Genomic DNA, 72,089 nt, shown 5'->3' with positions numbered 1-72,089 from the left:
GGATCAAATCAACATTTCTGGATAATTTTTTTTGAATAGCACGTTTTAGTGTCTAATTTTTAATATTTCCATTAAAATCAACAGTTCTCTTGTCATAATTTTCCATTAAAATTATATAAAACAAATATAAATGTTCAGCACAACTGGGTAATCTTATTTTTTTGCAGTTTTAAAATCTGAAATCCTCTACCCTGAGTAATATTTAGTTCTAATTTAAAATGCAACTTTTAAAATGAAAATGTACACATAGGCATTTTTATTTTTGTATTTTAAACTATAAACATAACATTCCTTTTTGGGAGAATGGAACCTATTTATAAGTGTTTTAGAGTATCATATCACTGTACAAGTTTAAATTTGAGATCCTGAAAATATTTTTTGTTAAGTTTATACTTTAAAGTATTTTTCTATTAAAAGTTATTTTTAAAATTGTATATTCAGTTTTAATATTTGAATAGATCATTTTAATTGATGAATCAATTAGTGTAATTTTAAAGCATCTAATACATTAATCATTTTAATATTTTATTTTTAGATTAAAATATAAACAAATCCTGGGTAATGAGATTTTTATTTGATCAAATGTGCTACTTGGGTTCAGTGTAGCCTTTTAGTGTTAGTGATAACTACATCTGTTTGCACAAACAGCATCTCTGAGGAGTGAAGTTCTTTGTTCTGGTGGAGAGTAAGCCTGCTTACTGGCAAAGCCAGTACCTTCCTGCCCTATTATTGACCTCGACTTTGACCTGGCTGGACCACCCTCACAGGAATGGAGGTAATAAAGTCCTCTGGCTGACTCAAGCCTGAGTTTAAGCTAAGCAGATATAATCAATCACCTAAAATTAACTGTTGTGGTTTTGTGATGTGGACATTTACTGGGGACAGAGCTGAGATCACCAAACACCATTCATTTAAGTTTTCAGGGCTGTCTCAGAGAAGGATCAAGGGTATTTTAACTAGTATTTCAGGAACTGTTTACCAGATTCAGAGTACAGAGATATGATCTTACAGGCAAAAAAAGAAAAAAGGATGGACTTACTGACTTATAAACAAGGAGTTAAAAAGAGCTAAAATGCCTTCAGGAAATATTAGTTTTCTTAATTTATCTCAAACTTTGATTGGGCTAAACTCATTAACAGCTCACATTTCTCTATTGATATGTCTTTAAGAAGCAAAATAGTTGGCTTCTTAAAATCAATTTTGGAATATTAGAAAAAGGATCGTACTGTGTTTAGATCTACTTTTCAGGATGTTATTCCAAAAGTCTTGCTTCTTCCCCCCCTACTCATCTTTCCCAAAGTATTTTAGTGCTTCTAAAGATCAAGATTATCTTAACTGTTTGAAATGACCCTGTCTCCTAAATTCCAATTCCACTTTGACCTTTCCCCTTTTAACTTCACCCCTGGAATCCACACAATATTTAACAGAAAAAGGAAGAAGAAGAGGAAGAGCCCTTTTAACCAGGTAAAGCAGAGCTATGTGTAGCACTCTAATCTGTCCAGCAAGAAGCAGGGTTTCTTGTACAGAGGTTTGGAACATCCTGTCAACTGGTTGTCACTGATAAATGTGTCTTCAGCCTTGGAGAAGAGAAGTGAAATACCATTAGCCTATTTCTCTCTTACTGAAGTTCTACATGCACTAGCAAATCGTTTGGCTGGAGACCAATGTTAATATATTTTAGTCTATTGTGTATACATAATTATTGGGATTGTTGTTCTTCCCCCTTGTCTAAACTAGATGGTAGGTCCTTAGAGATTGTGTCTTAGATGTTTTGTAGCACTTCCCACAAAACCTATCATTAAACTGTGTACTGTGTAGTCATTGGGCTTCCCTGGTGGGTCAGATAGTAAAGAATCTGCCTGCAATGTAGGAGGCCTGGGTTCAATCCCTAGGTTGGGAAAATCCCCTGGAGGAGAGTATTGGCAACCCACTCCAGTATTCTTGCCTGGAGATCCCCATGGACAGAGGAGCCTGACAGGCTACATTTGATGTGTATGAATGAACTGATGAGATTTATTTATCTTGAAATATTACTCACAATAATTTTATTCTTAAATAAAATCTCAGTTTTGGGGCTTCCCTGATGGCTCAGTGATGAAAAATCTGCCTTCAATGCAGGGAACATAAGTTCAATCCCTGGTACAGGAAGGTACCACATGGCACAGGAAAACTGAGCCCATGAGCCAAAACTACTGAGCCTACATGTCACAACTCTGAAGCCCTCATGCCTAGAGTCTATACTCCACAACAAGAGAAGCCACTGCAATGAGAAGTCCATGCACTGCCACTAGAGAAAGCCTGCACGCAGCAATAAAGACCCAGCACAGCCACAAATCAATCAATAACATTTTTTTTTTTTAATCTGAGGTTTCACTTCCATGATCTGGAGGCACTTGAAAAACTTCCTGGCATGCACACTTTTAAACCAAATACTATACCATGATGAAGAGAGTAAATAATCTCTCTATGCTGATAATAGAAAATCATGATAAATTTCTATAGATAACATGCTTGAAAGTCCTGTTGAAAGATAATAAGAATCCTGACTCAGGATAATCAGAGACTCAAACCAGTAATCTGCTCTTGGTTACAAGTTTATCAGAAGTTGTAAGAGAACCTTATCACATTGTTCCACAAAGAATGCATTGTTTCTCTAAGAGAGTGGAGGGCATGTCACCTCCCCAGCTTGATGGTCTTTATATAGAGCTTTCTTTAAGAGCCTGACCAAAATTTTCTCAGCCAACTGCTCATAGCATCTTTGAAGTAAATATAGTTATGAACAATCTCTCTAAAACTCTGAAACTTGCCTTTGCATGTCACTCAAAAGTAGAAAACCGGGGTGAGCCATCCTGCTATGCTCTCAGTTCAGTTCAGTTCAGTCACTCAGTCGTGGACAACTCTTTGCGACCCCAAGAATCACAGCATGCCAGGCCTCCCTGTCCATCACCAACTCCCAGAGTTCACTCAAACTCATGTCCATAGAGTCGGTGATGCCATCCAGCCATCTCATCCTCTGTCATCCCCTTCTCCTCCTGCCCCCCAATCCCTCCCAGCATCAGAGTCTTTTCAAATGAGTCAACTCTTCTCATGAGGTGGACAAAGTACTGGAGTTTCAGCTTCAGCATCAATCCTTCCAAAGAACAACCAGGACTGATCTCCTTTAGAATGGACTGGTCGGATCTCCTTGCAGTCCAAGGGACTCTCAGGAGTCTTCTCCAACACCACAGTTCAAAAGCGTCAATTATTTGGCACTCAGCTTTCTTCACAGTCCAACTCTCACATCCATACATGAACACTGGAAAAACCATAGCCTTGACTAGATAGACCTTTGTTGGCAAAGTAAAGTCTCTGCTTTTGAATATGCTATCTAGGTTGATCATAACTTTTCTTCCAAGGAGTAAGCATCTTTGAATTTCATGGCTGCAATCACCATCTGCAGTGATTTTGGAGCCCCCCAAAATAAAGTCTGACACTGTTTCCCCATCTATTTCCCATGAAGTGATGGGACCAGATGCCATGATCTTAGTTTTCTGAGTGTTGAGCTTTAAGCCAACTTTTTCACTCTCCTCTTTTACTTTCATTAAGAGGCTTATTAGTTCCTCTTCACTTTCTGCCATAAGGGTGGTGTCATCTGCATATCTGAGGTGATTGATATTTCTCCCGGCAATCTTGATTCCAGCTTGTGCTTCTTCCAGCCCAGCGTTTCTCATGATGTACTCGGCATATAAGTTAGATAAGCAGGGTGACAATATACGGCCTTGATGTACTCCTTTTCCTTTTTGGAACCAGTCTGTTGTTCCATGTCCAGTTCTAACTGTTGCTTCCTGACGTGCATATAGGTTTCTCAAGAGGCCAGTCAGTTGGTCTGGTATTCCCATATCTTTCAGAATTTTCCACCGTTTATTTTTTGTTATGCTCTCACTGGAGGTTTAATCTCTTGCCTCAAGTAATCCTCCCTCTCCACATGAATAAATCCATTTCCAAACCCAATGTCCAGGGGGATTTAGATTGTAGGTGAATGAAAAAGAGAGAGAGAGGAAGAGTTTATTCCTATAGAGATTGCTAATTGGTTTGTACTTTCTAAGGTTGATATAATTAAAATGAGAAGTTTATCAATTTAATTAGAGAAAAAAATTCAAAGCATTTGATTTACACTTTACATTCATCAGTAAATCCACTTCATATGATATCTTTATCATGTATAATATTTATTGTTGTTGTTCAGTCACTAAGTCATGTCTGACTCTGAAGCTAACATTTAGCCTTGTCATTATTTATTTTTAAACAATATTTGAACTTTAGAATGTATTTCATGATATAATTTTTTAAACTTTATTTATTTTAAGCTTTGCTGGGTCTTCATTGTGGCATGCAGGCTTTCTCTACTTGCAGTGCAACGGCTTCTCTAGCTGGTGAGCACAGTCTCTAGAGGACATGGGCTCAGGAGTTGTGGTTCATAAGCTCTCTAGTTTCACCTTGCAGGCTTAATTGCCCCTTGGCACATGGGAATCTGTTCTTTGCATTGGAAAGTGGATTCTTAACCACTAGACCACCAGGGAAGCCCCCCTCATAATATAATTTAATAAAATGGAAGAGCTGATTAAAATCAGAAGATTCTAACTAGTTGCCTCATTTGGGACAAAAATTTTTGAGCATCATTAATTTCATTTTCAAAATATTTTAAGAGTAAAACCAACTAACTTTAAGAGTCCTTTCAAAGATTCTCATTTATAAAAAAAAGAAAAAAGAAAAATTCTCATTTCTATGGCCCAGATAAAAATCATCAAATAGGAGTATGGTGATAAAACCCAAAATAGCCTTTAGTAATTTTAATTCGGTTTCAGGCTGCTTTTTTATGCCCTAATGTTAATTTCTCACTGATTCATATGAATCAGACTGAAAAAAACTGAAAAATATGTGATCCCCTCCTATAAATGCCAACCTTGATGCTGCTGCTGCTGCTGCTGCTAAGTCGCATCAGTCATGTCCAACTCTGTGCGACCCCATAGACGGCAGCATACCAGGATCCTCTGTCCCTGGGATTCTCCAGGCAAGAATACTTGAGTGGGTTGCCATTTCCTTCTCCTTGATAGTGATGAAATAAATACACCTACATATTAAATATGATGATTTTTTTTCTTTCACGTAGTATCTCTATTTAAAGCCCATTTTTTTCTTTTTTAGTCTTTTTCTCTTTAGTGTTCAGTGTGTATTGCTTTCAAGAGGACATTCAGTTAAATCAGGGTCACTTCTGGGAAACTGCATATTATTAACTTTCCCTGACCTGTTTAACTGAAAATAACTTTTATAAAGTCACTCAGGAGTTCCATTCATGCACACACAAATAACATACATTTCTTCCATGATCTGGAATTTACTCAAATGTAGTTAAGGAATAAATAATTCTTCCTTTTAAATATTAATACAGAAAATGGGCTATGAGACATTAGATATCTTGACGACATATAGTATGGAAACCTCTTAGGCATTTCAGCCATTCAAGTGAAACCACAGAAAAACCATAGCTTCATGGTAAGACTTATGTTCTAAAGTAAGGGCCAAGACCTAATATAAAGTGGAGAAAACAAAGCTAACAAAGAATAAACCAAGCCTGAACAAAGGAACATGCTTTCTAAAGGAAGATAATATAATCAGACATAATAACCAGAGATCAAATTGTCAACATCTGTTGGATCATCGAAAAAGCAAGAGAATTTCAGAAAAATATCTGCTTCGGCTTTACTGACTATGCCAAAGCCTGTGACTGTGTGGATCACAACAAACTCTGGAAAATTCTTAAATAGATGGGAATACTAGACCACCTGACCTGCCTCCTGAAAAATCTCTATGCAGGTCAAGAAACAACAGTTAGAAATGGACGTGGAACAACAGACTGGGTCCAAATTGGGAAAGGAGTACATCAAGGCTGTATATTGTCACCCTGCTTATTTAACTTATATGCAGAGTACATTATGCAAAATGCCAGCCTGGATGAAACACAAGCTGGAAATCAAGATTGTTGGGAGAAATATAAAAAACCTCAGATATGCAGATGACACCACCCTTATGACAGAAAGTGAACAAGAACTAAAGAGCCTCTTGATGAAAGTGAAAGAGGAGAGTGAAAAAGTTGGCTTAAAGCTCAACATTCAGAAAACTAAGATCATTGCATCTGGTCTCATCACTTCATGGCAAATAGATAGGAAAAAATGGAAACAGTGAGAGACTTTATTTTGGGGGGGCTCCAAGATCAGTGCAGATGATGAGTGCAGCCATAAAATTAAAAGACACTTGTTCCTTGGGAGAAAAGCTATGACCAACCTAGATAACATATTAAAAAGCAAAGACATTACTTTGCCAGCAAAGGTCCATCTAGTCAAGGCTATGGTTTTTCTAACAGTCATATGTGGATGTAAGAGTTGGACCATAAAGAAAGCAAGCACCAAAGAATTGATGCTTTTGAACTGTGGTGTTGAAGACTCTTGAGAGTCCCTTTGACTGCAAGGATATACAACCATTCAGTACTAAAGGAAATCAGTACTGAATATTCATTCAAAGGACTGATGCTGAATCTGAAACTCCAATACTTTGGCCATCTAATACGAAGAACTGATTCACTGGAAGAAACCATGATGCTGGCAAAGATTAAAGGCAGGAGGAGAAGGGGACGACAGAGGATGAGATGGTTGGATGGCATCACTGACTCTATGGACATGAGTTTGAGCAAGCTCCAGGCATTGGTGATGGACAGGGAAGCCTGACATCCTGCAGTCCATGGGGTTGCAAAGAGTCAGACATGACTGAGCGACCGAACTGAACTGAACATAATCAATATAATTCTATACCATTGAATCCACTTTCTCATCTGTATAACAAAAGATTTCTAGACATTAGAAAACAAGAAAACTGGCCATATTAAAAAAAAAATGAATAGCCAGTGTAAACAAAACTCCAGTAGGACCCATGTATTCAAGATTTAAAGGAAAACATAATGAGGATAAAACATTGAGGAATCTTGTCAGAGAAATAGCAAAAAATTCTATAACTGAAAAATATAATAACTTACCTGAAAAGTTCACTGGGTAGGTTTAACCACAAATTAAATCTTGCAGAAGAAAGATTCAGTAATCTTGAAGACAGATTGAAGATAGATTAATAAATGAAAGAATGATAAATGATTGAATAGTAATAACAGACTCTTAGGACTAATATACAGTATTAACAATTGTAACATACATAATTTGTATATAAACAGGGTATATTTGGAGTCCAAGAAGGAAAAAAGAGAATGGTGCAGAAAACAGTATTTGAACAAATAATTGCTGAAATATCTCAAGACATAGATTTAAGAAACTGACTGAACTTAAAGCAATACAAATAAAAAGAAAACCTTACCTGGGCATATTATATCAAATTGATAAAAAGTGAAATAAAGAGATTTCTTAAAAGTAGTTAAAAAAAAGTATACGTTATATACTTGGGACAACAACTCAAATGATAGCTGATTCCTCATCTGAAGCAATGAAAACCCCAAAACAATGCTCAGTTTCTTAGAAGTTTTTGTTATAGAAAACGCATGAACAAATATACAAATTAATAAACCATTAACTCAGAATAGAGATCAAACAGGAATATCCTTCAAAATAAATCACAGCTGTACGACTCTGTCAGCAGCAGACTTGGAACTATGTAAAATACTGAAGTCAGTAGATTAAAGATAAAACAGTAATAGATAAAAATTAGGATTGATATGGAGGAAAAAAGAGTACTTTAATGGTGAATACGTCAGTAAATATGAAACTTGGTTGTGTCCTTTCTTAATTTCTTTAATTTGCTGTATGACTATAGGGCTTCCCTCATAGCTCAGTGGATTTAATCTGCCTGCAATGCAGGAGACCTGGGTTTGATCCCTGGGTCAGGAAGATCCCCTGGAGAAGGAAATGGCAACCCACTTCAGTTTTTTTGCCTGGAGAATCCCATGGACAGAGGAGCCTGGCAGGCTACAGTCCATAGGCTCACAAGAGTCGGACATGACTTAGCAACTAAACCACTGTGACACAGAGAGCTCACCCCAGCGCTTTGTGACAACCTAGAGTGGTGGGGTGGGATGGGGCTGAGGGAAGGAGGCGAGGAGGGAGGCTACGTATGCATACCGGTGGCTGATTCATGTGGATATATGATAGAAACCAACACAATATTGCAAAGCAACTATCCTCCAGTTAAAAATTTTTAAAAATTACAAAAGACAACTGAATGCTTAAGGCAAATAATAATAATAGTGTTATGAAATTTATAATGTATTGAGAATTAAAATATGTGACAACAGTGATACAATGTATGGTAGAATAACTGGAAGCCTTTTAAAATTAATGTAGTTCTAACGATACTTGATAGGTTGTTTTAAGGACTCAGGTGATAATCTCTTAATTACTACAGAACTACCAAAAAGGAAAAAAAAAAAGAAAGCCTTGAAAGGAGGAAGAGAAAAACAAACAAACAAATAAAAACAGTGAAAAGAAAAAAAAATAGTTGTAAAACTTATACTTAACTAAACATAAGCTACATATTATAGTAAATGTAAGTAGTTACATATTATAATTAAAAGGCAGAGATTGCCAAATAGAATATGAAAACAAGACTCAAGAGATCTATTTTAAATGTAATGACTGAATGACTTAACACACATGCATGTTGAAAGTAAAAATATTAAAATTTTAAAAACGTCACATGTAAGATGTAGAGAAATGCTGCTGTTGCTGCTGCATCGCTTCAGTCGTGTCCGACTCTGTGCAACCCCACAGAGGGCAGCCCACCAGACTCCTCCGCCCTTGGGATTCTCCAGGCAAGAACGCTAGAGTGGATTGCTGTTTCCTTCTCCAATGCATGAAAGTGAAAAGTGAAAGTGAAGTCGCTCAGTCGTGTCTGACTCTTCACGACCCCATGGACTGCAGCCTACCAGGCTCCGTCATCCATGGGAGTTTCCAGGCAAGAGTACTGGAGTGGGGTGCCATTGCTTTCTCCGAGAGAACTAGTATAGCTGCATTCACATCACCCAAAGTAGACATCAAGAGACTACGAGCTACTAGAGACAAGGAGGAATATTTCTTAATAAAAAGTAGTATTAGGAATATTTCATAATAAATGACCTCTTAATAAAAATAGTCATTTCTTTTCAAAAGCATAATAATCATAAATGCATTTGCACCTAATGGTAAAGCTTCAAATAATGAAAGAGAGGTTGACAGAACTAAAGGAAAAAATAAATTCATAATCATGGATAAAGATTTTCACATCCCTCCCTTAGTAACTGATAGAACTTTTTAAACAAAAAAATCAAGAATATAGGAACTTTAAAAACAGTATCAACCAACCTAACACAGCTACTGTTTTTAAATATTATACCCCTAAATACAGAATACACATTCTTTTTAAGCACAATGTAATTGCTAAGAGCATATGGCAGATCATGAACAAAGTTGCAATAAACTGTGAAAATCTGACATCTTTCCCAATTCACCTATATCTGATATTCATGTATATATATATACATATATATACAGAATGGAATGTGCTTGCTCAGTTGTATCTGACTCTGCAGCCTTGTGGACTGTAGCCTGCCAGGCTCCTCTGTCCATGGGATGTCCCAGGTAAGAATACTAGAGTGGATTGCCATGCCCTCCTCCAGAGGATCTTCCTGACCCAGGGATCAAACCCAGGTCTCTCACCTCTCTCCTGCATTGGCAGGAAGGTTTGTTTTTTTTTTTTTTTTTTTTTTTTACCATTAGTGCCACTTGGGAAGCCCATACATATAAAGACTAATATTTAGACTACGTAAAGAACTCAAATAATAAAAAGATAGCTCAATAAAAATGCACCAAAGATTAGACCAAGTGTCCAAAAACTAAGGCCCACAGACCAAATATGGTGTGAAAAATGTTTTTGCATGACTCACAAACTAAGAATTTTTTGAAGTTTTGAAAAGATATTCAACATATTAGACTTCAGATAGATGAAAAATTCAAACCACAGTGAGATAGTGTGCAACAACTAAATGACTAAAATTTAAACATTAAACAAGACTGCCAGCACTAAAAGGTGTTAAGTAGGTGGAACTGAAAATCTTGGGCACTGCTTGCGGTCATTTAAAATGGTACTTTGAAAAATATTTTTTTCAGTCTCTTATTATAAAATTTAAAAACTTAATGGCCCAGCAATTCACTCTTATTTGCCAAAGAAATATAAAAACACATCAAGAAAAAGATTTGTACAGCAATATTTATGGTTATTGAAAGGAGACAAATTCTAAACACTATTTGATTTCATTTATATGAATTTCAAGAATAGGCAAAACTAACAATGGTGATATAAATCATAACAGGGTGTATGGAAAGGGGCCCTAAAAGATTTCTGTGTTGTGTGCATTTTTTACATATAGATTCAGGTGTTGATTATCCAAATGGGTTTACTAGTGAAGGCCTGTATGGTGTATTAAGAGCTGTGCATTTTACTTTTTCAACTTTTACTTCATTAAAAAAAAAAAAACTATTGGAATGAGATTATTGAAGTATATAGGAAAATCCAGTATATCATAATGTATATGGCCAGATGATGATTTGACTTCAAGGCTAAATTAAGATATTTATTACATAGGTTTTTTAACAGGAAACCAGCATGATTGGTTTTAGGAAGATGAGTTGAGCTGCAGTTGCTTAAAGGAAGGAGAAGATAATGTATCAGGGAGTGATGGAGAAGAGCAGAATGGCTGTACAATTCAGGGAATAGGTCTGTAGCACTTGGGATGAAGAATACAGATTGGTTCTTATCAGAATGAAGTCTCTCAACAGGAAATACTAGCACTTTACCCACAAATCAGGCCAAAGATGAAAATATTCCCTTAGTATTTGTTAAAAATTTCCTTGACATTTGTTAGTCTAACCTGTAGGCTGTTAATCCTAAATTCAAATCTTGATATTATATGGGTGGACAGACAAGTGTATGGATGGATGATTGAATGGATGAATTCATATAATCATTGCTTCTCTGGTTTATCAGTGCTTCCTGTACAGATTATTGATCCCTCTGAAACCCATTAGTCCTTTTAAAAAATATTTATATATATATATATATATATTTATTTATTTATATATTTGGCTGCATCAGATTTTATTTGTAACACTCAGGATCTTTTGTTGCAATGCCAGGGATTCTCTCTAGTTGTGGCACTCAAGCTGTCAAGTGTTGGCTGGCTCAGTAGTTGCTGCACTCAGACTTAGCTGTACCAATTCATGTGATATCTTAGTTTCCAGACCAGGGATTGAACCCATATCCCCTGCATTGAAAGATGAATTCTTAACCCTTAGACCACCAGGGAAGTCCCACATAATTCCTGATATACCACTTTGCTAAAGATGGTGAAAAATTACCACTAAGTAATATTGCAGAGAAAGAAAGGAAAAAAAAAGTGCTTAATTTTGGGAAAATTCCAAAATCGTATTCAGAGATAATTGGACTCTATCACCACCTTTGGACCAGAGATGAAACTTCTATCCTTTATAAGAATGTTTTTCAAATTACAAAAAAAAAAAATTTGTAAGTACCTTAAAGTATCCTTAAATTAAAATTACTATATTGCTCTAACTACCAAAATTATTATAAACTTTTAAATCTACCACTTCCTTTAGTCTTTGTAAACTTGAAATTCCATTTCACCATCAAATAAATTTATTTTCATTGTTCATTATTTATTTCATTGTTGTGCTACCTATTATGCCACAACTATGCACTATGATTTTATAGTTACAGAAGATGGACTTCTTATAGGGGTTTAAGATATAAAACACAATGTTTGCTTTAAAAAGCATGAAAAAGTCAATTAGGTTTGTAACCTGTCAGTGCTTTGTCAAGTTTCAGAAGCACTGAAAGTGCTTTATGATTGATTAATAAAAGTAACTAGATTTAATGTTTCCATTATTGGCTATCCAACAGCAGCAGGTAGGAACAAGGTGTAATTTGTACAGAAAACAGTTGAAAAGATTTTCCTTAACACTTTGGACACCCAGAAAAGTCACTTTTCAGAGGTCTTGACTTGAGAGAGAAATTTTTTTGACTATTTTAAGTGTATGCATTTCAATGTGCAAATATATAAATGAGTAAATGCATAAAATAAATTCTTAATTTTATTGATTTTTACTATATTAATATAATTTTATTTATGCTTTCATAGAGCCAGACTCCTGCAGGATATTCTACAGTTAAGAGATCATTTCATACCACAGTTCCTTTACAGCATAACCTTTGTGTTGTGCTTAGTCATGTCTGACACTCTGTGGCCCTAAGGACTGTAGCTGGCTAGGCTTCTCTGTCTATGAAATTTCCAGGCAAGTATACTAGAATGACCTAACAGAAGCAGAAGATATTAAGAAGAGGTGGCAAGAATACACAGAAGAACTGTACAAAAAAGATCTTCATGACCAAGATAATCACGATGGTGTGATCACTCACCTAGAGCCAGACATTCTGGAATATGAAGTCAAGTGGGCCTTGGAAAGCATCACTATGGACAAAGTTAGTGGAGGTGATGGAATTCCAGTGGAGCTATTTCAAATCCTGAAAGATGATGCTGTGAAAGTGCTGCACTCAATATGCCAGCAAATTTGGAAAACTCAGCAGTGGCCACAGGACTGGAAAAAGTCAGTTTTCATTCCAATCCCAAAGAAAGGTAATGCCAAAGAATGCTCAAACTACCACACAATTGCACTCATCTCACATGCTAGTAAAGTAATGCTCAAAATTCTCCAAGCCAGGCTTCAGCAATACGTGAACCGTGAAATTCCAGATGTTCAAGCTAGTTTTAGAAAGGGCAGAGGAACCAGAGATCAAATTGCCAACACCTGCTGGATCATCAAAAAAGCAAGAGAGTTCCAGAAAAACATCTATTTCTGCTGTATTGACTATGCCAAAGCCATTGACTATGTGGATCACAATAAACTGTGGAAAATTCTGAAAGAGATGAGAATACCAGACCACCTGACCTGCCTCTTGAGAAACCTATATGCAGGTCAGGAAGCAACAGTTAGAACTGAACATGGAACAACAGACTGGTTCCAAATAGGAAAAGGAGTACGTCAAGGCCATATATTGTCACCCTGCTTATTTAACTTATATGCCGAGTACATCATGAGAAACGCTGGGCTGGAAGAAGCACAAGCTGAAATCAAGATTGCTGGGAGAAATATCAATAACCTCAGATATGCAGATGACACCACCCTTATGGCACAAAGTGAAGAGGAACTCAAAAGCCTCTTGATGAAAGTGAAAGAGGAGAGTGAAAATGTTGGCTTAAAGCTCAACACTCAGAAAACGAAGATCATGGCATCTGGTCCCATCACTTCATGGGAAATAGATGGGGAAACAATGTCAAAGTTTATTTGGGGGGGCTCCAAAATCACTGCAGATGGTTATTGCACCATGAAATTAAAAGACGCTTCCTCCTGAGAAGGAAAGTTATGGCCAACCTAGATAGCATATTAAAAAGCAGAGACATTATTTTGCCAACAAAGGTCCATCTAGTCAAGGCTATGGTTTTTCCTGTGGTCATGTATGGATGTGAGAGTTGGACTGTGAAGAAAACTGAGCGCTGAAGAATTGATGCTTTTGAACTGTGGTGTTGGAGAAGACTCTTGAGAGTCCCTTGGGCTGCAAGGAGATCCAACCAGTCCATTCTGAAGGAGATCAGTCCTGGGTGTTCTTTGGAAGGAATGATGCTAAAGCTGAAACTCCAATACTTTGACCATCTGATGCAAAGAGTTGACTCATTGGAAAAGACTCTGATGCTGGGAGGGATTGGGGCCAGGAGAAGGGGACGACAGAGGATGAGATGGCTGGATGGCATCACCGACTCGATGGACATGAGTTTGAGTGAATTCCGGGAGTTGGTGATGGACAGGGAGGCCTGGCATGCTGTGATTCATGGGGTCAGAAAGAGTCGGACACGACTGAGCGGCTGAACTGAACTGATAGAGTGGGTTGCCATTTCCTTCTTCAGGGGCTCTTCCTGACCCAGGGATCGACCTGCATCTCTTGCATCTCCTACTCTGGCAGGCAGATTCGTTACCTCGAGTACCACCTAGGAAGCCCACATCGTATCTTAGGATATAGGTTTATTGGCTACGGAAAATTCTAAAGCAGGTGAACTCATTTAGTACCAACCTCACTTTTCTTTTCTTTTCTTTTTTTCCTTCTGTTAGGTACAATTGCCTCTTGCCTCTGTTTAATTCATAGACATATATTGTGTCTTTATGAAACATTCATATTTTGTAAACGTTGTTATTCTCACCTTTTCAAAATTTATGTTTCTTCTTCCCCATTCTTTTAGTGTTCTACTGTCTACTAGGTGAGATAGTAGTTCTTAAATTACCTAATAATATAAGCCAAAGATGATAGTGTACAATAGTGTTGCCATTGTTTCTAGCTCATGCATTTGTCCTGTTGGGAATAGGAAACAATGCAGAATGTATCCCAAAGTTGAGGAATGACCCAACTATTGAGTATAAGCAACTAGGTGAAAGATTTTTAAAAATTTGAAAATCAACAACAAACACTGCAGTTGAAAATCCAAAGCCTTTTGATAATCCTGACAAGAAAGGGAGAAAAATATGCTTTCATACTGCAGATGGGCTGATTAAAATATTTCTTTCTAGCAGGTGGATTGATTAAAATATATTCTCCTGATCTAAAGAGATAAATTCACAGGCAACAATGTTTTCACTAGTGGGAAAGAAAGAAAATATTTAACTCAAATTGTTAGAAAAACAAGTAAATTCTAAAGAAAATAGACACATCTAAAAAAAAAAGTGGAGCCAGAAGATGAGGAGGAGGAAACCTAAATATTATACAATACACATATTATAATGTAATATATTTTGTATGTATATGTACATATGCTATATTGTATGTGTATATATGTATGTATATGCACACATATCTGCATGTTTTTGTGTCTCTATTTTAAAATCATAATATAGGACAATAATAATTATACTAATAAATAGAACATGGACTTTTAAAAAAGTAATTTACTATGAGTCAGGAAATCATAGATTTTCAAGGATTTGCTGCTGGGAAATAGAATTAAAAATATATAATAGGCGGGATCAGTATATAAGAACAATTTATAATACATTCAAATATCCCTAATTTTTTATGATAGAAAGTATAACTTCAGTTCAGTTCAGTTCAGTTCAGTCACTCAGTCGTGTTTGACTCTTTGCAACCCCATGAATTGCAGCACGCCAGGCCTCCCTGTCCATCACCAACTCCCGGAGTTCACTCAAACTCATGTCCATAAGTCAGTGATGTTAATTTATTTTTAACATTACATTTAATAGTAAACATCTAGTATAGTTTTATTACCTGTGGCCCCTGGCCAAATGTTACGGCATCTGTGAACTGACTGTTGACAAATAAAAGGAGAAAAAGGAATTCTTTTCCTTTACATACACTTCTTGTTACTTAGAAAATTGTCTTTTAAAAATAATCCATGTCACATTATACAGGTAAAGTATTACTGCTACCTTCCAAAGAAATATGAGATAACATAAAACTCAAAGCATATAGCAAATAGGTATTGCACAACCAGTGTACCTTGGTTTTGATATTTAAATACTTTCCTATTATAAGAATGAAAGAAAACATACCTTGTAATAATTATTGACCTTGTGTATATCTTTATTAATAGAATGGGATAACTAAAGTTGGAAGATGTCAGAGGAAAGATAAGGCTAAATTTTTCCGTCCTTAACTTGCATTACTTAACACAGTGTGTGAAGTCACTTCAGTCATATCTGACTTCTTGCGACCCCATGGACTGTAGCCCACCAGGCTCCTCTGTCCATGGGATTCTCCAGGCAAGAATACTGGAGTGGGTTGCCATGCCCTCCTCCAGGTGTCTCCTGCATTGGCAGGTGAGTACTTTACCACTAAACCTAGAGGAAACCAAATTTCATTACTGTTTGTAAGACAAGTAAAAATTGGAAATCCAATAGAAAAATAAATTTAGCTCTATCCATGGGAAAATGTGGATTGCTTTTATGGAAAAGAAGACTTTATTAATAAAGGCTGAATCAGGGTTTATTCTGTTAATCATGTTCTGGAGTTTTGTGCCAGGTTACTTATTCACAAATTGAGTAAAAGAAGTAGCTTTGGACTGAAGAGTTATATCAGGTCCCCTTGAAATAATCTCTCTGGTTTGCTACTTAAGACAGAGTGAGTTCTATCACTTATCTCAGTATCAGTTCAGTTCAGTTCAGTTCAGTCACTCAGTTGTGTCCAACTCTGTGTCCCCATGAATCGCAGCACGCCAGGCCTCCCTGTCCATCACCAACTCCCGGAGTTCACTTGGACTCATGTCCATCGAGTCCGTGATGACATCCAGCCATCTCATCCTCTGTCGTCCCCTTCTCCTCCTATCCCCAATCCCTCCCAGCATCAGAGTCTTTTCCAATGAGTCAACTCTTCGCATGAGGTGGCCAAAGTACTGGAGCCTCAGCTTTAGCATCATTCCTTCCAAAGAAATCCCAGGGCTGATCTCCTTCAGAATGGACTGGTTGGATCGCCTTGCAGTCCAAGGGACTCTCAAGAGTCTTCTCCAACACCACAGTTCAAAAGCATCAATTCTTCAGTGCTCAGCCTTCTTCACAGTCCAACTCTCACATCCATACATGACCACAGGAAAAACCATAGCCTTAACTAGACGGATCTTAGTCGGCAAAGTAATGTCTCTGCTTTTGAAAATACTATCTAGGTTGGAACAGATAATTCAAAATGCAGGGAGTTGAAACCTCTGATATATAATCTCATGAATCTACCAGGACAACTAGGTGTTTCTGCTAAGACCCAGTTGGACTCAGTGGCATCTCAACTGGTCTTTCTCATGCTTCCAGTTGGCTGGCAGCTTAGCCAGGGCTTGGTCAGCCCTGAGGTAGTCTAAGATACCTGGGTCTGGCAGCAGTCCAGCTACTGTCTGGGGTGACCCAAGTAGCTGGACCATGGATCTCTCATTATCCAGCAAGCTAGTCAGAGCTTACTCACTTAGCAGCAGAGTTTGTAGAGCAAAAGCAAAGGTCCCAATGGGTGAGTGCTTTTCAGATCTCTGTTTGCTTGAACAATCCCCTTGGCCCAAACAAGTTTCATGGCTTATCCAGATTCAGAGGGTGGGAAGGTAGATTTTGTTTCTTTGCGAGATGGGGAAAAATATAGATTCTTTTACAATGGGTGGCAATACCAAGACAATACCTCTGTCAAATGATGCCTTCTACTTCAGCATTTCTGGCATTCTTTGATATTTTGAAGTTTTATGGAGTCATTGATAGCAATTTCATTGCTTATAGTAACTGCTATTTGCTCATTTGTTCAGCTCTTCCTTTTCTTTGGTTGTATATACACTTGCCAGGCTCCTCTGTCCATGGAATTCTCTAGGCAGTAATACTGGAGTGGGTTGCCTTCTCCTTCCCAGAGGATCTTCCCATAGCAGGGATCTAACCTGCGTCTCCTGCACTGCAGACAAGTTCTTTACCCTCTGAGCCAGCAGGGAAGCCCATATACAAATGAGGTCAATCAAATTGAAAGTTCAATTCAGTATTATTGCATATTAGCATGTTATTTTCTTAACAAAAATAAGTCTGAAACTACTTTAAATTTGAAGCTTCTTTTTTTTTTTTTTTTTTTTTGAGAACAAAGTCATTCTTCAGTAGGGAAGAATTTACTTAGGTTGGTTTATTTGGCAGATGTTTTCGACTATACAAGTGAGACCCATTTCAATTCTTTATCCTTGACATTATAGACACCACTGATGCACTACAAGCTAGGTTGGCAACTCTTCTTTTCTTGAACTTTGAAAGCAGTGTACAGTATTGCTGACATAGTAAAGATGGAACAACAAAAGCATTATCTATTTAATGGACAACAGAAATGTCACAAAATTATTTTGAAGACTACGTTTGCTCAAACAACCTTAAAACTGAACCTCAAATTTGAGGTTGATTTCTTATTACATGCCAGTGTGGTAGAACTTGCCAATGATTTTGTTATCAGCCTGAGAGAAAGAAGTAAACGTACAAATTTAACTCAGAGAAATGCACTGATGCTTGACTTGTGTTGGGAGAAAGCAGACATCCTTTATTTTGTGGGTTCTATATACCTTCCTTCTCAGAACTGTCCCATCCTTTGGTTTTCCTTCTCTATCACAGGGGTAGGGACTTTTTCTCACGCTTGTCCTTGTAGTGTTTCTCTAGGACACGGTCATTAGTCTAAGGTGTTTTCATGGCCTGGGGATATAACAGAAGAAATTGAGAACTCAGAAGTCACCAAAGAGCTAGAGGGTAACCTTATTTAAATGCTAGATCCCGCTACAGACACAAGTTCATCCCTTTAAACTTTTTAGTGGTGAGCTACAATTTTTTTTAAATTTTAAGGTACATTGATTTGTATACAAAATAGTTTTGTACTGAAACCATTGTAGTTTTGCAGTAGAGTTATCAGTACTTATTGCCCTCTAATAACAAAAATCAAATAAAATGATTATTTTTATAATAGAATTTTAAAATTTTTTGAATTTTAGTCAAGTCAAAAATGTGTTTAACAACCCACCTTTATTTTTAGCAACATTAAAAAAACTAAGATAATAATTAAAAGGCCAAGCTATGAAACACAAGTGAAAATAGAAGTGAATATGTATCAAATATTTTTGGAAGATATGACATAGTCTGTTTAAAAGAATGGTGAACATATTTAGTAATGCAAAAATAAATACATCTATATGAATTAATCTGAACAAAAAGGGAGATATATTCAACTAGTGTTACAATATTGAGTTAATAGCTAAATTATATAAATGATTAAATATATAATTTTTAAAGACCTAAAAATAATAATCACTAAGAGCCTTAGTTCAGTAAATGAATGACATACATTTTACACATGAAAAAATGTAACTAGCAAAAATGACCCCCCAAAAGTATAAGCTTCATTAGTAATTGAAGGAAGACAATAAAAGGAATCATGAGGTTTCATCCATCCAATCAACATAAAAAGAAAAAGGGAGAATACCAGCTGTTACTTTCTTACATAGTTGATGACATTTTTAATATTTATAACATTTGGCAAGGACATTTGACAATGTTTCAAATACTAATTTTATGTGCTTTATTTTTGTCATACCATCTCTGAGAAGATAGTGTATGAATCTAATATCAAATTAGGAAGAAGTACATTTAGAAAGTTGTTAACAAACATCTTTACAACACTAAAAAATGAAAAGCAATGTAAAAGTTCAAATGTGTAGGTCTGTTAAATTGTTATACATTCTCTAAATTTATAAGGGATACCTTATAAACATGAAAAATGATGATTTTGAAGAGCCTAATGAAATGAAAATTTCTGGAATTTTCGTTGGAAATGAAAGTGAAAGTGAAGTGGCTCAGTTGTATCCGACTCTTTGCGACCCCATGGACCGTAGCCTACCATGCTTCTCCGTCCATGGCATTTTCCAGGCAAAACTACTAGAGTGGGTTGCCATGAAAAGTGGTATACAAATGATATGTTGACTACGGTTATAGCAATGATATCAATATAATTAAGTTACTGTTAATATTCTTATTTAATAAGTAGCACCAAGGAATTTATCAGCTCTTTGAATATCCAGAATAATTTGAATCCAAGCCTTATACAGTATAAAAAAGGAACTGAAATTGCATCAGATAACTTAATGAGGGAAAAATAGAGCATAAAAACTAGAAAAATACAGATAATATGCACTGCTTTGGGGATGGAAAAATACTTGCCAAGCTGGAATGTGTTGAAACAAAGGCAAATATATTGTTTATTAAAATTAATAGATATTTAAACTCCTAATTATCAACTGAAAGCATGACTAAAATTAATAGCAAACATGACAACAGAAGACAAATTGGACAATGCAGTGAAATTTCTTGAGTACTAAAAATTGATAAGAAGACACTGAGACTCCAGCAAACACCAAAATACTTCAGAAAATGTAAAAATAGTTAATGGACACATGAAATATATTAAGCTTGATAGTAAGGGGAAAAATCTTAAACTTGAAATACTTCCCTCTTTATCAAATCAGGAAAGATTTAACCAATTAAGTGTGCTACAGGAAAGGTAGAGTCAGACGGGATCTCACAAAAGACTGAAAATGTTAACTATTGACATCACTTTTCTGAAAAGCAATTTGGCAAAATATAGAAAAACGTTTACACTCTTCTGTCCCGTAACTTCATTTCTGAAAATCTAAAAAGTGAAAGTGAAAGTGGCTCAGTCATGTATGACTCTTTGTGACCCCATGGACTATACAGTCCATGGAATTCTCTAGGTCAGAATACTGAAGTGGATAGCCTTTCCCTTCTCCAGGGGATTTTCCCAAACCAAGGATCGAACACAGGTCTCCTGCATCGCAGGGGGATTTTTTTTTTACCAGCTGAGCCACAACGGAAGCCCAAGAGTACTGGAGTGGATAACCTATCCCTTCTCCAGGGGATCTTCTCGACCCAGGAATCGCCTGCATTGCAGGCGGATTCTTTACCAACTGTGCTCTCAGGGAAGCTCTCCGAAAATCTAAGCCAAGGTTAAAAACTTGGAGTGCTGTTAAAGATTCTGACACAACAATGCTTACCGTAGTAGCATTTAACATGAAAAATATGTGGTGGTCAACCCTGAGTGAATGCTAATAGAAATTATTAATATAGTGTCCATATGATAGGATATTGGAAAGTCTTTACAAACCTGTACATTTAAAGAAACAAACATTAAACCAGAAAAAAGATAATTATTTATTATTCTTATCAATCTGATAATTTTAAAAAATCTGTAGAAAATAACATTAAATGTTCAACATTTAAACATTAAATGTCTAATGGTGATTTTCTCTGAATTTTGGAATTATGGTAAAAATTATTTCCTTTTCAGCAATTTTCCAGTTATGCTGTATACCATACAAACAGTAACTGATTTATGAAGATGTATTTTTTTTTGCTTGTTAATATTGCATTAAAAATTTTTGAGTACGTTCATAGAGACATGAGATGTTATTCAAACATGTTTTTGGTGCTATTATTACAGTCTATCATGTCTTTAAGCTACCACCATTTCTGCATCCCTGTTTTCTGAATTCTTAAATTCCAACTCAAAAAAAAAAAAGTGTACTTTATGACCAACCTAGACAGCATATTAGAGTAGAAACAATACTTTACCAACAAAGGTCCATCTCATCAAGGTTATGGTTTTTCCAGTACTCATGTATGGATGTGAGAGTTGGACTATAAAGAAAGCTGAGCACAGAACTGATGCTTTTGAACTGTGGTGTTAGAGAAAACTCTTGAGAGTCCCTTGGACTACAAGGAGATCCAACCAGTCCATCCTAAAAGAGATGAGTCCTGAGTGTTCGTTGGAAGGACTGATGCTGAAGCTGAAACTCCAATACTTTGGCACCTGATGTGAAGAACTGACTCATTGGAAAAGACCCTGATGCTGGGAAAGATCAAAGGCAGGAGGAAAAGATGATGACAGAGGATGAGATGGTTGGATGGCATCACAGACTCAATGGACATGAGTTTGAGTCAACTCTGGGAGTTGGTGATGGACAAGGAGGCCTGGCGTGCTGCAGTCCATGGGGTCACAAAGAGTTGGACACGATTGAGCAACTGAACTGAACTGAACTGAGAGTGCAAATGACAATCTGTCAATATTAGTTGAGCTTCAATTTTTGCATCATCTTCTTCCACTTTAGTGAAAAAAAAAATCACTTGGAACAGCAGGAATACTGCTACAGGTGACAAATGAAAATAGTCAAATCATATTATTGGCTTTTTTATTCCATGAATATGGCTTTAAAAATCAAACATTACAAAGGCAACCCAGTATAAGAAAGAAAGTGAAGTAGCTCAGTCATGTCCGACTCTTTGAGACCCCATGGCCTACCAGGTTCCTCCATCCATGGGATTTTCCAGGCAAGAATATTGGAGCGGGTTGCCATTTCCTTCTCCATAAGCTTCCTTTTTTTTGCTCTTCATACTATGCGGAAAGGAAAGAAACAAGGAGATGCAGACAGTGCTCAATCAGAATAAACAGTTTATTCAAAAAGGATGCTATGTTTTGCAACAAATATTACCGTCATTGCAGGTACCTGGGCAAGCAATATATTCTATGATTGTAGAAAATATATTACATTGCTTCCAAATGGGTGGCAACCATGCTCTCTAGTAAAATAAATATCTGTGGCAAATGACACATACCTATTTAATGACACTTTGAGTTCATGTGAAGTTTGGCAGTGTAATAAAAGTCTTATCTCTTGCTTTCACTGTTATTGCACAGATTTAAACTGCTGTCTCAGAGGCAGTTTTACTATCTTTTTCAATCTAGCCCATAAAAGTGAGACTTGATTTGCTTAGCATGAGAACAGATCAATAAAAGCTCAGTTATACAGCAGATTAGATCACTAACTTGGAGATCAAAGATGTTAAATACAACTTGTATAGAAAAACTAGATCAAAAGTTGAGCTCAGACACACGGTACATATTTGCAGAACTCAAAATAGCCTTTCCACTATTCCAACAATTTACCTTAAGTCTTGTCATGGTCACTGTATGTTGAAGTAGCTTACACACAGCTGACAATATTTCAAATATACATAGTATATGCATATTTTAAAGTCCTTTTGTACTAATTTTTTCAATTCTTCCTCTAAAATAAATGCTGAAAGGTGTTCACCAAGGCACTAAGTTCATTTTAAAAACTATTTATTATTATTATTAAAATGTTAGGATAGATTTTTTTTCATATGGAAAACAAAATGCCTTATTGAAATACAGGTCATTACTTCTAATATTATCTTCAAATTTTTATTTTGTAGTAAGTCTATACAAAATTTTTGTTGAAATAAAGAAACATCTGTAATCCCAGTTGTAAATTTGTTGAATTGATCTATCAAATATTTGTACAATTGCTTTAATAATTTAAGAAATTAAATACTGGCTCTTACCTTGCCCTTCTCTCTCTGCTGCTTTTGACTCCACTGAGAACGTGTATGACATATTCCTTTATAGGCTTTTTATCACATATGGGGGAAAAGAAATAAAATCACTAAAACAAGGCAAAACAATCACCACCACCACCACAACAAAGTCCTCCAGCTATAGCCTCCTGATGTGAAAGCGTAATGTTATTAATCATTTCACTCTGGCATATTCATAGCCTTTTAGCTTAAACTCCATGATACAAGCTCATTCAAGTGAACTGTTATAGTTTTGCTCATGGACCCCATTTCCCCACTCTGCTTTTACACTTTGAGCATTTCCTGATTCCATCTTTTCTTCAGCTTTGCACCACAACTTGAATTCTGCAGTTCACGGCAAAAGAGGCCTGATAGCCCCCGAAAGGTCACTTGGTCTTAATCTATATGTTGTCAATGCTCCACTATCTTTTTAAACATCCCTTTGGTATCTTGATATGCTGTTCCTTCCAGTGTTTCTCTTGAAGATATGTCCCCAAAATGCAACAAACATTGAGGGTGGTGTACAAAGAAGCAAATAAAACAAATATTACCCATAATCATGTATGCCCAAATTAAGTTCTTACCATAACATTGTATATCTTTTCATACTTTATTTTTGTATATAATTTCTTCTTAAAAATCACAGTGCACATTTTTTTCATTTAAATAAATAGACAAGATATTTAACACTTAATATATATTATGCATATATATGAAAGTTATTTATAAATGTTAATAAACACACACAGGTATTTTAACATTGTCAAATGTATACTGTTCTTTTAAAAAATTGTAAATAAGTAAAATAACTCATAAATTACTATGAATATTCACTACTCAACTGAAAGCCTTTTTTGTTTTTCATGAAAACTTGCCAACAACTTATGTCCAAAAATATGTAAACCCTGATCATTCTAGCCAATTTGTTATTACTAATAAAAAAAAACAATTCTTTTAAAATGTGAAAATTTCAATTATATTGTAGTTTTAGAAAACAAATGTCAAAATTTAAGAAATAAATTAAAAAGTGAAGTTTTAAATTGCAATAGGCTACTCTATGCTATGAAATTAAAAGACACTTGCTCCTTGGAAGAAAGGCTATGACTAACCTAGATAGTGTATTAAAAAGCAGAGACATTACTTTGCCAACAAAGGTCTGTCTAGTCAAAGCTATGGTTTTTCCAGTAGTCATGTATAGATATGAGAGTTGGACCATAAAGAAAGCTGAGCACTGAGGAATTGATGCTTTTGAACTGTGGTGTTGGAGAAGACTCCTGAGAGTCCCTTGGACTGCAAGGATATCCAACCAATCTATCCTAAAGGAAATTAGTCCTGAGTATTCATTGGAAGGACTGATGCTGAGCTTGAAACTCCAATACTTTGGCCACCTGATGCAAAGAACTGACTCATTTGAAAAGACCCTGATACTGGGAAAGATTGAAGGCTGGAGGAGAAGGGATTGACAGCGGATGGGATGGTTGGATGTCATCACTGACTTGATGAGCATGAGTTTGAGCAAGCTCCAGGAATTGGTGATGGACACGGAAGCCAAGTGTGCTGCAGTCCATGGGATCTCAAAGGGCTGGACACAACTGAGAGACTGAACTGAACTCAACTCTATGCTATATTTGTAGCACTTTAATTCTATATGGCCTTTGGAGGTTGGAAGCATGTTGATAATATTCATCCAGTTGAGAACTTAACTAAACATCTGATACCAGTGTATTATGATTTAATTTTGTTCATCTTATGTATTAAGCTAACAATTATTTACACTAGAATTAACTTAAAAAAATACCCTAAGTATTTTGGTGTAAATTGTGTAGATGTTTTTATGTAAATCACATAGCCTGGTGCTATTGCTTTTGCACATCGATTTTATAAATCTGGGAGATTTCTTGAGAAAATAATCATACAGAAATATGAAGAATTTATAACTGTGATAATTATTTTAAAAAATTCTAGGTCTTTGTTTAGTTCTCAAAGAAATTTGACTTTTAAATCATCATTAGATGATTTTAAATCTTTGTAATGTATATTTTGTGTAGGTAATATTTGCATTAAAATATGAGGTCTACTGAATACTCATTATTTCAATAAAATCAGTTTTTTGACTGAGGAGATATATCCCTCAGAAAAAGAAACACAGTACTAGTGGGAAGAAACACCCAAAATGAGTCTGTTTTTCTCTTATGTAAACCAACTATTATTGGCTGATCTTTGGAACAGATTCTGACAAATGGTGGTCATACCAAATTGTGGTTGTTTCACATATAACTTTCAAAGTAAATGTTACCACAAAGATGATATATGAAATGTTAAGAATTGTTAGTCATATTTTCATTATTTCTTTTAAATCTTAAACTCTTCTCCTAAGGCAAATACTGTTAAGGATATAATCAAAATCTCTTTCCTTTAATCATATTTACATTATTTTCCTTTTTTTCTCTGACTATGACTTGGTGGCAATGTTGTCCATGAAATAGTTCAGTTTGATAATATAATTAATATCTCTACTTGTATGCTTATTAATAATCCTGATTTTTATTATTTAATATTTTGGGGGAGATTTATAACTGAATATCTAGATACATGCATTGATTTTATCATGTAAAATTTTTACATTTTACTTTTATGATTTTATGATGTTTATAAGTTAGAGATGCTAGTCTTTTCTCTTTCACTAATGATTGACATGAGCATAATGAATATATTTCCTGGCACAATCTATCTTTCTGGATCTAAAGGCATTTCAGAGGTAGTAGAGGGTGGTCACCTTGATGTGATTGCAAAAGGAAGACATTTTCACGGAAGGATTGATTGTTAAGAATAAAGTAGTCAGGAACAAATGCAATATGCAAAGATTGTGAAAGACTTTGTTTTATAAGAAAAATCAGAGTTGAATTCTGGTTTTGATGTTCTGCATCTTCTTTACAAACAGTGCATGCCAAGTAGTTTTGAAAATTCTCCTCAGTGTGAAATTAGACTGAGAAAAATAAATGACACAAATTTATATTATATTAGAACTATTTCAGTATTTACTTTAAAAGGCAAGTGAAAGGTAAAATAAATAAGCAGCTAAACTCATTCAGGAGGAAAGACATCTTTGCTTTAATTATCTGAATATTTCATTACCTGATAAGGATTTATATTATATTTTCTTCCTCCTTTTTCTTAGCTTGGTGTAATTATAGTTACACATGGATTTTAGTTATTATGATATTCAAGAGTGTGAAATAGAAGACTATATAAAATTTCTTCCTCTGGAAACTTCACTCCTAACCCCATAACTATGCTCTTCTCTCAAACAAAATAGGTAAGGATACTGTCCAATCTGTACTTGAAAGGCTCATTTACCATAATTAAATAAAATTTACTATTTAACTTATAAAATATTCATGACAACCCATGTTGCAAATATTGTCCATTCTCCATTATACCTCTATACCAATGTGAGATGAGCATACTTTTGTTTTTGTGAATAGATAAGTGACATATAATCAAAATGGAAAATTAAGTAATTATATCCTGCATTTCTTTTAATGTTAGAGTGAATAGGAGTAGCATTTCCAAGACAGGTCAGATGAGGGCCAGAAAGAATAGTCTCTTTGTTTTTTGTTTTTCTACATCAACTAGCTATTTCACAACTATGATGAATCCAATTATTTCAATTTTGTCTTTGTTCAAATTGGTCAAATAAAGTATTCTACCGTATTTTATTCCTATAGCTTTGACTGTCAGGTGTAAATATAATGTTGAATCAAATTTTCTAGGTACAAATTTTCTGCTCCAATTTTAAAGGTATATCCACATTTTGTAGGTGAATCCTAACACAAAAGGCATGAGCAAAATATCAAACTAATTAGCATTTTATTAATTGTTCATAATTTTTATAAAAGTCTTCCTTAATGAATATGTGATTTGTCTTAAATTATTACAAACTATTTCTGTAATTTTAAAACATCCAAAAAATAATAAAAAAGCATTCACACACTAATCCAGCATGTCTTAATTTAGAATCAATACTGATTTGTTGTTCAGGCACTAAGTCGTGTCTGACTCTTTGCTACCCCATGGACGGCAGCACGTCAGGCTTCCTTGTCTTTTACCATCTCATGGAGTTTACTCAAACTCACGTTCATTGAGTTGGTGATACCATCCAACCATCTCATCCTCTGTCGCCCCCTTCTTCTCCTGCCCTCAGTCTTTCCCAGAGTCAGCATCTTTTCAGTAACTCAGCTCTTTGCATCAGGTGGCCAATGTATTGGAGCTTCAGCTTCAACATCAGTCCTTCCTGTGAACATTCATGGCTGATTTCCTAGTCTCTGGTGGGCTGCCGTCTATGGGGTTGCACAGAGTCAGACATGACTGAAGCGACTTAGCAGCAGCAGCAGCATGATTATTTACAGTTTTGACACTGTGGATGCTAGTACATTGGAACTCATTCCCATGTGTGTTTCATTCTTCAATCAGTCTTGAGTTTTTCATTTTAAAAATTATGAGGAATAAGAATCAGGAGCTTAAATCTAGACGTTAAGAGAAACATTCAATTCAGTTCAGTTCAGTTCAGTTCAGTTGCTCAGTCGTGTCCGACTCTTTGCGACCCCAACATTAGGCAAAGCAGATATCCTTGGAACACTTAATGGAAGATGGAGAAAAGAAAGTCTGGGCTTTCAATCTCTGTTTTAAGGTACTCTGTAAGAAAGAAGGGAAGCACACAGTTGTATAAACAAAGTTAGACCCAGGGCTTGATGGAATGGGGTTTAGTAATGAAAACTACCAACAATTGTGCCTGATTCTCTCATTCCATCTCAAACATTTAAGTCACCCTGTTCTGGGGCCCTAGTGGGAAATGGTAATCAAGACAAGCAGGTCACAGGCAGGTGTCCAGAAATAAAAAAAAAATTTTTTTTTAAAAAAGCAGAAAAATGAGTGAATCCCCCCACTATCAGTAGTAACATAAACAAGACAAACACATTCATAGGGTCTCTTTGGACTGTGGAGAGGAAGAACCTGAAGAGAAAGGGAAGGGAAAAGTTTAGCACTGATTAGTCCTAAACTCAGTTTTATAAATATACTGGTGGCAATACTTAAAGTATGATCTTCTTTTATTTTTCTGATGTAAAAATATGGCTTAAAAATATTTTTTCCTATATTTTTTACAGCTCTGTTTTCTCTTACAATGTCTTGTTTTAACCACAAACTTTTTTTCTCTTTACTAAGTTTATCTGCGAAGTGGATGAAGGAAAGGAGAGGTGGCAGGTAGGTGAGTAGCAATAAAAACCATTTTTTACTGTAATCTAAACTTACATGTTCTCAGTTTTTGAAGCTCTGAAGTGTTTATATATAAAATTATTGGGAAAAGAAAAGAAAAATACATAGAATTTCTATATTCTCCTTTATGTTAGCTCCTTAAACATGCAATTTTTACAGTAAATTTTAGAGTATATTTATAATATAACTGACTTTAGCTTTTAGCATTAGCTCCATATTACTGTCTGCAAATGTTTTTCAAGTGACAGCATACATTGGTTACACTGGTAATGTCTTTGTATTTCCATAGCCTGTGGTATCTGTTTTCATCTTTTGTTTTGTTTTGCTTTTTGCATTTCTGTATAGCTGCTTCCTTTAATTTTAGCTGTGGTTTTTTGACCATACTCACTTTTTATGGTCTGTTTGTTACTGACTGGTCTTTGAAATCCTCTTACTAGAATTTTGCTACTGTAAGCTAAATGCTACAATAAGTAACTTTCACAAACTTTAATAAAATTCTCACTTACAGCACAGTCAATGCGGATCACTAGGAGTGGGGGTGGGTGGGGGTTGGGTGGGAGGGAATTCATTCTTTGCATTATACAGTTGGGCAGAAACAACTCTTTCCATGTGGTGCTTCTGCCGTCTCTAAAAAGTGTCATGGATATTCACTGAGCCTTGTGCTTCAGACCCTTAGATGAGGAGACAGAATAAGAATCTTAACCATATAACGTGAAATGATACCCATCACTACCTTAATCCCATTAACATGGAGTAGCCATTTGGCTTCTCAAACTCCAGGGCAACTGGGAAATGTAGTCTGGTCACATACCCAGAGGAAATGTAGATGCTGGTGAGCATTTCCAAAATCTGCCAAAACTATAGTCCTGGTCATTTCTTTTGTCTATACCCTTTGAATATTACTCAGCATATACTTCAGTATCATGAAATTCCCCAACCTATGCACCTTTGCTGCTGCTGCTGCTAAGTCGCTTCAGTCGTGTACGACTCTGTGCAACCCCACAGATGGCAGCCCACCAAGCTCTCCCATCCCTGGGATTCTCTAGGCAAGAACACTGGAGTGGGTTGCCATTCCCTTCTCCAATGCATGAAACTGAAAAGTGAAAGTGAAGTCGCTCAGTCGTGTCCGACTCTTAGCGACCCCATGGACTGCAGCCTACCAGGCTCCTCCATCCATGCACCTTTAGGAAGCTATAAATAAATACAATTGTGCCAGTTTATTTAGATTTTAGTATTTTTATTCTATAGGGACCATTGTAACATTTTTTGGCAATTATAATTCTAATTAAGACTCTATCCCATTATAATATGTTCCACTCAAATCCACAATCTTTGCCACAAGTAATATTATCCAAGAACTTTCTCTTTCAGTTATAATTTAATTACTCAAATTTCAAATATGTATTACATGATTCTAATACTTTTTTGAGAAGGAGGATGAATAAAATTATATTTGATTTTTGTTAAAGAGAATGTCTTTAGAACTTTCACTTATGTCTTTAAAAAGTCAAAGTATTACCCTTAAGCTCTTATTTGTTTTTTCAAAAAGAACAAAATCACTTTAAAATTTGAAAAGTAATCTTTTTATTCCCTATACTGACAATGAAATTCAAAAAGAAAAAAAAAGGAGACAATAATTCTACATTTCTTAATATGGATTGCTTTTAACCTAATGTAGGTCTTCTACATTTTAGACCTAGAGTATAAGCTTATTGCTTCATTATACAGCAAAGCTAAACTGAACTAGAGAAAAGAATTGAGTTAGTGTAATAAAAGAGTCTATAGGCTTAGATTTGAATCTAGCTTACGAAAAAATGACAGAATGTGTGAGGTCATGTTGAATAGAAATCAGAGTAGGTAGACAGAAACTTGGGCTTAGCAAGAATGTTGTGAACATCTCAGACAGTTTCCAGAAAAAAATATAAGAGATTTTTGTAAGATTTTGGACTGCAAAATAAAGATCAAAATAGCAAACTGAATAACAAACCAGTAACATTATTTTAGCTAAAAATTAAATATCAAAAGATCATTTTGAATAAACTGTATATTGACAGAAAGATGGTAATGTGGTACATATGGAAGTTAAAATGTGGGTGAAATTAATATTTACAGAGCCAAGTTTTCATAAGTGAATTCACAAATGTAGCCATGAGATATTAAACTAGTGACTGTGTTAAATTCATACCAAATGTGATATTTTATAAATGCAGGAAATTTAGTTATCAAATTAGGAGTGACAGATAGTGACTGAACTAATTAAGCAGGAACTCCATAAGCAATTTACCTCATTAAAGGTTTGCAGTTCTGTATCTGCCACAAAATTTATTCGGTACCTATTTTAAATAATAAAGGATAAAAATCAAGTTTAATTGGCATTTTAATAGAAAGCATATCAATTAAAATTATCTATGAAAAAAGACTCCTCCTAAAACAATTATTGTTTGAAGTGTAGCAGATCTATTTGTTGTCAACTTAAAAGAGCAAAATGGAACTGAATTTGATAACAACATGAGGTGTGGGAAATTCAGCAGAGGCCCTCAGTCTTCATCAGCTAATTATACAGAGCATTTGGATTCATTCACTAGTATTGTTATCAATGTTATGACTATTTTATTTCATTAATTTTATAAGCTAATGCTTTTGCCACATACTGCTCTTATTCTCCAAACCTTTTCTATTGCCTATTTCATGGAATGAGAGAATGCATTATATCTGGAATTAAATAGTCTAGTTCAAATCATGGTTCTGCTTCTAATTAGTTGTGTAACTCTGAGAAATTCTTATATAATCCTTAGTTATGCTCATACATAAAGTAAGATAATAACAAATTTAGGACAATGAAAAGAGATAATGCATTCAGAGGGGTTGGTGTAGCACCAGCCCCATAGTAAATTCTCTGTACAGGTAAGCTATTACTGTTTTCTGTTTTTATTGTTTTTGTGATTGCCACTATTATTATTCCTCTGGCCTCATATTTAAGCTATTACTGTTTTCTGTTTTTATTGTTTTTGTGATTGCCACTATTATTACTCCTCTGGCCCTCATATCCCACTGGATATCTGAAAGTATAAAATCAGTGTGAGAAATTGATATTCAATTTAGCATTCAACAAAAACAGATTGTGATTGCAAAATAAAGATAATTAAAATATTATATAACTGATATTGGTTGTAAGCTAGAGCTGAAACATTATTTCTGATTATTTCATAAGAGAACACCAAAACTCAGTTCCCACACATGAACTATTACTTAGACATGTAGAAAAGATGTGTTGTGGAATCTTAACTGCCATCTTTGAGTAAAACATTTTTATTACATCCAGTTTTTGTCTTACTTTTTTTGTTTTCTATTTCTCAAGCCTTGGATTTCCAAAATTTCTGAAAAGGTGAACATGCACCCTTTCCTGATGAGTTTTATTGAATTTTAATCACATTTTTATTAAAATTCAGTAGTCAGATAGTATATTTGCATCTTTGCTTTACCACCTAAAAATAGAAATAAAGCCTACCTTACACAATAAATCTGAATAAGATTATTAGTGATAATAGTTCAAAAAATAAGAAAGTGCTTCATGAATCTATAATGTATGAACTGACAGTTCAGAAAGTATTAGAAAGAATTGTGTTTAGCCTTAGACAGACACTAGTGGTAGAAAGTTCCACTCCAACAATGACAGTTCATTCCCCTCCATTACCTCAATGGAGAGCAAAAGTTATTCTCATCTATATCTAGCATCCTTATAATCTGGAATTGGAGACCATATTAGTTTGGTAGGGTTGACATAACAAATACCAGGGACTGGGTAGCTTAAACAGTAGAAATTAGTTGTCTCAAAATTCCGGTAGCTAGAAATCTGAGGACAAGATGTTGGCAAAGTTGGTTTCTTCTGAGCTCACATCTTCCTTCTGCTGCTGCTGCTGCTGCTGCTAAGTAGCTTCAGACATGTCTGACTCTGTGCAACCCCATAGACGGCAGCCCACCAGGCTCCCCCATCCCTGGGATTCTCCAGGCAAGAATACTGGAGTGAGTTGCCATTTCCTTCGCATGAAACTGAAAAGTGAAAGTGAAGTCACTCAGTCGTGTCCAACTCTTAGCAACCCCATTGACTGCAGCCTACCAGGCTCCTCCATCCATGGGATTTTCCAGGCAAGAATACTGGAGTGGGGTGCCATTGCCTTCTCCTCACCTTCCTTCTATGCATGCCCTAATTTCTGCTTAAAAGAATACCAACCATTTTGGATTAGGGCCCACCCATATGCTCTCACATAATTTTAATTACCTCTTTAAAGGCTTTATCTCCAAATACAGTCAGATTCTAAAGTAGAGGTTAGAGCATCAACATATGTGTTTGGTGTGGTGACGGGGAATACAGTTCAGCACATAACACAGAGAGAAACAGAGAAATCTTGAGATTCTTTTTTTATGTATTTTTCAGATGTCCTAAAGAAAGATTTCTCTTGCCACAAACCTCTCACCTTTGTCTGCAATATAAAATAAAAAAGCACTAAAAAAAATGTTTTTTAAATGTATATGTCACACCCCTCTTCCACAGACATTGGGGGTGACTATTAGATAATGTGGTAAGAGAAGTGACATATTACCCTGCAGTTAGGAAAAGATTTACTCCTTTCTTTATCCAGAGCAACTTAATTCTGTCAACGGAGCCATACAGATTGGCAAAATATGAAAGTGCGCACCAATCAAATAAGAAAATCAATGCAGTTTTTTCTATCCTGAGTAAGGCTTCAACTATTAATGCTTCAGAAATATATTATTTGCCTTTTCATCAATTCACACTTGTCTTTGTCCCTGCATAATTTATACATATAAAAGGATAAGAGTGTAGCTATTTTACTAAAGCTGTGTTGTCCAAGTGTGTACCACAGGTACAAAATGTTTCCTTTTTTCTTCTCCTGTTGTTTCAGCGCTACTTAATGACTAAAAACTGAATACCAAGGACAATCATGAGCACTTAAGGCCCAATTCATAAAAAAATGATGCAAGCCATTTATGCACAAATGTTGCCACTTTCATATGGAAACAAGGTACATAAAGAATTCTCCTTTGTGATTCATAAACCCTCTTTAAGGTAATTTTGTTGCTCAGTTTTGTACCTCAGGAGAGCAAAACTCTAAAAGAGAGAAGTAGGAAAGAAAAGAAAACCTACAGATATACTTATAGTCCTATTTGCATAAAAAGCCACAGCAAGCCTTTTATGCAATATTAATTAAACATATATTAGACAGTGGTGTGTGGATTGTATAGTCATTACCCACTTTAGTCAAGAATATAAAATATCCTTGAATATAACCAAGAATATAAAATAGAAAACATTTAAAAACACACACAGTGCTCACTTGCTCTCTTTCAGACAGACCTAGAATCTGTATCATTCTGAGTTGATTTGCCTACATATATTCCAAGAGAATAAAGCACTGGTATAAATACTCAGACTCCGTGTCCAGTCTTTATTGTCTACAAGAGAAAGTTAGAGGCAGAAAAAATTTTCCTATAATTTGCTTAGAATATGTCTAAGTATAAAGGTTATTGAGTCTGATGTTTGTTTTCTATGAATGCTAACACTTTAGATGCATTTGAGATGATTAGAAACTGAAGTGATATGACTGACAGCAAGAGTTTTCCATGTCAGACATGAATATATTATTATTGACCATGACTGGATTCAAAATTACTATTCGAGAGCCTAAAAACACAAGGTCAAAAAAATTCCAGTCTCTTCAAATGTGAAATAAATGAGAACTTTGTATAAGTTCCACTCATTGTGGCCAATGTCACCATTTACTGATATTTCAACTCAACAGTCTTCACAGTTGCAGAATAACAAAATGCTAACCATGCCCTGTGGCCGTTGTACAAATAAAAATTATGAGGAAAAATGGAAAACTGTGGAGAAACAGTATTTACTAGGCATTGCATGTCTGTTATGCTTCTTTCCACACTGTGTTAAAGCCCCACACATTCATACTCCCAAACCCATTCTTTGTTGCAGTCCTATTCTGTGCCCAGGGAGGCTCACCTTGAAGGCTGACCTCCATTTAAGTTCAGCCAATGGGAAGTACTGACAAACAGTACTGGAGGAGAAAGGGGTTCGGGTCTTCCTTCCTCACTGCTTGCCTGTCCCAGTGCTGTGGCCCTGCCTGTGGTCCGTCAGTGACCACATCTCCTGTTCGATGGCACTCCTCTAGGGCTCACCTTTCACTGGGCTCTGAGGTCACCATTTTCCTTCCTTGTTCCCTCAGTCCTGAGAGTGAGGGTGGCTTCTTTCCATTGCCAATCTGGGACTTCTTGACTCCCTAATTCTTTTCACATTCATAAGCTATCCTTTCTTAAAGATTTTTGTGGAAGTAATTCTGGAAAATTTCTGTGTTTTGTGGGATATTTAACTGACAGACATCCAAGATGTTATGTTTCTAATTGATTTCTATTTTATCTGACTAGAGTGTGGCTAGTTTAAAATTGTTCTAGTGTTTTCACTTTGTATGGCTTACACTCAATTTCAAGTTGAACCCATCAGAGGCTCATTCCACAGCACATTAGGTACAATTACACAAAACTAGGTTAGAGTCCATTAATCTCTGAGTAAGCAATGAATATAATTTGATAATGATAATGTTTAATATATGTACTTGATGACTGGACTGACTACCAACTTATTCAATTAGCAAAACCTTACTGGTTGACTACATTTGTAAAGCATTTTATAAGGACAGAAAATGAGTAAGCTACATAGATATTTAATATCAATGCTACTATTAAAATGGCAACCACTATTGTAAGAACAATAGCTAACACTTAATAAATGCTTTCTTTGTGCCAAGCACTGTGCCTTTAGCTTATTTAAATATAGCACATCCAACTGAAGTAAGTAGTATAGTATTATTTTTGTCTTTTTACAATAAAGTAGTTGGAGCTTGAAAAGTGGAAGTGTTAGTTGCTCAGCCTTGTCCAACAGTTTGTGATCCTTTGGACTATAGCTTGCCAGGCTCTTTTCATGGAATTCTCCAGAATCCTTGAGTGGGGTAGCCATTCCCTTTTCTGCAAGTTAGAGCTTAAAGAAGTTATAAAAGTTGCCCGAGGTCACTCAGCAGATAAATAGCAGAATTGGAACTTGTTCCCACAACTGTTTTGATTCTAAAACCAAGCTCTTAACCACCATAAAATCATGGTGCTACTTGTAAAACAAAACAGAAAACCAGACAAAACAGAAAGATACAGTCATCTTTGGAAAATTCTTTGAACTTTATGCATATAATTTTCCATTACAGCTTTTTTTCTTAATCACTTTAAAGAATCATATTTATTAAGGCTATTAAGCTATTGCTGTATCTATGGTAAATATTAGTTTCAGTTTTTTTAGGGACTAACACATAAATCTTTTCTATGTGGTAATTTTCACTGCTTTTGTGCTAGAAAAAATCTTACTCATTTAAAAATGTCTTGAATATTAATCCATATATTGGATTTTTCAGCCAATGATTTTATTTTTGTGGAGCTGACTTACCTGTATGGTAAAAACAGATATTTAACCATTTTTTTAAACCATCAAAGTTTCTCAACTTTTAATTAAATAGCCACTCAGCCTTTTTTATAAAAGGCCTTTGACCATTTTTCTCTAAAAGCAATGTGTTAGCCCCCCGGAGACACTGTTTCTTCTGAAACCTATCAAGTGGTAAATATTTATTTCTCAAACATCTCAGGTAACATGGGCATTCTTGATCCTTAAGGCTGTTTTCAAATCATTCTCTTCCTCCCTCCATAAAAACATCCAACCTGAATCTTATGTCATCAGTGTACTTCACCCTTAGCACTCTCTTTTGCAAATCCCTACAGAATTCTGAATCACATCCTTTTATCATCTGAAGATTTAACATTTGTTTCGCTATCCTTCTCTCCAATTCTACTTTTGTCTTAATTCTTGCTAATTCTACCACCCATACAGATGATTTTTCTGATACCATGGCCTTTCAGTTTCTTGGTCTCTGTTGCTGTGTCCGACTCTTTGGGACCCCATGGACTGCAGCATGCTAGGCTTCCCTGTTCTTCATCATCTCCCGGATGTTGCTCAAACTCACGTCCATTGAGTCGGTGATGCCATCCTACCATCTGATCCTCTGTCGTTCCCTTCTCCTCCTGCCTTCAATCTTTCCCACCATCAAGATCTTTTCCAATGAGTCAGCTCTTCACATCAGGTGGCCAGAGTATTGGAGTTTCAGCTTCAGTACTAGTCCTTCCAAAGAATATTCGGGACTGATTTCCTTTAGGGTGGACTGGTTTGATCTCCTTGCAATCCAAGGGAATCTCAAGAGTCTTCTCCAATACCACAGTTCAAACACAGCAATTATTTGGTGCTCAGCCTTCTTTATGGTCCAACTCTCACATCCATTTATGACTACTAGAAAAACCATAGCTTTGATTACATGGACCTTTGTCAGGAAAATAATGTCACTGCTTTTTAATATGCCATCTAGGTTGGTCATAGCTTTTCTTCCAAGGAGCAAGCATCTATTAATATCATGGTTGCTGTCACCATCTGCAGTGATTTTAGAGCCCACTAAAATAAAGTCTGTCACTTGTCCGTAATTTTTGTTCTCAATCCTACTTCACCCACTTATTGCCATAATACATTTCTAGAATTAATTGCCAGTAACTATAAATCCCATATAATCTCAATTTTAAATCTTCTACCCTGCCATTATCAGCACCTACCTTTACATCTCCTATCTTCAATTTTTCTGCCTTCTCCTTCTTTCTCATGCTCTTTCCTTGTTTCTCAATTCACTTGGGAAACTGAATCAATTAGAAGTTATTTTTCACATGCTTCTAGTATTATCTACCTACTCACTTGCTTCTATCTTCTTTCCTATTATCAAGGATGAATTATCCATGAGCCTAAGGAAAGTGAAACCTGCCATTAAATCTCATCCCTTCTTTCTTCTTAAGGACCTTGCTCTAGAAATTGTCCCTTCTCTTTCTTGCATAATTCAGTTTTTTTTTTCTTTTTACGAAAAAATTTCCTACAAACCCACAAAGTTGCTGTTATAGACCTCATTCTAAAAACAAATACCAGAAGATACTGTCTTGTGACTTTCTCAACTTACTGCCTGTATTTGCCTTCTCTTTACAGCAGATCTTTTCTAAAAGCCTATATTCATTAGAGTATCTTCAGTTTCTCCACTCCTATTCTTCTTTAAAGCTACTCCAATCTTGTTTGGTCTCCACCATGATATTTTTGCAGCTTTTAACTAGAACATTAATGATGAATGCACTGCTAAATCCAATGCATATAATTTTTTTGTCCTTGCTTTACTTGATCATCAGGAGCATTTAATTCAGCTGATAACTCAGGGCACTCTACACTCCTGAATGTTCTTTCATGCTTGATTGTACTACTTTTCCATTTCTTTCTCATCTTCCAGTCCTGTGAATATTAAAGTCTCTGTCTGTTGATGCATTCTTTTCCTTCTCTAAATTGTGATTTAAATTCCATCTCTACACTGATGCCTCACAAATTAAATTTCTAGTCTGGATATTTCTTTTGTACTCCAAATCTGTATACTTACACATCTAACTGCCTTGACATCTCTATGTACATACCCAGTAACTCTAATGTAAAGAACCCAGAATTTACCTTCTAATCAACCCCCAAAATACTCCTTCCAGAGTCTTGCCCGAGTTGTTATTGTGGGTCAGACTCTGATGTAAGTGTTTTGAAACTATGAATCTGCTTAAGCCTCATAACAATTCTTTGAGATGAGTATGAATATGCCCCAATTTCACATATGAAGTAATTGAGGAGGTAAGAGATAAATAACCTATCCAAGGCCATACCAGTGTTTGAGCAAGAATTACAAATCCTGACAGTCTGCCTCCTGAGACTGTGAGCTTAACCACAGCCCCATGCCACCACTCATGCTTTCTGGCCTCGAAACTAGGAATCCTCTTTTACTCATCCTAACCCTTTAGGTGACTGTGAGGTGAGGTGTTAGTCACTCAATCGTGTCCAATTCTTTATGGGCCCATGGATTGTAGCCCACCAGGCTCCTCTTTCCATGGAATTCTCCAAGCAAAAATACTGGAGTAGGTCCCGTTCCCTTCTCCAGGGGATCTTCCTGACAGAGGGATTGAATCCAGGGCTCCTGCACTGCAGGCAGATTCTTTACCTTCTGAGCCACCAGGGAAGTCCCTAACCCGTGAAGTCACTCAGCAGATCCTGCTAGCTCCACTTTGAAATTTGTACGTATACTCAGAATCTGATCACTTTCTCACACTTTCCCTGTTACTGGGGGCAAGTTAATTACAATGGTCTAAAGTAGCCATGCATAATCTCCATATACCTAACCCACTCGCTCTCACTTCCTCTGACTTCAACAGCCACCTTCTCCCCTTGCTCATTCTATTGCAGATGTTGTTGTTGTACTTAGTTGCTAAGTCATGTCCAACTCTCTGCGGTTCCTTGGACTCTAGCCCACCAGGCTCCTCTGCCCATGGAATTTTCATGGCAAGAATACTGGAGAAGGTTGCCATTTCCTACCCGAGGGGATCTTCCTGACCCAGGGACTGAACCCGTGTCTTTTACATCTCCTGCATCGGCAGGTGGATTCTTTACTACTAACACCACCTGGGAAGCCACATTCCAGATACACTGGTCTCATTTTCTCTAAACATTCCAGACATGGTAATATATTAGGAAGTATGGCTTTTTGCTTTTGTTTTTTGTTTTTTTTTTTTTTTTGATCATTTTCAAATAAACTGATGGCTCATTTCTCAGAATACTTTTAGTTTTTTCTCAAATTTCACCTTCCATTTAAAGGCTTTCTCTGGCCATTTTTCTTCAAAATCTGCTCTCCTCCAATTCTCCTCATATTTTTTTTTCTGCTTTATTTTTTTTCTGCTTTTATTTTTTTCTCCTTTATTCTCCATGTCATAACAAATGATATCCTTTACTTATGAATCTTTTTTTATAAAGCTGTCTCCTTGAACTAGAGTATAGGCTACGTGAGCACATTCCGAGGTTGGCTTATTACTATATTCTCAACTCTTAAAGGCTACCTAGCACACTGCTGCTGCTGCTGCTAGGTTGCTTCAGTCGTGTCCGACTCTTCTCGATCCTACAGACTGCAGCCCACCAGGCTCCTCCGTCCATGGGATTTTCCAGGCAAGAGTACTGGAGTGGGGTGCCATTGCCTTCTCCACCTAGCACACAGTAGGAGGTAAATCAATATTTCCTGAAGGTATGACACCTGCACTTTTTCACTGGTATGTATTGTTTCTTTTAGCATGTTTTAAATTATTTTATGTGGTAGGGTAATAGGATGTTTTTCAAGAAAAGATTTTTCAAGAAAATCTAACAGGAATCTTCGGTCTGTATCACATAACTTTCACTATAATTTCATACTGTGTTTCAATATATTATAAATTCTTCTCATGATAGTCATCATAGCTAAGACTTTTTTGGGACTCCAGATGCTACTACTATTACAACAATTAACACTCCTTAACATCTTCTTTTTTCAAAAATTTTGGTTCACTACATCTTTAAATTCTGCTATGTAAAAACGATCCTTCTTTATTTTATCAAGAGTTGTCTATTACTTCTACCTCAAACTAGTTAAATTTGTTTTTTTATTCCTAGGATTCCACCAAAGCTGTTCTTTTCAAAACTATATCAGTGATTTCCTGGTGACCATATGAAATGTACTGTTTTATTTCATAATTTTATTGTACTTGATAATTCAGCAATATCATTCATAATCGATCCCTCTCTTCTTCCTGAAATATTTTCAACTCTTAGCTTCTATGTGGACAACAATGTGTTTTTGGTTTTCCTCCTTCCTTATTGGTTTTCCATTCTGGGACTCTCTTTCTGGCTTATTTTACTGTTTTTCAAATAGAGCAACTCCGGATTGGATAATTGGTATACTTTTCTTCATTATAAGTAAAATTTAAATATTGTCTGTTGTTATCAATTCTGGAATCTATATTTCAAGTCAGATTACCAAAATAAATATATTTAATTTCTTACTCAATTCTTCCCCTAACACTTCACAAATATTCCAAACACAGCATATCTAAAATTGAATTGATTTTTTTTTTCTTCCTCAAATTTTCCATTTCAGTGTTTCATGTTTCATCAGAGAGATATACTCCCAAATACTTAAGCCAGAATAATGGGAGGCAGTCCAATCAATTCCCTATTTCATACTAAGCTATCTAAGTACTTTCTAAATACTTTCTTTTCTCATTTTTCATGGCTGATCTTTGGTCCAAATTCTTATCATTTTTCTCTTTAACAATTGGAGAAGCATCCTAATTGATCACTCTGCCTCTCAATGAATTCTTTATTCAGCAGGCATTGATCCTTTTAAAAATTAAAAATCTATCCATGTTGCTCCTACTTTAAATTCTCAATGAAATCTGCTGCTCATGGAAAAACTACCAAGTTTTCATTACAACCATTACCTGCCCCTCCAGCATTATTTCAGGTCATTCATCCTCAGAACTGAAGAGTAAGAAATTGTTTCTTTTTTCAGTTTTAGCTATTAAGTTGCTTCTGAATGTAGGAAATTTGTGTTTGCTTTCCATTTTATCAAGAATCCTTGTACAACCACTGCAAGATATCTCTCCTCTTGATTTATAGATTTATAAATAACATTTTGATTCTGTATATTTTACATATGGGCTCCACATATCTCTTTTTAGAATTTTTTTCTGGCATATTACAGAGAAGGCAATGGCACCCCACTCCAGTACTCTTGCCTGGAAAACCCCATGGATGGAGGAGCCTGGTAGGCTGCAGTCCATAGGGTCACTAACAGTCGGACATGACTGAGCGACTTCACTTTCACTTTTCACTTTCATGCATTGGAGAAGGAAATGGCAGCCCACTCCAGTGTTCTTGCCTGGAGAACCCCTGGGACAGGGGAGCCTGATGGGCTGCCGTCTATGGGGTCACACAGAGTCGGACATGACTGAAGCGACTTAGCAGCAGCAACTGGTATGTTATCGTTCTGTTGCTTTCAAAGTATAGTTTTCTTTTTCTCATGATTTTAAAAACTGATTATTACTGGCACATAGAAAATCCTATTAAACTTCATGCATCTAATATTCAACGTTCTTGCAAATTTTAAGGCATTTACTGATTTTTAAGAATTTCATAGGATATAATCATATTATTGATGGCAAACAGAAGTGGGAGAGTGGAAACAGTGACAAAGTTTATTTTCTCGAACTTCAAAATCATTGCGGACAACAATTGCAGCCATGAAATGAAAAGACACTTACTCCTTGGAAGGCTATGACATACCTCAGTTCAGTTCAGTTGCTCAAGTCGTGTCCGACTCTTTGCAACCCCATGAATCGCAGCACACCAGGCCTCCCTGTCCATCACCAACTCCCAGAGTTCACTCAGACTCACGTCCATTGAGTCCGTGATGCCATCCAGCCATCTCATCTTCTGTCATCCCCTTCTCCTCCTGCCCCCAATCCCTCCCTGCGTCAGAGTCTTTTCCAATGAGTCAACTCTTCCCATGAGGTGGCCAAAGTACTGGAGTTTCAGCTTTAGCATCATTCTTTCCAAAGAAATCCCAGGGTTGATCTCCTTCAGAATGGACTGGTTGGATCTCCTAGACAGCACATTAAAAAGCAGAAATGACATTTTGCTGACAAAAGTCCTTCCACTCAAAGCTATGATTTTTCCAGTAATCATGTACAGATGTGACATTTGGACCATAAAGGAGGCTGCACACTGAATAATTGATGGTTTTGAATTGTGGTGCTGGAGAAAACTTGAGAATCCATTGGACTGCAAGAAAACCAAACCAGTTAATTCTAAAAGAAATCAACCCTGAATATTCATTAGAAGGACTAATGCTGAAGCTAATGATCCAAAACATTGGCCACCTGATATGAAAGTTGACTCACTGGGAAAAACACTGATGCTGGAAAAGATTAATGGCAAAAGGAGAAGGGAGCAGCAGAGAATGAGATGGTTAGATAGCATTACCCATCCAATGAATATGAATTTGAGCTATCTAATCTGGGAGATACTGTTCATTGGGTTCTTGAGAAGAGTACTGAAGTGGTTTGCCATTTCCTTCTCCAGTGGACCATGTTTTGTCAAAATTCTCCACCATGACCCATCCATTTTGGGTGGCCCTACATGACATGAAAGATGAACTCCCCAGGTTGGTATGTTCTCAATATGTTACTGGAGAAGAGTGGAGAAATAACTCCAGAAAGAATGAAGAGATGGAGCCAAAGCAAAAACAACATCCAGTTGTGGATGTGACTGGTGATAGAAGTAAGCCCAATGCTGTAAGAACAACATTGCATAAGAACCTGGAATGTTAGGTCCAAGAATCAAGGTAAATTGGAAGTGGTCTAACAGGAGATTGGGCTTTCCTAGTAGCTCAGATGGTAAAACATATGCCTGCAATGCAGGAGACCCAGGTTCAATCCCTGGGTCAGGAAGATCTCCTGGAGAAGGAAATGGCAACCCACTCCCATATTCTCGCCTGGAAAATCCCATGGACAGAGGAATCTTGTGGCTACAGTTATTGGGATCACAAAGAGTTGGACATGACTGAGTGACTAAATAGGAGATGGCAAGAAAGAATGTTGATGTTTTATGAATCAGTGAACTAAAATGGACTGGAATGGGTGAATTTAACTCAGATAACCATTATAGACCATTATATGGTAGATGACCATTATATCTATTAATGAGGACAAGAATCCCTTAGAAGAAATGGAATAGTCCTCATAGTCAACAAAAGAGCCCAAAAAGCAATACTTGGATGCAATCTCAAAAATGACAGGATGATCTCTGTTCATTTCCAAGGAATACCATTCAATATCACAGTAATACACATCTATGCTCCAACCAGTAATGCTGAAGAAGTTGAAGTTGAATGGTTCTATGAAGACCTACAAGACCTTCTAGAATTAACACCCTAAAAACATGTCCTTTTCATTGTAGAGGACTGGAATGCAAAAGAACAAGGTCAAGAGATACCTGGAGTAACAGGCAAACTTGGCCTTGGAGTGCAAAATGAAGCAGGGCAAAGGCTAACAGTTTTGCCAAGAGAACACACTGGTCACAGCAAACACCATCTTCCAGAAACACAGGAGAAGACTCTCTACACATGGGCATCACCAGATTGTCAATACTGAAATCAGATTGATTATATTCTTTGCAGCCAGAGAGGAAGAAGCTCTATACAGTCAGAAAAAATAAGACCAGGAGCTGACTTTAGCTCAGATCATGAGCTTCCTATTGCCAAATTCAGACTTAAATTGAAGAAAGTAGGGAAAACCACTAGACCATTCAGGTATGACCTAAATCAAACCCCTTATGATTACAGTGGAAGTGACAAATAGATTCAAGAGATTAGATCTGATAGACAGAGTGCCTGAAGAAGTATGGAAAGAGGTTCATGACATTGTACAGGAGGCAGTGACCAGACCATCCCCAAGAAAAAGAAATGCAAAAAGGCAAAATGGTTGTCTGAAGAGGCCTTACAAATAGCTGAGAAAAGAAGAGAAGCAAAATGCAAAGGAGAAAAGGAAAGGTATACCCATTTGAATGTAGAGTTCCAAAGAATAGCAAGGAGAGATAAGAAAGCCTTCCTCAGTGATCAATGCAAAGAAATAGAGGAAAACAATAGAATGGGGAAGACTAGAGATCTCTTCAAGAAAATTAGAGATAGCAGGGGAACATTTCATGCAAAGATGGGCATAATAAAAGACAGAAATGGTTTGGACCAACAGAAGCAGAAGATAGTAAGAAGAGGTGGGAAGATACAAAGAACTATACAGAAAACATCTTCATGACCAAGATAACCACAATGGTGTGATCACTCACCTAGAGCCAGACATCCTGGAATGTGAAGTCAAGTGGGCTATAGGAAGCATCACTATGAACAAAGCTAGTAGAGGTGATGGAATTCCAGTTGAGCTATTTCAAATCTTAAAAGATGATGATATGAAGGTGCTGCACTCAATATGCCAGCAAATTGGAAAACTCAGCAGTGGCCACAGGACTGGAAAAAATCAATTTTTATTCCAATCCCAAAGACAGCCAGTGCCAAAGAATGTTCCAACTACTGCAACTGCACTCATCCCACATGCTCTCAAAGTAATGCTCAAAATTCTCTAAGCCAGGCCTCAACAGTACATGAACCGTGAACTTCCAGAAGTTCAACCTGGATTTAGAAAAGGCAAAGGAACCAGAGATGAAATTGTCAACATCCATTGGATCATTGAAAAAGTGAGAGAGCTCCAGAAAAACGTCTACTTCTGCATTATTGATTATGCCAAATCCTCTGACTATGTGGATCATAATAAACTGGAAAATTCTTCAAGAGATGGAAATACCAGACCACCTGACCTGCCTCTTGAGAAATCTGCATGAAGCTCAACAAGTAACAGTTAAAACTGGACATGGAACAACAGCTTGGTTACAAATCAGGCAAGGAGTACATCAAGGCTGTATATTGTCACCCTGCTTATTTAACTTACATGCAGAGTACATCATGTGAAATGCTGGGCTGGATGAAGCACAAGCTGGAGTCAAGATTGCTGGGAGAAATATCAGTAACCTCAGATAAACAGATGACACCACTCTTATGGCAGAAAGTGAAGAAGAACTAAACAGCCTGATGATGAAAGTGAAAGAGGAGAGTGAAAAAGTGGCTTAAAACTCAACATTCAGAAAACAAAGACCACAGCATCTGGTCCCGTCACTTCATGGCAAATAGATTGGGAAACAGTGGACACAGTGGGAGTCTTTATTTTCTTGGGCTCCAAAATCACTGCAGATTGTGAGTGCAGCCATGAAATTAAAAGTCGCTTGCTCCTTGGAAGAAAAGCTATGACCAACCTAGACAGCATATTAAAAAGCAGAGAGATTACTTTGCTGACAAAAGTCTGTCTAGTCAAAGCTATGGTTTTTCCAGTAATCATGTATGGATGTGAGAACTGGACTATAAAGAAAGCTGATAGCCAAAGAATTGATGCTTTTGAACTGTGGTGTTGGAGAAGACTCTTGAGAGTCCCTTAGACTGCAAGGAGATCCAACCAGTCCATTGTAAAGGAAATCAGTCCGAATATTCACTGGAATGACTGGTGCTGAAGCTTAAACTCTAATACTTTGTCCACCAGATGTGAACAACAGACTCATTGGAAAAGACCCTGATGTTGGGAAAGCCTGAAGGCAGGAGGAGAAGGGGACAACAGAGGATAAGATGGTTGGATGGCATCACTGACTTGATGGACATGAGTTTGAGCAAGCTGCAAGAGTTGGTAATGGACAGGGAACCCTGGCATGCTGCAGTGCATGGGGTCTCAAAGTTCGGACAAGACTGAATGACTCAACTGAACTGAACTGAGTCTGGGCAATACTTACTGGAGGACCTGGGAGGTTGGTGCGCTACAGTCCATGGGGTTGCTCAGGGTCATGTATCGCTTAGCAACTGAACAACAACAAATCATGTTATCTTTGGGGGCTCAATTTTAGAAATTCACTTGTGAGACATTTTGAATGCTTTGGCCTTTGGTTGTCTTTCAGTGCAATATTCAGGTCAAAATCACTTTTACAAAGTAAAATTAGCAAAAGAGCATCAAGCAATTAACATCAAATTAACAAATTCTTAATCACATTTTAAAACATTAGAATGTAGAATAATAGTATACACAGACCAAACAATTAAGTTTCAGTAATCTGAATTTTATAAGTAACATATTACTTTACATTTTCTCCACTGCTATATACAGGTATACTCACAGACTCTAGGAATTTGAAAGAGGTGAATAGCCAGCTGAGTAAATCTCAATTTTCCCCGAATTCCTTTCTTTTTCTAGTCTCCACCTTTTTTGCATCTTTTGTTTCAGATTCTAGCACTGATTTTACACTCAGAACAATATTAAGTAATAATAATGATCGATAGTATCATTGACTTGCTCTTTATTTTAATTTGATCAGCTAAAGTTAGTCAAAATAAAAATAATCTTGACAGTTTAGAAAGAAACGTATAACATGTATATGATATATAGGAATTTTCTTTTGTGTTTTAGAATCAGAAAGGGTAATAAATGTATCAAAGGCTTTTCTAGCAGCTTGAAGTGATATAGCTTTTCTACACTTAAATTACTTGAAATACTATATGCTCCTGACTTATTTCTCAGTATCACACTAATTTTGAATTTCAGAGAGAATATTGCTTATCCTTGGTTTGTTGAGTACATGCTTTAGGTTTTGTGTCCCTTTTCACAAATGAAAAGGATCTTTAGATTTCCTTTTTGATATTTTTTAGATTCTGAAACATGGCTTTTAGTAACTTTATAACATGGATCATTATTTACTTCCATATTTATTTCTTTTTTGAGATATAGACTTTTAGTAAATTAAGGCTGACAATTTATTGTGTTGTTGACATAGTCTAATATATAGGCACTGATGAATAGGTTGTGACTCAACAGAAATAAGTATTTCTTTGAAAATTTTTATGAATGCTTATAAAAACCTGTCTAGATACAGAGACTGTTTAAAAGTTTAGTATATATTTTTTAATATCTTTCATAGTTTCAGAGACTACTTTATAAAGCTATCTACAATTTTGAATTCAATTTTACAGATTTCAAGATTTTCTAGGTATTTTCATTTATTTTCCAGGTAATTAAAATTTGTTCTATTTAATATGTTTAATAAATTAAACATTTTCAAGTTTATTTTTATATTCTTTTCATGTTTCCTAATAATTTATTTTTAAAATTTTTATTGAAATATAGTTTATTTACAATGTTGTGTTAATTCCAGCATAAAGGAAAATGATTCAGTTTTATATATGTGTGTGTAAGACATGGCAACTCACTCCAGTATTCTTGCCTGGGAAATCCCATGGACAGAGTAATCTGGTGAGCTACAGTCCATGGGGTTGCTAAAGAGTCAAACATGTCTTGGCAACTAAACAATATATATATATTTTTTCTTCCATTATAGGTTACTAAAAGATGTTGAGACTAGTTCCTTGTGCTATACAGTAGCTCCTAGTTAATTATTTTATTATATAGTAGTATGTATATTTTAATACCCAGCTCCTATTTTACCCTTCCTCTTTTGTAACCATAAGATTATTTTCTATGTCTGCAAGTCTATATTTGTTTTGTAAATAATTCATTTGTATCATTTTCTTAGATTAGGTATAAGCAATCTCATATAGTATTTGTCTTTCTCTGAGTTACTTCACTTGTTATGATACTCTCTAGGTTCATTCATACTGCTGCAAATGGGGTTATTTCATTCTTTTTTTGTTTGCTTCCATGTCTTGGCTATTGTAAACAGTGCTGCTGTGAACATTGGGGTGCATTTATCTTTTCAAATTACATTTGTCTCTGGATTTATGCCCAGGAGTAGGATTGCTGGATCAAATGCTAACTCTATTATTAGTTTTTAAGGAGCCTCTACACTGTTCTCCTTGATCCCCCAGTGGTGCTAGTGGTAAAGAACCCACCTGCCAATGCGGAGACACAGAGACACAGGTTCAATCCCTGAGTCAGGAAGATCCCCTGGAAGAGGGCATGGCAACTCACTCCAGTATTCTTGCCTGGAGAATCCCATAGACAGAGGAACCTGGTGGGCTACAGTCCATGGGGTCGCAAAGAATCAGACCTAACTGAAGTGACTTAGCACACACAAACTGTTCTCCACAGTAGCTACGTCTATGTAGACTCTCCCCAACAGTATAGAAGGGTTCCCTTCTCTCCACATCCTCTCTAGTGTTTATTATTTGTAGACTTTTCTAATATTCTAAATACATATATTCCTTCTAAATTAATTGATCTAATTGACTCAAAATTCTATATAATTTTAAATATGCTGAAGTTTTCTGTGTTTAATCTTTAAAGTAATTTTCAAGCAAGCTCTTGGAAAGCACGTATCATGTCCATTGCTTTCTGCCTTGTAATCACTATTTAGTTTTCATCTTTACAAAATTTTTTATTTTATTTAACTTTGATTTGTTATTAGAGAGAGGCAGAGAGACAGAGACTATAATGAAGATACGAAGATTGATTGATTCTCTGAGTCATTTTACTAGATTGACATCTGATAACTAAAACATGACTAAATCAAATAATTATTTTTTAAGTATTAATAGAAAAATTTATAAGATTTGAACTCATTCTATTAACCACATCATAATATGGCTATATTATTATTTTACCACTAAGCAAAGATTAACAAAAATCCTATGGACATAATGTAGAACATTCTGGTTAGAAAGATACAAATTTCTCAATATATAAGTTTCAAGTAAGTCTAATTATATTGTAAGTCTAATTAATATACTGTGCTTGCATACTAAATTGCTTAAGCTGTGTCCATCCCTGTGACCCCATAGGTTGTGGCCCACCAGTCTCCACTGTATGTGGGATTCTTCAGGCAAGAATACTATAGTGAGTTGCATTTCTTCCTCTAATTAATATACTACCTAATATAATTTCCAGGTCTGAAATTTTCTACCTACACAGTAAAAACTATGAAAGTTAAATATCATTTGCTTCACTTTGTGGTACTAGGCATATCTGTATTCTCTACAATTGTCGCTGAAGACTTGAAAGTTGAGTTTGGTATCAATCACCAATGTTGTGATGGATATCCTGCATATTAGTTTTCCTAATTATGAAAACTGTGACACTGGAAGATGGTAATGAATACAGCAAGCATCTAATTGCTTCTCCACCAACTGCAGGAATGTTTTATTTAAAGCAATTAAGAAATTGTGCTTTGACAGGTTTCAAATTTCATCCATCTGCTTACATATGATTTTCTGGGTGGATATATGAATATTAATAGCAACTCTGTAAACAGGTGCTACAATTCTTCCCTTTGTGAAACAATTTTGTCACATGGGCATAGCCCTGGTCAGTAATGACCTAATTTTGTCGCTGTTTACTACCTTAGTAGCTCAAATGGCAATAACATCATTTATCCTATGGGTGGCATCTGCTCCCCATGTCATTGATATGCACAATGATGTGTATGTATGTGTGAATATAAGAATATATATATATATATATACATTCTTAGCAACCATTTTTGTAACAAACAGCAACTGGAGTTCAGGGTGGGGAAATCAGAATCTGAGAAATGGTAATTATCTTTCTATTTGTGACACAGATATGAGTATAATAAAAACACATTCATTTCTATAATCAAGTTACACATTGGCTTAATTATCTTTGTTTAATAAATTATTATAAACAATCTTAGTGAAATATTGAATGCACTTCTTTACAGATGAGATTTCAGAAATTTCTCCTATTATTCAAATGTATAAATTTGACATTCCTGATCCACATTCTTTTTTCCTATTTTTATGTTTCAGTTCAGCACAAAACATATTTAAATGTTCATCTCAACCTTAATATCATTGTGAACTTGGTCTACTTTATTAAATATATCGCTCAGAACTGTGTTCTAATTATTTGCATGTGGTTTCCTAGATCACTAGGTATTATTTTGTTGGGCATAAGAGAACATCTAAGAAAATAGTTTTATAACCATCTGATAATACATGGACAAAATTCTTCAACTATAAATGATACAGGACAGTTAATTAGATGGGGGCTGAAATGTGAATAAAAGTCATACTTCATTCACACTGTCATAAGACTAGAGGAGTATTTGAAAGATTCTATTACCATATCAGAACTTGACATTTTCAATGTTTAATCTATTAGTTTTTTACAACCAGTGCCCTGACATCATTTGACTTTTAAGGAACTGACAGACACCACTAAACTGTGAGAAGGTAAATGTAAACAATGAATAATAAACTCAGACATCTTCAGAAGTAAGTGGCAATAGAGGAGATGTTTACTTAACATAGATGTCTTATTCTTCCATTATGTAGTATGATGCCAAGATATTGGGAATATTTAGGATTATGATTGCAAAGTTCATAAAATTCATGTCCCTGCTTTAAGAAGCTTTCAGTCTACTCATTTGAAAACCCTAATGAGTTTATAATGGATTCTTGCCTGGAGAATCCCAGGGACAGAGGAGCCTAGCGGGCTGCCGTCTATGGGGTCGCACGGAGTCGGACACAACTGAAGCGACTTAGCAACTTAGCAACAATGAGTTTATAGTAGGAAAACATAAATCTCTAGTGAATAAATTCTTACAAAAATTATAGACATAATAGGTTTTAGTTTTGTAGCATATATATAGACAAATACAATAGAAAAAATTGAACGTCAAAATATCTGTATAAATCATAAGACTTTATGATGTAGCATAGGTTTCAGTACTTTAAAAAGAAATAAATAAAATACATCAGATGAAGGTAAAATCAGTTCAATGGAAAGTGAATGACATTTTTCAAAGTATTAAATGCCAAGTAGAAAAAATACATATTTGAAACATTTTTTAAATTACATATACCAATAATTTGAAAAACCTACAATTTCCACTATTGCTTTCTAAAAATTGGAATAAGTATGACAATATCCATTGGAATCTATATATTCTGAGGGAAGAGAAAGGAGGAAGTACAGATGTAGGATGATTGACAACTTTGGATCAATGTGATGATTGTATCAATTTCAGATTCTCTGCTAACAATAGGTGTCTGATTGGACACCACTGACTTTATTGAGAAGTGGATGGAGTATAATATACCTTGCAGTGCATTAGTTGTTTGCGTTGATTGGGTGAAAGACAAATTTCACATGGAACAGAGTCTGAATCCCATCACTGTTGCAATTACATTGAACACTAGTGGAAAAAGGCCCTGTTGCTTCTGCCATCTGCTGTAAATTAGCAGAAATTTTTTAAGTCATTGGCTTCCAGAATTCCACATGATTTCTTTTCAATAAAGTGAAACATGTTTAGATATGTATACTTATTAGTAAGTTAAGTAAATGAGTCTATAAAGCCCTGGCTCTCTTAATAGACCTCTCCACCTTTCTTTCCCACTGTAAGTATTCAACAGTGTTTATCAGCTGATGGGCCCACTGGCACTGGAATAGACGTAATTGCAATAAAATTCATTTTATACATATTTTTCTCCTATCTTAAGTAATGACATAAATTAAAAATATATCAGTAAAAACAGTCGTATTTCTATATGGGAATAAAATGAAAATTTTGAACCTTTTCGTGTTGCAGCCCATATCTTCTTTGTGGCCAAGTTATGACATCTTTGCTCTAGTGTTCCAAGTAAGTGCTCTTTCTAAGAGTAAATAAGTAAACCATTTATTAGATTAATTTACCATAGCGTGCAGATAAACACCTTGTAAACAAAGCAAGGCATGAATTTTTAAAGTTTTTATTTTATCAGTTTTGTCCCATCAATGTTTACTTCCTAGATGCTTGAGGACTACTGGGATTCTGAAAAAAAAAAAAAAAAAAAAACCAGAAAACAAATCTGATTGAAGCAGCTTTCAAAGCAACTTTTTTTTTTTAACCATTTATCAAACCTCTTTGCTCTGTTAGGCTTCACAGAATGACAAGGCTATTTTAGACCCATAAACCTCAATGCCCTGTGCAGTTATGGCATGCAACCAAAGACGACCGGAGAGAAAATGAAGCCGTAATTGACTACAGCTGCTCAAGCCTAACATTTCCCAACAGCATCCCAAGATTCTTAGATTGGTTTTTCTTTCTTCCTACCAAACAGACCAATGGGAGCCTCTAATGATTTACCTAATGGGTAAACTGAGGGACCATAAGGTGGTCCATGTGGGGGGTCTCTATGTGGCCCAAGGCATGAGTGGTCCTATCCAAGAAAGCCAATGATTGGTATGTGTTTGACTGCTGTTTCACTTGTTACATTCAGTGTTCAGGATGAAAATAAAATGATAGCAATTTTCTACGTTCAAGGATCATTTTTAGCTGGGTACAAGGCTTTGCCTTCAAACCTAAGGGAAGTGTTCTGTTTTTTGGAAGTTACTATTAAAATATAGACTGGAACCATTACATTTTATTGGCTTAGCCTTTCCCTGCACTGCCTATAAAAACAGACAGTGCTTTAAAACTTCTCACTAATGTCCACTTTCTTGAGGGTGGAGCTGACCTCAAGCAGTTTACTACTTGTCTGTTAGTTAAGGCTAATTAACTTTGACTTTGTTGTTAGGGCACCCTAATCTGGGGTTTCATCTTAAATAAATTGAAGAAATACTGGGTTCAACCCAACACCAGACAGTGACTGTCTTGGACTTTATGTATTGAGACTTCTTTACTTCATGGATTTTAATTACAAGGACATTTGGTAAATGTGCAATCAGTTCATTCTTTGATATTTAAATGCACCTTACTACCACCAAACATTTTTTTATAAAGAGACTATGATTGTGTTTCTTTTAAAACAAGAAATGTGTTCCAATTGAAGCCATCATGAAACATAGGAAATAACATTGTATTGTTTTATAAATAAATTACTAGCATTGTCCTTCAATTTAGTTCTGTTCAGTTCATAGGCATAATAATTTGTTCACATTGATTTTAAATTGTAACATTAATAGCTCATTTCATTTTTCAACTATGTAAAGGGAATCTGAGTTTCATCTTATTTTTGCTTAACATAATAATTAATATAATATGTAGAAAGTATCATATTTATATTAACAATTTTTAAAATTTATTTTTTATTGAAGGATAATTGCTTTACAAAATACTACCTAATTTTTATAGAGAAATCACTTGCATTTCAGATAAACAATTCAGAGATTATATAACTCTAAAATACAAAAACTTCAGAGCTTCAGAGTAAAACATTGTAATATAAATCCAGCCGTCTTTAAATTTGAATAGTGGCAATGAAAGTGGTATTTATGTAATGTATTACTTTAACAGATCAAGTAGGTCAAATAACTCATTAGTACTTAAACTTAAGTAATGGTCAAGTTAATCTTTAATATTAAAAATTGATACAAAGCCATGATTTTTTAAATCTTTATTTTTCATTATTTTTATTTAGATCCATTTGTATGAAAATATTTACCATAAGAAAAAATTATTTATAATCCCCCTTAGTATCACTGAAAAATAAAAGCATTCCAGAAATATATCTTTCATAAAAGAAACAGTTTCTTCAAACACAATACATAAACACATCATGATACTTGAACCCTCATTGACCCATGGCCAAATCAAAGTGTGTTTTTGTCAAAATGAGGTCAGTGTTCTGAAAATAAAATAAGTTACATTTTTGAACAGAATATTTTGAGTCCAAGCAACACAGATGATGGCAGATGTTGTGAGACAGAATTATCTGCATTTGGCTGTATCCTCTGAAGGGTCTATTATTGCTGGTAATTAATGCTGTTACTGTTGAGAATGATTGAAGTAAGCACTTGTAACAGTCAGGGTTCCCCAGAGAAACAGAAACAATAAAAAATACATACACATCATTTAACAATATATATTATATATATGTGTGTGATTTAGTTTATAAACATATATTTTGTATGATTTATTTTAAGGCGTTAGCTTACACAACTGTGGGTGTTGGCAAGTTCAAAATATGGAGTTGAGGCTAAGACTAATTTCTTCTTATCCAGAGAGCCTCAATTTTTCCTCCTAAAGCCCTCATCTGATTGACTAAAGTGCACTAACTTTATAGAAGGTAACCTCCTTTACTTAAAGTCAACTCTAAGTATGAACCGATGGCACATTTCTGAAGTGTCCTTACACTTAGGGCCTCCCAGGTGGCTCAGTGGTTAAGAATTCACCTGGCAATGCAGAGAGTCAGATTCGATCCCTGGTTCAGCGAGATGCCCTGGAGAAGGAAATGGCAATCCACTCCAGTGTTCTTACCTGGGAGATCCTATGGACAGGGGAGCCTGATGGGGACAGTCTATGGGGTCTCAAAAAGAGTCGGACGTAACTTAGCGACTAAACAACAACCACCTTTTAATTAATCTCTAGGATTGTAGAAGTTGACCTCATTTATAAAATACCTTCACAGCAACACATTGAGTAGTGTTTGTTTAATAAATGGATACTATGGCCTAGTCAAGTTTATACATAAAATTAGCCGTAAAAACACTTTTTGCTTTGCTAAGTCACCTGCTGTAGAGCTTCTAAGTGCACGTACTTCTTTTTACTTATTTTTCTTCTTCACTTCCCTTTACATCTAAGAATTAGCACACTAAAGTATACGTGTTAAGAATCTTTGCAAAATTTCTCCTTCTCTACTCTTTTTTTGTTCTTTGAGTTCAGGGTATATCTTAAAATGAAACTTTTACAGTAGCACTTAAACAAAAACAGAACATCAGCATGTGGACCAAAAGATTGCTTTCAACTTGAGTTCCACATAATTCTGTTGATCATAAATGAACAACAAGGTCTCAGTTGATATTACATCATATGCTTTAATTACTATCTGAACAGGGAAAATGTAGTGGAATGTTGAGACCACTGCCTAGATAATTGGTATACTTACGGGTGTAAGAGCAAAGAATATTTACTAAACAATTCCTCAGACCTATTTTCTTGTGTCTTCAGACCCAGAATCTTAATTTCACTTATAGTCTGTGGGCTCTAGACACTGTGTGCCTTGACTCTAATCACAGATCTACCACATTCTAGCCAAGTGAGATTAGGGCAAGGGTCTTAACCTCTCTTTGCCTTGGGTTCTTAAAAAATTTATTTTAAAATGTTAGGAATAATATTGGAGTATCGGGAGGATTAAATAAGACATTAGAAAATTATTTTTGCTGTCTCTGGCACATACACTTACACAATAAGTGCCAACTTATTGATTTATTTACAGTGAAAATAATTCCTTCCTATTATCACTGCAGGATTACCTTGACATTGGATTAATTTCAGTGTGACACAGTGGAATAAATACAGATTTGTAAACCAAACATCTTTACTCTCAGTACTGACTTTGCCATTTACTAGCCGTATGGTCTTGAACAGTTTACTTAACCTGTCTGGGCTTCAGGTTCACCATGTGTAAATTGACAAAAATAAATCATTTAATGTGGTTGGAGGATTAAATAAAATAATGTAAACCCGCCAGTGTTTGCTGACACACAGTTGCTGTGTAAAAACAGGGCATATGATCATCATTATTTCTGTTAAGAATTAAATGACTGAATAAACAAAAAGACAATTTGAATCTCCTGTTATATGTTTATTATATTTGCATTTATTACATTTACGAATGTTCACATTGTATGTATATTACATTAAGAATGGTAGCTTACTTGAATCTTTGTCCCAGTATTCAAATGTAACTCAACTGTCTTGGAAAAGATTCCGTCACTTGTTCTTAAACAGTTGAGGCGCTTGTAGTAAGTTCACTCAGCTTCTAAGATGGATGGATAAGGAATGTTGTAGGTAGAGATATGAAAGCCCTTGGCACATCATTTTTCTCCTACCATAAATGCCTTACCAGCTCATGACTTGCAGGAATGCCTGCAGGAAAACTTCTTCCTGAAACAAGAGCTTTTACAACCAGGTGATTATTTTTAGACAAATTCCTGGAAGTTGGAAAAGTTATTCCTGAAGCCCCAATTTTTTTTTTCCTCATTTCATTGGAGAATACGGAACATAACTGCTAAAGAAAACATTTTTTCGAAAAAATGATCAAGTATTTTGTGCATTATTTAAAGCTGTTTGGTGGTAGTTTTCTGCAAGAAATATTTTATAAAAATGATGAAAGCATCCTATTTGAGTTTCTTTCTCTTTCTCTCTTCTCTTTTCCTCTTTCTATTTCACTCTCTTTATAGAAATAGGAGTTTAGACTCTTTATCAGCTTGGATGAACGTGTAAAATTATAACCCAGAGGTTATATTGTCATCGATTAAAAGTTAAAACCCAAATAGCTTTTCTTCACTGAGTTTATGTGTCTTCCAGAATTAGGCAGTGCTCTTCAACAAAGAACTTGATTAACTTTTTTAAATAGCTGACAAGTTTCTATTCTTATTGTACACTGTTCCCTGAGAATTGAAAATATTGTGCTGGAGTGCAGGGTCATATTCTCGCAAAACCATTTTTTGTCGTATAAATGACTTTTTAAATGATTGGAATATAAGAAAATAAAAGCCTTTAATATCTGAGTTATATGTTTCTGTTTTTCATGGATAAGAAACATATAGTACAAGCATTTCTTGAAGATTATTGTGGGTTCCATTCCAGACCACAGCAGTAAAGTGAAATATCAAAATAAAGTGAATCATATTAATATTTGAGCCCCAATACATATAAAAATTATGTTTGCATAATACTGTGATCACATGTTACTCTTCCTTTCACTTAAACATGTAGAGACCATTGTAAGTCTATTGACTGGCCTACTTTCAACCCTGTAACTTCTTGGGGAATAGAGAGGTCTAAGGAGAAAGAGAGAGATGGGGTATCAGCACCCAGGCAATGCAGCAGTCAGAACACACACAACATCCTTTAAGTTCTCTGTTTTATAAGAGTGTGATTTATGGCACTCCAAAATGATCACAATAGTAACATCAAAATCACTAATCACCAATCACCAAAACAAATATCGTAACCACAGAAAACTTTGAAATGCTGGAAGAATTAATAAAATTTGACACAGACACAAAGTGAGAAAATGCTATTTGTAAAATAGCACTGACAGACTTGATAGATGTCATTTAGTTCAGTTCAGTCCAGTCACTCATTTGTGTCCAAGTCTTTGCAACCCCATGGACTGCACCATGCCAGGCTTCCCTGTCCATCATCAACTCCTGCAGTTTTCTCAAACTCATGTACATCGAGTCAGTGATGTTATCCAACCATCTTATCCTCTGTCATCCCCATCTCCTCCTGCCTTCAATCTTTCCCAGCATCAGGGTCTTTTCCAATGAGTCAGTTCTTCACATCAGGTGGTCAAAGTGTTGGAGCTTCTGCTTCAGCATCTGTCATTCCAATGAACATTCAGGACTGATTTCCTTTAGGATTGACTTGTTGGATCTCCTTGCAGTCCAAGGGACTCTCAAGAGTTTTCTCCAACACCACAGTTCAAAAGCATCGATTCTTTGGTGCTCAGCTTTCTTTATGGTCCAGCTCTCACAACCATACATGACTACTGGAAAAACCATAGCTTTGACTAGATGGGCATTTGTTGGCAAAGTAATGTCTCTTCTTTTTAATACACTGTCTAGGTTGGTCATAACTTTTCTTCCAAGGAGCAAGCATCTTTTAATTTCATGGCTGCAGTCACCATCTGCAGTGACTTTTGAGTCCAAGAAAATAAATTCTGTCACTATTTCCATTGCTTCCCCATCTATTTACCATGAAGTGATGGGACCAGATGCCACGATCTTAGTTTTCTAAATGTTTTAAGCCAACTTTTTCACTCTCCTCTTTCACTTTCAAGAGGCTATTTAGTTTTTCTTTGCTTTCTGCCATAAGGATTGTGTCATCTGCATATCTGAGGTTATTGATATTTCTCCCAGCAATCTTGATTTCAGCTGTGCTTCATCCAGCCCAGCATTTCACACGATGTACTCTACATATAAGTTAAAGAGCAGGGTGACAATATACAGCCTTGATGTACTCCTTTCTCAATTTGGAGCCAGTCTGTTGTTCTATGTCCGGTTCTGACAGTTGCTTCTTGACCTGCATACAGATTTCTCAGGAGGCAGGTAAGGTGGTCTGGTACTCCCATCTCTTGAAGAATTTTCCTGTTTGCTGTGATCCACACAGTCAAAGGCTTTGGCATAGATAATACAGCAGAAGTAGATATTTTTCTGAGATTCTTTGGTTTTTCTATCATCAAGTGGATATTGGCAATTTGATCTCTGGTTCCTATGCCTTTTCTAAATCCAGCTTTTACATCTGGAAGTGCTCGGTTCATGTACTGTTGAAGCCTAACTTGGAGAATTTTGAGCATTACTTTGCTAGCGTGTGGGATGCGTGCAATTGTTTGGCAGTTTGAACATCCTTTTGCATTACCTTTCTTTGGGACTGGAATGAAAACTGAGCTTTTCCAGTCCTGTGGCCACTGCTGAGGTTTCCAAACTTGCTGGCATATTGAGTGCAGCACCTTAATAGCATCATCTTTTATAGCATCATCCTTTTTTTGAAGATTTGAGATATCTCAGCTGGAATTCCATCACTGCAAATTTTTGATTTGTAACAACTGCAATATCAAGTGTAATAAAGCAGTAAAATGAGATCTGTCTGTGTCATACATTAAGCAGGCAAAAATATCCTAGTAATTGAGTTTGCATGTCTGTTTGAATAATATAAAGATATAATAAATTATGTTTATAAATTATCTCAAAATTAGCACTCTACTAATGATAAACAGTGAGTGAAATGATACACTTTGTATAATTTTAATTATTTCTATAAATGATAAGAAATGACAAACTTGCAACTTAAAATCCTCAGTTATGTTTGTGTCATCTAAGACACAAAGGAACAATGATTAATAAAGACTGATTTTACTATGCTGTTATATATTAATGATATATACCAAGATAGTTCATATATAAGGGAACATTTTTGTAGGCAAATTCTCAGGAAATCAGTCATCTAGAAAGTTGATTTTTTTCCCGTAAAAGCTGCATCATCTTTGCATTTTCTCGGAAGATGAAGTTTTGTATAAAAAGCCAAAAACCTTTATTTTATAATTGCAAGTAATAATAATTAGCCCTTAATTATATATTCTCCTGTTGTTATTTTTAATATAGGTCTTGTCTTCTTGAAATTGTTTTATATTTATTAGGAACAGAGACTTTTCAAGTCACCACACAATACTCATTTCCCACAACTAAAACAAAGTTTTCTTGGTCTTACCATAATTTGACAATATTTTACATGAGGGATTTAATTATACTTGTGAAAAGAGAAGCAAATATTTATAAAATAATCTAGCCTTTACATGAAACTTGAATAGATTAAAAGGGTACAATTATATCCTCAGAATATGAAAAGTTAGCCAGTGTTTTGTTGTAAACAATCTTGTTTACTAGATGCATTTAAAAAACTTGTATAAAAATTTTCTTGATAATTACATTTCCTTGTTTATATTTTTTATATATTTTAAAGTGCAACAAATCCAAATTAAACTTTTGTTTATTTGTTAATAACAATTAACATTGTTATTGTTGTTGCTTAGTCGCCCAGTCATGTCTGATTCTTCTGCAACCTGCATTAGATTTTTCTGGAATTGATTACCAAAGTGAGTTGCCATTTACTCCTCCAGGGGTTCTTCCTGATCTAGGGATAGAACCTGCGTTTCTGCTTTTTCTGCACTAACAGGTGGATTATTTATTGCTGAGCCACTGGGGAAGCCCAGAATAGAACATAATGGAGTAAAAAGAATGCTGTATAACTTAACCTTAATTGTAAATAGAATTATCTTCCTAAATTGAGAACAATTTTAAAAGATAGAAATTTATCTGAAATTTTTCTTTTGTATAGACAGCAAAAGAGAGACAGATGTATAAAACAGTCTTTTGGACTCTGTGGGAGAGGGAGAGGGTGGGATGATTTGGGGGAATGGCAATGAAACATGTATAATACCATATAAGAAACGAATCACCAGTCCAGGTTTGATACAGGATGCTTGGAGCTGGTGCACTGGGATGACCCACAGGGATGGTACGGGGAGGAAGGTGGGATGGGGGTTCAGGATGGGAAACACGTGTATGCCCGTGGCAGATTCAAGCTGATGTGTGGCAGAACCAATACAATATTGTAATTAGTCTCCAATTAAAATAAATAAATTTTTTAAAAAGTACAGAAAATATAAAATATATGTAATTATAATTAATAATAATAATATAAAATTATTATAATTAAGAACTTATAAATCTTAATTATAAAATTAGCATTTCTCAAAATTATTAAATATGGAAGTACATTGTTTTATATAAAATCTTTTATGCAGAACAGAATATAATGCATACAATATAATTCTATTTTTGTAAAAATCTACAAATCAGTGGGTACAATATAATCCTTTTTTGATTGCAAAAATGCCCCATATTTTTGTATATATGTTTCCTGTTTTTTTTTCATGAGTGTGAAGCAAAATGTGGAAAGAAACATACAAAAGTAATTATATGAGGCCTGAAAGTGGTGGCAAAGTTATGCATAAAGTAGGTTAAAGTATTCTAGGGTTACGCATAGTCCCCATATCTCAGGGTTTTAAAACAGTGAAGGCTTATTCTTCACTCCTATTATTCGCCCATTCAAATTTGAACTCCCATGAGAATTCTGCTCATCACTCTAGGCTGGATGCTGGAGCAACCACCGTCTCAGATGCTGCCAGTAGCTGAGCCAGAGGGAAAGAGAAATTATACTCTTACCAATGAGTCAGTGCTCTGGCCAGGAAGTACACCTTCCTTCTCAACTGACAGACCAGATCTCTCATCATTCTCAACCGTAAAATAGCCAACAAATGTAATTCCACTACATTCCTGGAAGGCACAGAGCCAGAAATAATGGTGACTAAGTCCGTCTAGTCAAGGCTGTGGTTTTTCCAGTGGTCATGTATGGATGTGAGAGTTGGACTATAAAGAAAGCTGAGTGCTGAAGAATTTATGCTTTTGAAATGTGGTGTTGGAGAGGACTCTTGAGAGTCCCTTGGACTGCAAGGAGATCCAACCAGTCCATCCTAAAGGAGATCAGTCCTGGGTGTTCATTGGTAGGACTGATGTTGAAGCTGAAACTCCAATACTTTGATCACCTGATGCAAAGAGCTGACTCTTTGGAAAAGACCCTGCTTCTGGGAAAGATTGAAGGCAGGAGGAGAAGGGGACAACAAAGGATGAGATGGTTGGATGGCATCACCGACTCAACCACCGATGATTTTGGGTGGAATCCAAGAGTTGGTGATGGACAGGGAGGCCTGGAGTGCTGTGGTTCATGGGGTTGCAAAGAGTTGGACACGACTGAGTGACTGAAATGAACTGAAGGCTGTAACTACCAGAAACTGTTAAAGTGTTAGTTAGTCATATCTGACTCTTTGCGACTCCATGGACTTTAGCCCACCAGGCTCCTCTGTCCATGGGATTCTCTAGGCAAGAATACTGGAGTAAGTTGCCATTCTCTTCTCCAGGGAATCTTTCAGACCCAGGGATTGAACCCTAGTCTCCCACATTGCAGGCAGATTCTTTACCAACTGAGCCACCAGATGAGGGGAACAATTGCTAATGTGTTCTTTATTCTTAATATTGCTTTTATTTTTCATTAAAAATATAGAAGCCTCTCTGAAACAATTTATAAACCAGAGGCAACTCTACAATCATGATCCCTTCTTTGTCACTGTTGCTTTAATTATAGAAAGAGAGGTAGACATGTATAAGAAAGCCAAGCTTCATTAAGCACCTTCTCTAGTTACAGGCTTTGTTAGGAAGATGCTATGATGCAAAATATATGCCACAGATCCCCTCCTCATGTGGCTTTGATTTCAACAGGGGAAACCAAGTGATGTAAGCACATAGCATTGTAAACGCCACAAACATAAAGCAGACTGGAGAGGGATATTGAAGAAAGTGTCAGTTTTCATTAACACCTCAGATCTTGGTCCTTTTTTGTCCAAAGGATATTTTCAGCAAAAACTAGAAGTGATATACTTTGTTCTGACGGAAAGAGATGGTGTAATTATTCAATGCAAGTGAATCAGAGTACTCAGAAAATCTGTTAATGACAATAAATTTAGAAAGATTGGAGGCAGCCAAAATTTCAAAATTAAGCTTAAGTTTGTGGGCTTCATAGGTGTAGTGATTATAAAGGAAAGAAGAATAGGCATATGGAAAGAAAACTAAGATATATTGTTGATACGAGACTACATTTCCTAAATATGAAATGCGTAATAAGAACAGAGCACTGCATCAATGGCTCTCCCTAAATTACAATTCCAGGCACTGCTTTCGTAGTCTCAATGATTCAAGAGGCCAGAACTAAGATATCATAGGAGGAAAATGTACCTTCTGCTTACATTTCAAGTCAACACGGTGCTTTGTACTGAAGTGAGTTGAATTCAATTCATGCTAGAGAGGCTCTATTTCCATATCACTACTCATTTTCTGCCATAATTTACAAATTCATTGTCCTCTCATTATTGTAGAATAAAATCGTGAGTTCTTAACCTATTGAAGCATAAGTTTGGGAAACTTATGTCCTCTGCATTCTTTATTGGATCTAGACTTTTAAAAGATTTACAGTTATGAAGAATATACTTGAAATGCTATTTGAAATATCATAAGACTATTTTGAGGAAAGTAGTGATTAATTTCCCCCATATAAGATAAATTTTTGTCAGAGCTTGTTTGTTTTGTAAACAATTAACTGACTGAAAAAAACTCAAGCTGTAAATAATGAGAATATTATATTCAAATTAATAGCCAATGATTTGCATTTTGTATCAGGAAGTTTGAAAAATATCTTTAAAACCGGTTTATATGTGTTCTTGACTCTTTTGGAATCCTCATATTCAAACAAAACTTTTAATTTCCATTTTATGAAGGTTTTGGTTTATTACCAGATTTTGAAGGAATTATTTAACATGTAAAGAGCTTGTCTAGTTTATAAATCCTTTTTGATTGTCATCGATGCAGAAGATGTAATTTAAATTAAGACACTTTCAATATTTTAGTCCCACACTATGAGGGATTTGCATATACTCCAATTTATACTATAAATAAATGTTATCAAATATATTTTATAAAATATATGCTCCTCCAAATTCACTTGATTTACAGTATCTAAATATAACTTGATATAGATACTTCTATTTGGTTAGTTTAAACTTCAGCTGCAAAATGTCATGATGGCAAGTATTATCATTAAAGTCAAGAACCCAGGATTCTTTGAAACTAGTAAGTTAGTCACACTGGAATCTCTGAGTTAAGACCCCCTTTATATAGCTCTGGACTCTCCCTAATAAATCTGATCATGTAAAAAGCTTCTTGGGTGTACTTCTAATTTGAAACATTTAGGAAAGAAGAAATTCTTTATGGTGTGACTGTGGGAGAGTTTGGATTTTTATTTCATGTTTGATATTTGAAGAAGTTAGTGAAAAGTTAAGACACTACAAATTAAAACAACACAGTCGAGTATTAAACTGTTGTCTCCTTTTATGAAATTAACTCTCAACTGTTATTACCAACTTTTGTGCTTAGAATCTCACTCTAACTTTGTTCTGATTTGATTTTTTTATAACATGTTAGAATCACATTATAAGACATTCATTGGCCTTTAGCCAAAAATAATAAAATTCTGACCTGACCTGCCTTTCTTTTGAAAAGTAGAAAAGATCCCAAGAGATTGCAATTTTAGATCTCACACATAATTTCCCATTCCCCTCCTATAAATCAGGCTTCTGTAAAATAGTGAGTTATACCATTCACATTTCTGCAGATACTAAAATTCCCCATTCATTTTCCAGCTTGCATTTTTCAAGAAAAGGGATGTTAGCAGAGATTGTTAAGAGTTGTGGTAGTCGAAAAGAATTGGCAGCATTCCAACTTAGAACTTGTTGACATTCTGCCAATTCCTTTATTAATGCATGTTGCTAAGCAGAGCTGATATTCAGCCAGTACATTCTATCATAGCCATACAGATTGTTAAGATTCTGAACTATTTCAATTCCAGTGGTTAAACAGCCACTACTTCATGCCTTCCAGTATCTCCTTCCCCACGCATTTACTGATTGGTCCCCTCCTCAGTTCCCCTTCTAGTCCAACTTACTACTCTGTGTCTACAAAACAGTGTTTAACAGTGTAAGAAGCTTTAAGACCTTGATCTTGCTAGTGTATGGATGGATGGCCCCTAGTTTGATTGGTCAGTGCTCACTCACTAGCAGTTGTTGAATACTTTGAATACAACTCTTCCTAAGCCTAAGTATGTTTCTAGGCGTGTGTAACAGAAATAGAAATGGGAGAAAGATGGCCATAATGATTCAATGCTGAAGCAGCTAAGATGTCGCACAATCAGAGTTGAAATACTGCCTGGAGCCTGTTTGTTAGCATTAACTGTTCTTACAATTACCAAGTTCCCAGCTCTGTTACTCAGAGAACACTTCTTGATGGCTACTGTTTCTCAGATGCTGTGGGTACAAGAATTATACGAATCATTTGTTCAAAGAGCTGAGTCAAGAAAAATAAAACTGACATTAAAAAACCTATGGTGGTATATTAAATGCCCAGGAGGGTGGGATGAAGGCAAGAGTGGGAATCAGTTGGGAAAAAAATCACAGGTGACCTGATTAATTTATTATATTTATTCATTCAACATATAATCATGGAACATGTGGTTATATAGGACTGGATATCTAGAAGTAAAAAGAGAGAGATTTCTTTCCCCTCATATTACTTACAATCCAGCAAGAAGTATTCTAAAGTCAACTACGTAATTATTAATATGCAATGTATAATAATACTTTGAGAATTCACTTAAATTTTTAATGTTGTTGTTTAGTCACTAAGTCATGTCTGACTTTTTGTGACTCCAAGCTCCCCTGTTCTTCACTATTTCCTGGAGTTAACTTAAATTCTTGTCCATTGAGTTGGTGATGCTATCTAATTATCTCATCTTCTGCCATCCCCTTCTCCTTTTGTCTTCAATCTTTCCCAGCTTCAGGGTCTTTTCCAATGAGTTGGCTCTTTGCATCAGGTGGCCAAAGTATGTGTGCTTCAGCTTCAGCATCAGTTGTTCCAATGAATATTCAGGACTGATTTCCTTTAGGATTGATTGGTTTTGATCTCCTTGCAGTCCAAGGGACTCTCAAGAGTCTTTCCATATGCTTGCTTTTTTTCTCTATAAAAACAAGGACCTGATCACTATAATTCAGTATTGCTTGGAAGAAGTTTTGTATAGACAATTAAGTATTTCCTATTTTATTGTTGTCTTTCTAATTCCATACAAATAATATACAAATAATATACTTGGCCATTTTTTTAATCAAAAAAATTCTGGCCATACCTTGAGGCATGTAGGGGATCTTAGTTCTCTGACCAGGGATCAAACCCCTCCTGCACTGGAAATATGGAGAGCCACTGGACAGCTGGAGAAGTTCTTACTTGATCATTTTGAAATGAAATGTAAAATTTACTAAGCAAAGGCAATAGTGCTTTATGCCTTTCCTGTTTATCTTGTGGGTTTTTTTCTTACTGTTTCCTTAAGAGGATCTTCATCATTTGCTGTATATGGAGAGGGAAGTGTTGACTGATTTGCTCAAGGAGGCAGAAATTCTTATTACTCAATTCTTTGGCTCATCATTTTTTAAACTTTTAAAAAATTTATTTATTTTTTAATTGAAGGACAATTGCTTTACAGAATTTTGTTGTTTTCTGTCATACCTCACCATGAATTATTTCTGTAGCCCACTTGTATATCAATCACTCTTAAATTTCAAACAACTATGGGTATATTCTCAAATCTCATCTTGCTATTATAGCAGTACTACATGGTGGTCTCCATTTTTTAAAAGAGAAGGAAAAAGTAGTGATAGTTGTTGGTATTCTGGGGAGCAGCAAGGGAGATGCAATTTTTTACTGAGTGATTGCAACGTGCTAGATTATGTACCAAGTGCAGGAAAATCCCTTTCAATGACTTTGTAAGATAATATCACCCCCATTTTTTCCTATTTATTGAGGCTAAGAGAGACTAAGAATTTTCCTAAGAGTTCAAGTCTGCTAAGTGACACAGCTGGGATTCAAAACATGTCCTGTCTGTCTCTCAAGACCTTCCTACCATTTTTGATGACATACTGATATATGAAATTTGATATTTTCTATATTCAATAATATTTGTAGGTGCAACAATAGTATTTATCTGAAAACATCCTCTCTTTTTACTGGGTTTGCTTTGTATTATATTTCCCTAAAATAGCCTCCATTGCCGTGATAGAGAATACAGTCAATATTGAAATCATGGAGTTGAAAGAACCTTACAAAACTGATGATGGGTGGCAGAGTAGTCATTGAAGTTTATCCAATGATAATGAACTGAGGAGGGAGTCAATTCCATGTTTGAATAACATCTTTGTTTTGAGTTTTTCTGTAACTCTTTTGATATTACTTCCTTCATTAGAATAGTTATCACTTTTTCAATCATCATGACAATCATACAATGTAAGTGTAACTAATTTTATGTTTGATATTGGGAAACCAATATCCAGAGACCCACATGATAGAGGGAGTCTGTGTCTGTCCTAGAACTGAAGTCGGCTCTGTCTGACTAGAATCCTGTATTCTCTCCATTATGCCGTACTAGTACTTCATTGTCAGCACAAATACAAATTGTAAAGTAAAGTAGTCCTTCTAATATTTGAAAGCAGCAATCATACTTTCCCTTCATCTTTTCTTTTTCATGCCAGTACACTTAGTTTGCCCAATACTTAAAGACCTAGGCTCCAGATCATTCAGAGCTACTGCAAATGTTGATACCAAAACTCAGTACAGTCCTCACTGTTGTCTCGCTAATACATACTAGAGAGATGTTGCATCTTAGTTCTTGACTGAACAGACTAAAAACACACTTTTGTATTAGCTAATTTTGGAAGCCCCTTGGCTCATTATATCTTCATGATAAACTAAATGTCCTACCTCTTGTTTTCCATTAATTGCTTTTAAGCAAAGTCTCCCTAGTGTTCTCCCTAGGAGAAAAGGGTGTCAGAGGATGAGATGGTTGAATGGCATCACTGATGCAATGGACATTAACTTGGGCAAACTTCAGGAGTTGGTGATGGACAGGCAGGCCTGGCATACTGCAGTCCATGGGGTCACAAAGAGTCGGACATGCCTGGGTGACTGAACAACAAAGTCTCCCTGGTCCTATATTTTTCTATTTTGACAGTGTGTGTAAGAATTTAAACTTAATTAACTTCCTTTAAATTCCATCCTATTAGGCCTAGCTCATGGTTTCTCATTCCGTGATTATTTCTCAGATTTATGACATCTGAAAAACCAATAGAAATGTACTATATTTCTTCATCTGTATCTCAGAACAAGATTTTAAATTTGAGAGGTTATATGTTAAATTCTATCCTCTAGAGCAATAGAAGAACCTGAGGAGGAAAAAAAAATATCCTTGGCCATTTGATGAGAATGGTGTAAAACTAGGGAGATTGTGCATCATTCTCTTAACAAAGATTTATTGAGAACTTACTATGTGCCAGGCAGTGTTTTAAGGAATGATGTGGCAGCAGTAAACTAAATGACAGAAATCACTCTCTTCCATGAGCGTATATTCTATGGGAATATACAGACAATAAACAAAAACTCGAGAGGAAAATATATGACATGATAATAATAATATTATGAAAAGAACTGACTGGGGAAGATGGGGAGGGAGTGTCGGGTGTATATGCAGAGGGAGGATGGAGAGTTTGTTCCCTAAGTTCTTTGCATAAACCTCTATCAAAAAGATCAGGCTGCACTGCAATTAAATGTCCTTTGACTGACTCTTCCTTCAGACAAATCACTTTCCAAGGAAATGTTCTATGTCTTTTCATCTAGATGTTTCCAACATCAAGCCTACAATGCCTAACATGAGGAAAGTTTCACCAGAAGATTAATAAATTAGTAAAAATGCCTTAAAATCTGAATGATGTCAAAAATAATAGCAAACTATTGAGTGTTTACTCTGTGTTACACATTGTGCTATTGTCTCATTTGTTTCACATGCCTCTATGAAAACATTTTTAATTTTCTAAAGTGATTATTATCATTCCCACCTTACCAATGATAAAACTGAGCTACAGAGATGCTAAATAATTTGAATAAAATGATATAGCCAATAATCAATGAAAAAGAATTTCAAACTGAGGCTATTTCCAAACCCAATGACTTTCAAGTTTCTTCATAGGGCAGAAATAGATACCTTGTCAACCTCCATAGCACTAGAATTTTTATAAGGTGCTATCAGAAATTATGATTTCTATTATATTTTTAAAAAGGAATTTAGGTAGAAGCTGAAATAAGGCAAGTCAAAGTCTATCAAGACGACAAATTCAATTCATTCGCTCAAAATAGCATATTCCAAATAATTGTTTCTAAATACTAGTTTCAATTATGGGATTTGAGAACAAAGAAATGAGGAACAGGAGGGAAAGAATGACAGAGCATTTCCATTTCATATGAGGACTTGAAGTACCTGCTTTTCCTTTTCTAAGGAGGTTTAATGGTGAGGGATGGGGAACATCAGGCAGAGGCCACATTAACAATTGATAAAATGTATAAATCCAAACAGGGATCAAGGAATCATCAGGGTCTTATTCATTGGTCAAGCGGCAACGGGGCTGATTTTAGTGATAATTCTACTACCCTAACCAAGCTGCATGCACATTCCTAAGGGAAATAAAATGAAACGAGGGCAGTAATAAGCAAAAGCAGCAGGGGACAGATTACACTATAGAAATGAAGCGCGCCTTGTCCCATGGTTATCTTTGCTCATAGCTCAATTCTTTTGCCCTTGAATGAAGCAAAATGGTGGATTATGAGGACCAGATCTCAACTGTGACACTGAGAAAATGGTTGAATGGTATCTCTCTCTTTTAGATTTAAAGCTGGAAACTTTGGGAAGTCTATTTGAGGATGTGGATAGTTGTAAAAATATTCCATAATTATATACACTCTGTATAAGGTTTGCTTTTAAGATTAATATTGCTTTTCATGAAGGACGTTTAAACTATTTTATAGCAGCATTCTCAACCTGTCCCCTATGTTTCAAATTGAATGCTTAGTGAGTCTAGAATAAAGACATTCAAAATTGTGATGGAAACAATTTATGTGACTGATAAAACTACAAATCAGAATTTCCATATAAATATTATAATCATCTGAACACTAAAAAAAAGCATCAGAATGCTAAAAATATGTAAACATTTCTTTCTTTTAGAGGAAAAATGTAAAATCTATGAACCTTTAAGAATCTTTAGTTACATCTTATATATACTTCTCTAGGAGAATAGAATGTGATTCAAAACACGGGCCTGTAATCAAATTTGGGGTTATTTTGCATATTTAAAATAACACTGATATTGTTTAAAACATAGAGAAAAGTCACTTGGAGAATATTAGATGAAGATTCACTGCAATTACATGTTGTATTAGTTTGCCTGGGCTACTATAACAATACCACAGATTTGGTGACATAAACACAGAAATTTATTTTTCCACATTTCTGCAGGCTAGAAATAGGAAAACAAGGTATCTTCCAAGGTTTCTCTCCTTGGCTTGTGGATGACAATTTCCCCACTGGTCTTTACATGGTCTCACCTTTGTGTGCATCAGTGTCCTAATCTCCTCTTTTTATAAGGATGCCATATTGGATTAGGACCTACCTTAATGACCTCATTTGACTACCTCTTTAAAGGCCTGATCTCCAAATATAATCACTTTTGTGGTACAGAGAGTAGGACCTCAACATATGAATTTGGAGGGGAGCATAATTAAGCCCATTATATTTACTAGTAAAGTGTTCCTAAAAAACACTTGTAAGGGATTGGGGAGAAAAGACAGAAAGGGGGAATGCAACATATTCCCCGCCGTGTGTATCAGGCAAAGTCTCAGCCCCAGTCCAGTTGTACTCTGGAGTATCAGTTGCACCTCAGTGTTTGTCCTGACTCAAGAGAGGGAGCTATGCTTTTGTACGCTGCACCATTGGCCATAGAAGAAGGGGTGGTAGGTAGCTCTCATTCTTCTGACTCTGCATGTGCAGTCAAAACAGATCTAAGAACCCCATGCAGAGACCTTCAGGTATAAGTTCATAGAAGTAAACACACATGGGATTGATAAATAGGAACTTGGGGACTCTGGGCAGGGCACCAACTTTGTCTCCTTTAACAGATCATGTATAAGGAAGGATGATTTATTCAGAAATATGTTTTAGCATTTATGTATTCAACCTAAGATCAATTTAAAACACATATATCAAGAACATATTAATGATTTTTCTACTTTTTAGAAAGATGGCTTTTTTAAAATGTTACATACCATGCAATAGAGAATCATAATACAAATTAAAAAATAAAAATGTATCTTAATACAACCATTAAAATTTTTGTATATAAATGCATGGAGTGATGCATATGAATATGTAAAATTGAGATCATAATACATGCTCTAGAAAGATGTCCATTATCCTCAAAGTAATCTATAAATTTAGGACAATTTCAATCAAAAATCCCTATTAGTTTATTCCTTCAGTTTAGTTCAGTCACTCAGTCATGTCTGACTCTTTGTGACTCCATGGACTGCAGAACAAGAGGCTTCCCTGTCCATTACCAAAACCAGGAGCTTGCTCAAACTCATATCCATCAAGTTGGTGATGCCATCCAACCATCTCATCCTCTGTCATCTCTTTTTGCTTTCAATCTTTCCCAGCATCAGGATCTTTTCCAGTGAATCAGTTCTTCACATCATGTGGCCCAAGTATTGGAGCTTCAACTTCAGCATCATTCCTTCCAATGAATATTCACGACTGATTTCCTTTAGGATTGACTGGTTTGATCTTGCAGTCCACGGGACTTTCAAGAGTCTTCTCCAATATCACAGTTCAAAAGCATCAATTCTTTAGCACTTAGCTTTCTTTATGGTCCAACTTTCACATCCATACATGACTACTGGAAAAACCATAGCTTTGACTAGATGGACCATTAGCAAAGTGATGTCTCTGCTTTTTAAGATGCTGTCTAGGTTGGTCATAGCTTTTCTTCCAAGGAGCAAACATCTTTTAATTTCATGGTTGCAGGCACCATTTGCAATGATTTTGGAGCCCAAAAGAGTAAAGTCTGTCACTTTTACCATTGTTTCCACATCCAGTTTATTCCTGGAATTAGCCAAATTTATTCTAAAAGTTTATGGAAGAATATATGCATGACAATAACTCAGGTAATCCTGAATAAATGAGTAAGGAAATATACTTGTCATATTAGAAACTGAAGTATTTTACAAAGTTATAATATTTAACACAGTGTTGTATTTACAAATAAATTAAAACATAGCCTAGTGGAGTAGAATAAAGAACCAATATCCAAGAATACAGAACTTTAGTACATTAGGATGAAAGGATTTTAAAAAATCAGAGTAGAAAAGTGGGTTGTTTAATCTAAGATGAATTTAAAAATCTATACATGATGAATAAAATTTTATGGTTATCAGATTCAATACAAGTTTGCAACGAGCTTGTTAACCAAATATTAAATTTACATCACAAGGATTAGCAAACACATCTATATCAAAATTTTAAGCTTTTGGGAAAAAAAGATGCTTAAACACAGGAAAAAAATATATATAAGTGTAACAGGTAAAGGGTTAGCATCAAACATAAACGAAAGATATTGCTTTACCACCATCAGATTGGTTTAAAAAAATACATAAAAACATGTTCATCAATGTCAAGTGTTGGTGAAGATGTGTTGTTAGGAAAATTCTCATAAGCTATGGAGAGTGACTTGGTGGTAACTTGCATTTACCATACCCATCAAATTAACAATTTTATTTAAAGATGAAATTACTAAAAAAATTCTCAAAACTGTTTTGAATGCAGAGTCATGCTCAAATAGATTCATTGCAGCCTTATTTGTAGTGACAAAATTTTGGCATAACTCAAATGCCCATGGTAAGGTATATTAATTATTTCACTTACTAAACAATTTTTTGTTAAATTAAATAGTAGTATTTGCCAAACTCTGTTATAGACATTTATATATGATTAAACAGGACACAAAAATGTATGACCTTGGCAAGTAAACTGTGGTATATTCATATAGTATTATAGCATTATTATACATA

Source organism: Oryx dammah, unplaced genomic scaffold (genome assembly GCF_014754425.2).
Source record: "Oryx dammah isolate SB20612 unplaced genomic scaffold, SCBI_Odam_1.1 HiC_scaffold_20, whole genome shotgun sequence".
NCBI lineage: Eukaryota > Metazoa > Chordata > Mammalia > Artiodactyla > Bovidae > Oryx > Oryx dammah.
This window is presented reverse-complemented; position numbering follows the sequence as displayed.